The sequence below is a fragment of the Calypte anna genome, chromosome 2 (assembly GCF_003957555.1).
Source record: "Calypte anna isolate BGI_N300 chromosome 2, bCalAnn1_v1.p, whole genome shotgun sequence".
NCBI lineage: Eukaryota > Metazoa > Chordata > Aves > Apodiformes > Trochilidae > Calypte > Calypte anna.
In genome coordinates, this window is record NC_044245.1 from 131,173,197 (window position 1) to 131,239,451 (window position 66,255).

The window sequence follows — 66,255 nt, forward strand, 5'->3', positions numbered from 1 at the left end:
AACAACCCTGCCCCCCTGACATCTCTTGCCTAACTCCTAGGTAAGCTTCCTCAAACCTAAGTTTTATCTGCAAATATCTCTGTGCACCCCAGGGCATGCTCAAATCAGTCTGTGTTTAGCCTGTGCAAAAGAATTTTCCTGAACAAAAATGAGTCATTCAGATATTCAAAGCCGAAAGAAGCTGAAAGAAGGACTCTGTGGAGGCCTTTTTTGACATAAATTTTGGTTGCACAATGAGATTCACATACAACATGTTAAAGAGAGAATTATCAAAAAACCTTGACAAAACAAAATAAACTACAGGAAACAACTGAGGCTAAAAAGACAGATTACAGTCTTCCCCCACTTCCCCAAATAAAATTTCAACATTTCTCAAGCCATAAAAAAAGTGTACTATTTCTTTCAGGCTTTTGAGTCTTCATAAAAATATCCCTGTCAGGCCAGATGGGGCAATGTTACAGCCAAGTATGTTTATAAAAGTATTAGTGAACATATCTGTTTAATCTACCATATACCCACTGATATTAGAGCAGCTCTGATTTTAATGGTATTTCTGACAGTATTCTCCATGATACCATTTACAATTACTGCACACCTGGCTTGGATCTTTCACTAACATCTCACTCAAAGACCATATTGCAGCTCCCTATAACTGAGGGTGTTGATATCCTACTTATTTGTGCTAATTTTTTTTTCCCTATTTTTTCCTAATTTGTTTTCCAATGGTGCCTTATAGATTGCCTGGTGGCCTGCTTTGTACTTTGATCTTAATTAACTAAATTGTAAATATTGTAATAATATGCAGTGGACTTTAAGTGGCAGATTGTAGGTCATTGTTCTCAGAATCCTCTCCTGTGGTTTTACAAACACGTTGTCGTCAGGCAGGTTAGAAATGATTGCTGTTCATCTGTTAGGTACTTATTTCATGGTATCGTTTACTAACTCCTCTGTTTATTTATAGAGGTCAATGCCAAGTTTCCATTCGACTGCTTGAAGCTATAGATCACTCAAAAAAATCTTATCTTGTTCCAAAAATAACACAGATAATCATTTGCTAGTTAGTGCTGGCATATGGTATATATTGCCACACTTTGGGGAGACAGCTTGTAATAATAATGAGAAAATAAGAATATCCACTGAAAACAGAATCTTACTAATTCAGCCATTGATAAATGATTCTTGGAGGAATCTGTAATGTGGGTATTTAAAAATAAGCTTGCCCACTTTTCATGTGGGTAAGTTTCTTCTTTACAAAGTTATTTTAGAGAATACTTTTTTGTACTAATATGAGAAATGTCTCTTGAACTAAATTGTATCACTAAGAGCTTTAAAATTACTGTGGGAATATATTTAAAAGACTCTGGTAGTTGAAGAACAATATAAATGTCTGAAGGAAGAGTAACTTGCCACATTAAGACTTGTTTAACAACATTCACACTTGACTAAGCAGAGTTTGGAGCTACTCGATCTATAAATACTTAAAGGGGGGAGGAAACCACTGGAGCACAGGAGTTTCTGCCAGAGATGTGCAGCCCCATCATCTGCTGGGTTGGGACTATACGAAGTCACCTTTTTTGTATCTGCAATCACATTTGTGCCTCCTCTGTGTTGCAGTTGCCTGATACAGCTCCAGGTTGGTCTACACTCCTGCCTACTTGGAAGAAGAAGAAATAAGAATTAATTGTTTTGCCCACCAAAAGCAGCAAACCAAAGGAGTTTGGTTTTTGTATATGGTTCCTGCTTTCTCCAGATAATATTGCCAATTAAGATTATGATAAGCAGATTCACACAATAAAAGGAATTGGCTTCTCTAGTAACAGCAATTTTTTAATTAGCAGCTCTTCTGCCAGGTAAGAAAAATGTGTTTTGGTGCCAAAATAAAACAGCAACAGTTTCTTTCTAAGTCCACCTTTTCCCACTCTTTACCAGCATGCATATTGTCGTCTTTCCCAAGTCCTTCACAACAGATTGAGAGCATTTATGTACACGTATACTGCTGGTTTTGATCACTGAACTGACAGGGTACTTTTCCAAGGTTGGGTGTTTTCCAAGAGCCCTTCTTAGCAAAATTAGCCAATTCCAGCAAGGACCTACACACGTTTTCAGACCTCACTATCCTTCACTACCCTAAAGGCAAAATCACTTAAAGCCTTCTTAGCACCATCTGCTTCCTTGTGGTGGATGAGGTTGCACTGACCCATATGTGTTTTTTCCACAAATTCCCTAATCAAATCTAGACTTCCAATTATCAATATCCCAACTAAAGTGCATCTACACCAACGCATGCAGCAGGGAGAACAACCAGGAGGAGCTGAAAGCCACTGTGCAGCAGAACTATGACAGAGTTGCCATCACAGAAACATGGTGGAATGACTCATACAGCTGGAGCACTGCAATGGTTAACTACAAACTCTTCAGAAGATATAGACAAGGCTATAGAGACAGTGAGGTGGCCCTGTGTGTTAGCAAGTGTTTTGATTTCCTAGATCTCAATGATTGTGACAATAGGATTGAGTGTTCAGGAGGAGTGGCAGGAGGGCTCTGCAGAGGGACCTGGACAGACTGGAGAGTTGGGCTGATTCCAATGGGATGAGGTTCAACACGGCCAAGTGCCGGGTCCTGCACTTTGGCCACAACAACCCCATGGGGAGCTCCAGGCTGGGCACAGAGTGGCTGAGAGCAGCCAGGCAGAAAGGGACCTGGGAGTCTGGATTGACAGGAAGCTGAACATGAGCCTGCAGTGTGCCCAGGAGGCCAAGAAGACAATGGCATCCTGGCCTGTATCAGGAACAGCGTGGCCAGCAGGTCCAAGGAAGTGATTCTGCCCCTGTACTCAGCGCTGGTGAGGCCACACCTCGAGTCCTGTGTCCAGTTCTGGGCCCCTCAGTTCAGGAAGGATATCGAGGTCCTGGAGCAGGTCCAAAGGAGGGCAACCAGGATGGTGAAGGGACTCGAGCACAGACCCTATGAGGAGAGGCTGAGGGAGCTAGGGGTGTTCAGCCTGAAGAAGAGGCGGCTCAGGGGAGACCTCATCGCTCTCTACAACTCCCTGAAAGGAGGTCGGAGCCAGGCAGGGGTTGGGCTCTTTTCCCAGACGACTTTCAACAAGACAAGAGAGCATAGTCTCAAGTTGTGCCAGGGGAGGTTTAGGTTGGATATTAGAAAGAATTTCTTTACAGAGAGAGTGATCCAGCATTGGAATGGGCTGCCCAGGGAAGTAGTGGATTCTCCGTCCCTGGAGATATTTAAAAAGAGACTGGATGTGGCACTCCGTGCCATGGTCTAGCAACCGCAACGGTGGTTCGAGGGTTGGACTCAATGGTCTCTGAGGTCCCTTCCAACCCAGCCAATTCTATGATTCTATGATTCATGGGTAAGAACCTGGGGGAAGGCCAAGGAGGCAGATATTGTTATGGGGATCTGCTATAGACCACCCAACAAGGATGGAGAGGCAGACAAAATCGTCTGTGGGCAACTGTAAGAAGTCTCACAATCACAAGCCCTTGCCCTCATGGGGTACTACAGCCTCCCTGGTGTCTCCTGGAACCACAGTACAGCAGAGAGGAAACAGTCTGGGGGTTCCTGGGGTGTGTGGAAGAGAACATCCTGACACAGACGGTGAAGGAGCCAGGGAGGGAAGGCACCCGACTGGATCTGTTGTTGGAGAACAGAGAAAGACTTGAGGGTGATGTGGTGGCTGGAGGCTGCTTTGAGCATGGTGCTCATGCAATGAGAGAGTTCCCAGTTCTGGGAGAAGTAAGGAGGGGGCTGAGCAGAGCTGCCCCTTCGGACTCGTGGAGGGAAAACTTTGGGCTGTTTAGGAGCCTGGTTGACGGAGTCCCTTCAGAGTTAGTCCTGGAGGGCGAGGGAATGCATGAGAGGTAAAAACCTTACAAGTGCTGGAGCTGAATGTCCCTGTGTGCCGAAAGAGGAGCTGGTGGGGAAGGAAGCTGGGAAGGCTGAATGGGGAACTCAGGTTGGAACTCAGGATAAAACGGGGGGGGGGTTATGGTTTTTGGAAGAAGGAGCATGCAGCTCAGGGGGACTACGAGGATGTTGTGAGGCTATGGAGGGAGAATATTAAAAGAACCAAAGCTAGAACTTGATCTGGCTACTGGCCTAAGGGGCAATTAAAACATTTCTATAAATAGATCAGCAGCTAAAGGAGGGGTGAGGAGAATCTCCCGGGGCAGTCGTTGAGTCCCCAGCCCTGGAGGTGTTTTAAAAGACGCGCAGGTAGAGTTCCGGACCGGCACTGCTGGCGGAATGGCTGCAGACTATGACCTTAAAGGCATCTTCCCGCCGAAACGACTCTGTGACCTGTAAGTTACGTCACCGTGACGTCACGCTTCAGCCTCAGCCTCTTCTTCCTCCTCCTCCTCCCCCCCCGCCCCGTCCCGTCGCTTCGCGTCTCGTGACCGGCGCTGCGGCGGGGTCAGCTGATCACCGGCGTCACGTGACCCGCCGGCGGGTGTGCGGGCGGCGAGCGGCTGCGGCTGCCGGCGGGGGATGGAGCAGTGACGGTAACCGCCGCCGGACCGGGCCGCGGGGGGAGGAGGGTCTGGGCCGGGACGGGTCAGGACAGGCCGGGCCGGGACAGGACAGAACAGAGTGCGCCGCGTCGCGCCCCGAGCAGCCAGTGCGGGTCTCCGGGTTTCCCGGGCGGCGGCCCGCGCTGGGCCTGACGTGAAGGCAGAGGCGGACGGGCCCGGCGGTACCGCGGGGGCCTCTCTGCCGTCGCGTCTCTCCGGGGCTCTGTCACAGGCCGCGGCGCCGCGCCGGGCGTCGGGGCTGCCCAGGCACTAACCTGCCGGGCCCCCGGCCGGGAGGGAGGTAGCCACGGTGGGGATTTTTTTCTTGCGGAGGGCGAGGTAAAAGCGCTGTCCCGGGAGCCTCCGCCCGCGGCTGCCGGGGCACCTGCCGCCTGCCCGCCTTGTGGGAGCTGCCATCTAATCCCTCTGATCCGAGCAGTGGCTCTGGGGAGAGTCAGGCCGGTCCCACACACCGCTCCCCGCCATCCCCACCCCCCGTGCCAGCCCCGGAAAGCCCCCGCAGAAGGCGTGCGAGGTCCCGTTGTGAAATCTCGGGCGGAGCTCTGGCTTCCTCATCCTGCCCGCTTTTGTGTATGAAATGCGGAGGCCGTGAACGCAGAGCCTCAAAGGTGATTCCTGAGAGCCAGTTTGAGGAAATCGCATCGTGGGGGCTTACACTTTTTGTTGAAGCTGGTCAGAAAATACTTAAAATGGCATCTCAGAAGCAGTTTCACTACTTAATGTGTCATTCTGCTCATATTCAGCAAAACTAAGACCATATTTTCTACTCAGTATCTTATTGTGGTAGAGTACCAAATGGACAATATTTAGGAAAAAAACCACAACACATTGAAAACATTAGTTTAACTTTATGTGTGCTAAAGTATTGAATGTTTTTAAATTAATAGATGTATGTGTTGTGGAAAATTCCATTTGTGTATGCAGATAACCATTTATGGATGTTTCTTTTAAGGAGTGTACATCAGAAACAAATAAAATAGCTAAAAAACAGTGAACAGACATTGGGGGAAACTATCATTAGCACATTACAAAAAAATGCTGGTCATAGAGGTACATGGTGTAAACAATACTTCACTTGTCCATTCTTGTTGCTTATTCTATGTTTTATACTTTCTGTCTTTTTCTGGTTTTGCCTTTGGTTTGCCCAAAAACCTGAAAGTGGGAAAGTCTGACAAAATTTTACCAGGACAATGCAGCTAATGATCTTAGGGAGTGAGGAAGGTGAGGTGATGGGCAGCTTTTTGTTGGGGTTATCTTCCCTGCTTCTGCTTTAGTCAGTTTCTGCTTTAATCAGTTTTGATTCATGTTTTTAGTTGTAATCATGAGCAAAGTAGAGAAGGGGAAACAGTGTAATCATCAGATTGTCTGCAAAGTGCTTAAAAATTTGAAGGGTGCCTTTTGGATTTTCTTGGAATACGAGATGACTAAAAGCAAAATGAGGCTTGTTTCTGCCAGCATTCTTGCTGTAACTTAGTTGTTGCTTTGTTTTTGTTGGGTTTGGGTTTACCCCTGTAGCTGAAGTTTCTAATACAGTGCTTCATAATGCAGATGTTTAAGTTAGAGCTCTACCCTTATGCAGGCAGTGCTTAGAACAACAAAATCCCAGTCTGCAGTGAACTAAATTTTTTGTATGATCCCATACTTGCAACAGACTCACTTCAAAATACTGTAAAAAGTACAGGTAAGTCTTTTCACAGCAATGTGCAGCTTATAAATGGCAGTATCCCTGTGAATGATACTCTAATGTTAAGGCCAAAAAGAGATTGATGGTAGGTTTTGCCAAGATGCCAGGACTTGCCAGTTCCCAAATACCTGTTGGCCTAAAGAAAGAATTAATTCACCACAGTAGTGATTCTCAAAGCAGACTATATACCAGTATTTGCAGACCGAAGAAATAAAATAACTAAAAAATACCTGTCAGTGTACTTAAAAGATTGGAACATTTGGTGTTTCCTGCTTTATTCTTTGGTTCGTCTCCTGAAATCTCATGGCTTTCATTTTACAGTGAGTCAGTATGTATTTTTTGGCTAATATTTTTTTCTGTTTTCTTACCATTCCTTAGCACTTCTCCTTTTTCCTCTTATTGTTTGTTTTCCCCATAGTTCTTTTTTCAAACTCCCTCCCCCCTCACATAGAATTAACATAAAAACAAACTTCTAAAACTATTTTATCAAGCTTTTTTCCATGTATATATTTGCAAATGTCTCAGTTGAATAGGTATCCAAAATGGGGAATCATCTTCCTGTGGTGATTAGAAATAGAGTAGAGCTTCAGGAAAACCAGCCCCTGGGATAAAAATTATGAGGGAGAAGGGCAAGAAAAATTCTCTAGAGTAATGATTCCCAGGAGCTACAACTGTTCCACTTGTGCCTCTTTACTTTGAGCAGTGGAGAAAGATCTTGGTTATTCAGCTGACCAACCCATTTTTGCCTGTGATATTAAGGAATCATGAAGTGCTGTAGTTCATTGTTTTTTAAGCATGTAAAAAGATTTCCTGCAAGTCTGTCTGGTGTTTGTAACTTCAGGTTTCATTATAGTAGACTTCCATACTACTGGAAGTTCTGAACAACTGGTCTTTGGAAACTAACTTTAAAAGACTGAAAAACTTTACTTATTGAAAGCAACAATTCTTTCCAATGGGTCTAGTACTTTTTTTTTTTTTTCCCCTGGGAAAAGATGTTTGTACTTTTAATGGTGAGCTGATCTTCCCAATCCATAGTGCAGAGAATGAGACTGTGTCACTGTAAATGTGTAATTGTTTCCTTAGATGATATAAACTCTGGAAACTTTATACATATTCCTTAAGGGCTATTTACGTTTTAGTGGAAAACACGAGAATGCAACATTCCATCCATTTTAATTGTTAGGAGCCTGGATTTCTGTTTTGCCATTCTTCTGTCTTTCACTTGGGTACTTGTCCTCTACTTCTGCTTGAGGTAGTTCCTCTTATTTATCCAATGGTCATTCCAAAGCCTCTTCTAGTCCCAGTGTAGTAAAATAAAATCATAAACAAATTTAAAGCTTAAATACTTTGAATATTTGTGTCAGCTATAGCGGTGTCTCTGCATGTGTCAAGTTTACTGTAAACTTGGGCATGTCTTTAATAGGGCCAGGGTTCAGTGAAACACAGGAAAACATTGTGCAGTGGATTCATGTGAGTTCAGCATAGGGTAAGGAAGATAATCCACCAAAGTAGTCTGAATAAGAGGAAATTTTGTCTCATTCCAAATCAGGTATAATTAGCTGATCTCCTGTGGAGACCTGTTGTGTGAGATAATCCAGTTAGTCCTTCCCTAAACAAAGAAGCCCTATTGCATTCTATGTTATGTTATTGATGACTGATGTCGGTTTAATTTATCATGATGCCTCCTGATACCAAAATCAGCAGGATGGTATCACTAAGGTTTGTTATAGTGCATGCTTTTGAGCATGAGAGACAATTGCATTGGTTTCATCCCTTCTCTGGTTCTTCTCTCTGGGACCTCTCCTCAACAGTCAAGTCCACAGCATGGTAGGAAAAGCAGACCCAGTCTTTTCACCCATCCTTCTTGGAAGCAGAACCCTTTTTCACACCCATACTGTTTCCAGGACCAAAGAACTTATAACTTCTTCCAGCCTGCTTTGGCAGCTTGACAGGGGAGCAAAGAGAGCAGTGCCAGAGAGGAGAGAGAGCACAGGTGGCTCCCAGGTCCTTGAGTTCCTGCTGTGCAGGTGCATGGCCCCAGCACAGGAGGGTGCCCAGAACTGGGCTGAGTCAAGCCAGACAAGCTTGTGTGGGAATGGAACACAGGGAAGGTCTTGTGAATATTTTGATTTCTCTAATAGCTATATCAACCTCGGCATTGACTGCATTTAGGGTTATAGCACTGCTGTGCCTAGTGCCTGTTAATGGAGTGCCAGGCATGGTGGAGTGTGCCTCCTCAATGCCAGGATGTCTTCTTGTAAACAAGGCCCCTTGATTGAAGGAAGATGGCTGCTATGGCAGTGGCAAGATATGCTGCATGGTATTAATTAAATGGTTGGTAAACTTTCTTAAGGCTTAGGCTTCCTGAGTAGCTTGAAAAACAGATTCAGCTAACAGGCCTTTCTTTAGCTAATGTCTAACTTCATTACCCTTGGTAACTTGTTTTCCCTAGAGTGGTTACACAGGTGAAGGACCTAAATGTGTTGTTCCGGGCAAAGTTTGCTGTTAGTTATTAGTTCTTAAAAATACAGTATTTGATTCTGTCTCTTGGAAAAATTGAGTGCTGTAGTCTGCTCGTTATGAAATGTAGGTTGGTCTCTGCTCTTGCAAAGCTGCTAAAGAAGACATTGCAAGTATCAAAATTTGACATTTAGATTCTGTCAAAGTATGCTGTGATGTTCTTTGCTCCCTTATTAAAAAAAAATCTGGTAACTCTCAGCCAGCTTGTTCTGTTTCTTGCTGACAGAGGAATGGATGTACTCTTAGCTTCTTACAAAGTAGCTCCACGTAATTTGTACTTAGGATCAATACTCTGGCAGTATGGGTAAGGTTATTGAGGCTCTGCAGTTAAAACAGATACCAGGACTGTGAAAAATAAGGGCTTAAAATTGTAGTTTATTGTTTTGTTGAGTGTATCTTTCAATTTAATAATGTTTGTTGGTCAGTTTGTTGAGACAGCATGTTGTATCGTGTTGTTTTGGGGTGTATGTTTAAGCGTACTTAGAAGGAAGAAAAGCCAGAAACACAGGAGGAGGCGCCGACCGCAGGGGCCCGCCAAACAGGGACGTCACGTGACCATTCCCCTCAGCAGCAGAGCGAAGCCCGCGAAGCAAGAACCAATGCTGGGAAAGCCCGCAAAATGAAAACCAATGATAAACTGATAAGAGACTGAGGGGACCACAAAACGAGAACCAATGATAAACTGATAGACTGAGGGGAAGGGGTTTTATGAGAAGTATAAAAGAATCGGTCTTACTCTATCGAACTTGCAAGCCGGTCGTGGGGCTACGGCTCCCCGGCTGCCCAGCATGCTGCAGCACACTGCGTTACTTATATCTCTCTCAATAAAAAGTTTTAAATGTAGAGTCAGCGTTTTTAACAAGGACTACAAATTTTTTTTGAAAATTTTCTTTGACATTTTTAGCTGCCAGTAGAACCTTCTTTGCTTGAAAGAATGAACTGAAGTTCATCAGATTTAAACTTTTTTTTTTTTTTTTTTGGCATTTAGGCATGTCTGAACACTGTCCTACGACTCTGTCCTAAAACACTATTCTAATCCTTTGAAAAGATACAACAACAAGAGTTGCAATCTGTTTTGGTTTTTTTCTTACGTGTTCAGAAAAAGTTGGCTGTTGCTCAGATGCTGGGAAAATACGCAGCTGTGAAAAGATTATTTGGGTCCTGTTTTATTTGATTCATTTTCAGTGAGATGATTTTCTTATAATCTCTTGTGGCATTGCAGTTTAAAGATGCTAATGTAGCAAGACTCAGCCCTCTTTAACTTGCAGAGTGGGCAGTTTACAAAGACTTTTTCATAAATTGGGTCCTAAAAATTGACCAGGACACGCCAATTAAAACCAATTTGAATTTATTAGCAAGCGACAAGCAGAAATACAGCGCTGGGCGCACAGGAGCCCTTGCTCCACCAAGATGGCGCGTGGCAGCTTCAGCTCTTCTCGTTTTTATAGTCAGCCACCTGCCGGAGCCACGGATTTCAGCCATGTTGCTAGGGGTCCGGGTTCTTCTTTCTCACCCTGTAGATGGGCTTCTTGAAAAGTGGCTACACACTCCCAGTCATGTAGCACCTCATTTTTCCTGGGTACATTTCACAGCTTATTTTGTAAAGTACATAACATTTTTACTGCTTCTATCTTTAGTAAAATTACAAAGAAATATACCTTGCAAACAATATACAACTCATGACAAACATTATATACAGTTCATAACAATTCCCCTTATCAGAAATATACCTTGCTTAAGGTTTAAATGAACAAACATTCTACAATTCATAACAACTTCCCAACTGTACAAATATGAATTGGAAGATAGGAAAAAATTAATTTGGTGCCACATCTTACTGTTGGTAAAATCTCTTCCAGTGACTGGAACTGCTCTGTAGTACCATGGAAAAAGATGTTTTTCTTCAGGCAAAGCTTTGAATCCTGAGCTAATGGCAGATATTTTTTCTCCCCCCTCCCCTCCCTCCACCTTTCCTTTCTGCTAGCATCTTGCCTGTATCTTCAGAAGCACAGAAGCATTAAGATAAAGATAGAAAAATGACAGAGTTTTGGTTGATTTCTGCTCCTGGGGAAAAAACCTGTCAACAGACATGGGAAAAACTAAATGCAGCAACTACAAAACACAACAATCTTTCTACTAATTCGAAGTTCAATATTCCGGACTTGAAGGTATGTAAGCCCTGTGTCATGTCCTAAGAAGTATGTTTGGTTTGCATCATCTTTGTTTCTTGTGACTACAACTGTAGGTACTTGAAAATTTTCAAAGAGAGCAGCTGACTTCTTTTGATGATTATATATGATCTAAGAAATTGCTTCTGATAAGTGAAGAGAGACAAAATCTGAAAGAAGTTTTTCTTGGTTAAATGCAATTATCATGATATGGAAAAATTACAAGCAAGTGTATTCATCAGGACAGGGTTTATCCTGACACCCAAATGTTTCTTGAACAAGAAGAGTTTTTAGCTTAGTTTAACTGAGTGACAGCTCATCAAAGCATGTCAATATTACGTGGCAGGCATGCCATCAATCTCTGTGTACAGAATAGGTTGAATCCAGGTGGATTGGTGCCTTATTCCTGTATCTGGGAATGGACCCAGGGCACAGAGTGCTTCAGTGCTTCAGTGTGTCTTTTAAGAGGATCTTCCAACTACCATAACCTTCAGCCCTGGTGAGGCCACACCTCGAGTCCTGTGTCCAGTTCTGGGCCCCCCAGTTCAGGAAGGATATCGAGGTCCTGGAGCGGGTCCAAAGGAGGGCAACCAGGCTGGTGAAGGGACTCGAGCACAGACCCTATGAGGAGAGGCTGAGAGAGCTGGGGCTGTTTAGCCTGGAGAAGAGGAGGCTCAGGGGAGACCTCATCGCTCTCTACAACTACCTGAAAGGAGGTTGTAACTGGGTGGACGTTGGTCTCTTTTGCCAGACGACTTTCAACAAGACAAGAGGGCATGGTCTTAAGTTGTGCCAGGGGAGGTTTAGGTTAGATATTAGAAAGAATTTATTTATGGAGAGAGTGATCTGGCATTGGAATGGGCTGCCCTGTGAAGTAGTGGATTCTCCGTCCCTGGGGATATTTAAAAAGAGACTGGATGTGGCACTCAGTGCCATAGTCTAGCAACCGCAACGGTGGTTCAAGGGTTGGACTTGATGATCTCGGAGGTCCCTTCCAACCCAGCCAATTCTATGATTCTATGATTCTATTTAGTCCTGAGTCATTCCAAGAGATCTATTAGTAGAGGTAAGAACAGAGACTGCAACAAATGTCTGTCTCTTCCCAGGACATACTTGAATATGAATCAGGATACCTTTCAAGCTGTAGGGTGCCCACAGTATTTAGAAAAGTTATCACTGAAAACTGGTGTGGACCATTAGGGTTAGGAATGTTTTTATTTCCATTTTACATCCTAAAAGGGTTAGAAGCTAAATATACTTGATGTATAATTGGAAATAGCCAGGCTTTGTGGGCCTGGTAATACGGTTTAAGGAGTGAGATCCTTTAGTTAAAACAGTGGAACAGCTTTCGTCTCTATTGAACAGTAGTCTTATTGCTTAAAGACTGACTTGTCCTGTGGCTTGTGACCAGCCAAAGGGTTAGCTTCCTTATTCTGCATGTGGTTCAGAAGGAGGCAGGGAGTGGAAAGCAATTTGGTTGTGATGTTACTTAAGTAATTGTTTCTTTCTACTTCAAGGCTAAAGAGAACAGGAATCATGCACTCAAATGAGCACTCAAATATATAAAACAAAGATGCTAGACTAAAAGTAAAGAGCATCTTGACTACACAAGATTCATTTATGCCTGATATTATTTCAGCAAGAAATCATAGAATCATAGAATTGGCTGGGTTGGAAGGGACCTCACAGATCATCAAGTCCAACCCTTGAACTACCGTTGCGGTTGCTAGACCATGGCACTGAGTGCCACATCCAGTCTCTTTTTAAATATCTGCAGGGATGGAGAATCCACTACTTCCCTGGGCAGCCCATTCCAATGCCTGATCACCCTCTCCATAAAGAAATTCTTTCTAATATCTAACCTAAACTTCCCCTGGCACAACTTAAGACCATGCCCTCTTATCTTGTTGAAAGTCATCTGGGAAAAGAGACCAACCCCCACCTGGCTACACCCTCCTTTCAGGGAGTTGTAGAGAGTGATGAGGTCTCCCCTGAGCCGCCTCTTCTTTAGGCTGAACAGCCCCAGCTCCCTCAGCCTCTCCTCATAGGGTCTGTGCTCGAGTCCCTTCACCATCCTGGTTGCCCTCCTTTGGACCTGCTCCAGGACCTCGATATCCTTCCTAAACTGAGGGGCCCAGAACTGGACACAGTACTCGAGATGTGGCCTCACCAGCGCTGAGTACAGGGGCAAAATGTAAACTCATAGCTAAAATACTAGAGGTGGTATGTCATCTTTTTGGAGCTATCTCGTACTTTAGTTGAACAGAATGAAGAAATGTGTAAGTACTTGGAGAGGCTCAAAGAAACACTGATATTACATGACCTATTTAAAAATAATCACCTTTTGTCTGTATAGCATCAGCATAGCTGTACCGTTTTTCATGTCATAGACCCATTTGAGACTTGTTTATGAAAAATCTAACCAGAATATTTTACTATGCTGTAATTTTCATGTTTGAATTATATGGAGTCTAAAATGCTTAGTGTCATCCCTGGCCCCAGAAAATTATACATATTGTTTTAGATTATTACACAATATTAGGGCAAAATTAGGGTTTCTGGAGGAGAGGGAAGGAAACAAAAGCTTGTATACGAGCTAGATATTTCATTATTACAGATGCATAAAGTTCAGACTCTTGTTGATCTGACTTATATATTCAAATTTTTGTACTTTAAATTGTACTCTGATGTATTCAGAGTTTTCAGTGTTCTGAAATGCCTCAAGTACTGAGATACCTGATAACAGAAATTTCAGGTAAAGTAGTAATTTCAAAAAAAGAACAAAATCAAATACAGAATCAAGTGGCTTGTGGGAAATGCAGCCAATGCATAATGTAAAAGACTTTTTACCATGTTTTGGATGGATGGAATGTGGACTGGAAACCATGCACCTATCTAGAGTTAGATCTGATACAGTGGTGCTTTAGTGGTGTGCTGAGCATATGGAACACAGTGTGACTTTGTTAGAGCAACAAGTCTGAAATCTTAGAGTACAGTATTTAATGTAGTTATTGCTAATTGGCTTTATCTGTCTATGTTCACACACAACTGCTAATGTATTTTGATCTTTCCTTCTAGGTTGGCACACTGGATGTTTTGGTTGGTTTGTCAGATGAGCTGGCTAAACTGGATGCCTTTGTGGAGAGGTAGAGTTCATTTTCACTGGGATGAAAAATATTAGAATAATGGTTATTTGCAGAGTCCTAATAATACACAGGTTATTTCCATCTTTCTTTTGTTTCATAGTGATCCTCTTCAGGTAGCCTGCAAGCTAAGATTTCAGAAAGCTAGGCTGCTCTTTTTCTTAGTACGTACTTGAGAAAAAAAATCAAAAAATCTGCCCTTCTTGTGGAATAGTGGGACATAGTGCACTGATGAAGGACAGTTCTCTCTGCTCCCTGTAGTAGCAGTGTGTACTGTTGGAACTTGAACTGTTAAGAATTGAGCCTAACAGATGCAGAAAGTGGTGATGAAATGAAGTACAAATCATCCTTTTAGCAGATTAGATTACTGCTTACAGACTTGAGAAGGCAAACACACCTGCTAGTCCACAGAGATGATGAAACAGCATTAGCATTAAAATGCAAAAGCTGTTAATTTTGAAAAAACTAGTGGTACTTTGAAAGTGATTTTGAACAAATGTAATAAAATTTCACGTAACCAGAACTTGTGGAACTATCTTCTGTTTCAATGAGAGAATTCCTATATGGTTGTCTTAAATATAAAAGGAAACAATGTGGCATAGCACATGTGAGTAATATTAAACAGAGCTTTCCTAGTGAGGAAGTCAGGTGTTGTGTGTCAGATTTCATGAGGGCAGGGCCTAGCTTTATCCAGTTGTCTTTGGTGTTTCATTGTCATGGTTGCCTTTTATTTTGGATTATTGATAATTTCTACCTCATATCAATTTTTAGAAAAGGGTTGGAATTTTGAAAGTAGCACAGACTTCAGAAGAAGGTTGGTGTATAGTGAGATAACACCTGAGGTCAAGCCCTGTTATCTGGAATCAAGGGAAGTAGCATCACCTTGGTGAGAACTGATGAGCAGCAACACTAGACAAGGATTGGAATAATGTTCTAGTATGTATCTGACAAGTTGGTCTCCTTCAGATACTGAGCCAGTTTGTGCTTTTGGAAATCAATTCTTTCAGTCTTTAATTATTCAGATGAGTTTTATAAATGCTGTTTCTCAAAATGGCAGTTTTTTTTGGTTTTTTTGGTTTTTTTTTTCATTTTGTTTATTTTTCATTTTTCAGTGTTGTAAAGAAGGTGGCCCAGTATATGGCTGATGTTTTAGAAGACAGTAAAGATAAAGTTCAGGAGAATCTTCTGGCTAATGGAGGTAAAGTACCACAATATGATGGGAGGGAACTACAAAATTGATGGTAGGGGGAGCAATGATCCTGTAGCATATTTAATGCTGCTTCTCTGTATGACACTCTGAAGCCCAGTTTAGACATGGAAGTATGTTTTTCAGTGAGTCACTTGCTCTGAAACAAGTTATAGAATCCAGAATGGCAAGAAATTAATCTACATGTTAAATAGTCCTTTATGTAAACCACCTGATCATTTAGGGTTGTAGTTTGTCATAATTGGTCTTTGGTGGAACATAAAAATTACTGTGACTGATCACTGTGAGCATTCTTTGTATTAGTCTGTCATCTGAATAGGTGAACTTTTATGTAAGGTATGTAGTTGTTCCCAAATTGTGGTAGAACATGTTTATAAAACTAATTGTATCATGGAAATAGTTGCCCATTTTGTTACAGTGAAGAGTTAAGCTGGTCTCTAAATCAATATTGTGTTTTCAAAGCCATTTCATGAAGTTTAATACAGCTTATATTGATGCAAAAGATGCTAATGTGAATGGATTAACATGAAGACAAGTGCACTGGTCCTAATTAACACAGTTATTCTGATATGGGGGCTTGGAGTAGTCTGTCTTGTAGACAGTTTTACAAAGCTGTTGCTTCAACTGAGCTACATAATTTTTGCCTTCTTTTTTTGTATTGTAACCTCTTCTCCCACTCATTTTCCACACAAAGCAAAAAATAGTTGGTCTTGTCTGTACTTCTACAGCCATCACTGACTTACTAAATAATGTTAGGGTCTATAGATGTGGAGAAGGCAATACATGAAGGCAGAGGTCATTAATGACTTGCAACTTGATTGTTTATTTTCAAATTTCTTAAGTAATGTGATCCACCCACGTGAAGGTGCACAGACAGTCTGTTACAGTATTTTTCAGTTACAGCATACAGTACTAAAATACATCAGGATTTGTAGTGCCTATTTTAATAAAGTTCTTTCAAATTTTAGTTGACTTGGTCACCTATGTAATAAGATTCCAGTGGGATATGGCCAAATACCCAATCAAGCAGTCACTGAAGAATATTTCAGAAATTATTGCAAAGGTAAAGTAATTTGTTTTATAAAACTCCTCTACTAGAACTTGAAATATGTATGCACAAAACTTCTTTTTTAAAGCTGTTTGTCTGTTTTTGCTAGCTTCATGTAACTTTGGTAACAACAGTAGTGACTCTGATAGCAGTGTCTGTTTTAGCAACCAAAGAAATGTATTAGGATGGGGATGGGATTTGGAGGGTGCTCCCTGAAGGGCATCATGGTGTCTTTGCTGAATTTTGTTTCCTAAGATCAATGAGTTTACAAATAAATAGCTAGCAAATTGTGTCATTTAGGTTTAAATTTTGGTGTACTGGCACACCACTTACCACGTGTTCTCAAACTTTGTGGCCAGTGAATCAGGGAACTTACCTTCTGAAAGCAAAGATGCTCAGTTGTGAGGGGAAAAAGTAAGCCTTCGATGTTTAGTGTAAGGAAAGCTCATTTGAGTGTGGTCATGGGTTTTCCCTATGTCTTTACTTTGGTAAAGTTTCTTGCACTTGGTGACTTGTGTTCAAACAGTGAAAGAGTTTTCTGTAAGCTACCCTTGCTTTCGTATCTTCCCAGCTTTTTCAGATATTTTTCCTTTTCTGTGATCTGCAAACTGACTCTTGAAATTATTTTGGTCAACAAAATGCTTAACCTGGAAAAAAGCAGCTGCTCTGGGTACCTATAGTGGTAGTTTTTGGTGATGGGTATGTGGAAGCTACAGTCGGGGTGGAAAGAGAGATTAATGCTGGCAAATCCATGCTTTGCTATAACTGCAGATTCTCAAAATGTTTCTTTCCTGAAACTACGGGTTTAAAAATTTTCTGGTTACAAAAGCATAATGTATTGTTCACAGCTGATTGACAACACAAATAACACTTTAATTTTGGTGTTTTCTTTGGACCTATCTTGAATTTAGCCTACAAGTTACATTCAGTAACTATTCCTGGAAAACACCTGCAGCATGGATTATTGTTGGAGGAAGACTTAGTTATGACTAAAGATTTGCACATTAAAAATATCCCACAGATATATAGAAATAATAATCTTAATATCTGACACTACTTAGGTACATATGCTTTTACTTCTTCAGAAGGTATCAGAAAGAAGCATTCAGATGTTTACAGCAACTGCTTGACAGGTATAGGCATGAAGTTTAAGATGGGAGAAGAGGAACTTGGTAGGGAAACAGGGACAGAGAGAACATAAGACAGGGTCAAGTGACTTCTGTAAGTCTAACCAAGGAAGTGGTTATTGAAGAAGTTTGTTTCCTTCTGTTTGGCCTCAGAATAGGAGCGAAAGTTACTGAATAAAAATAAATTAAAAAGAAAAAAAGTCAGCTGTGTTTTGTTACATTTTTGGAACTTACCTGTTGCCATAGCACAGAATTTGTGTTTATGGCAATTAAGTTTGCTGAAGCAACCACATGAGGTGATATGCCCTTTAGTGAAATAGTGTCAAGGATTTAGTGCATATTTTCCTGTGTCCTGGAGTTTGCTAGATAAATCATCTGCGTGCAGTGAAATTGTACTCCAGAACCTGAACTTGAAATTAAGTACCTGCTTTATATTGTTATCTGTTTAATTGAGGGCCTCATCGAGTTACTAAGCTGGATACCAAATGCAGAGGAGCAGATTTGCTGTATTTCAGCATGTGTCATCCTGTTGAGGATTCCCATTTCTCTGCATGTTTAGCTGTACTTCTGTAAGGACAGCTTCAAGGACACCCATCTATTAAATCTAATCTCAAATAATTTAAAAAATGTTTTCACTTGTGAGCCACAGATATGTCTCCATGAAGTGAAGAGAGAAGGAAGATGACTGCAAGTTCCTCAAAATGTTGTAGAAGAGGCACCTAGGAGATAATGTCACAAGACTTGCAGCAGTCTTTTCCCTAATATAGTTAAAATCTTCACTTTGTCATGTGGCTAACATTAATTAGGGAATGATGAATGAAACTGCTTTAGAAAGGCACTGCTTGTTATCAGTGCTTTTTGCTTTTTTCACTAGTCAGTGCAAAGTTAGGGTGTTGAGGGTTTTGATCCTTGGAAAAAGTCAAGGGGAAAGTTGTTGGTCTGGGAAAAAGTCCAGATACACAACAGTACTGGTTTAATAACTTCTGATGAATTTTCTCCTGATGCTGTCTTCTATCTATACAGTATAAAAAGTTTTCATGAAGATGTGTGCTTTGTATTATCTGCTGAAATATTCCACAGTCTTTGCTGAAGGTTACATCAGTCAAAGAATTTGAATAACCTTAAGCATTTATCTGTTTAAAAAGCAAATTCTTTTTTTCAGATTATTTCTCCTAAAGCATTGCTACCTCTGTCAAGGTGCAAGCCTTTAACATGTTGCCAAATGAAACTGTCAGAATGTTGACTTTTAGTCAATTTCTGCTACAGACAAGTGAACTTAGGTGTTAATGTAAACAAGGTCACTATATAAATCATTGAATTTGCTTTTAAGGAGATTTATTTTGTGGAAATACAATTATATGTGGATCCCCAAACTGAAGTGTTGTAATCAAACAAAATGTTTTGTCAGTGATCTAAGTCCAAATAAAGTGAGAGCCCATTGGCTGGGTACAGACACTTGTCCTTAGGAATTTTCATATCCTTGTGCCTACATATCACAGTGAGGAAGCAGTAAAGGAGAGAGCAGGCAGCATTATGATGCTAGACCAATGCTGTACTGTGTTCTTTCAGTTCTCTGTTACTAAGTAAATTGATTTTAAAATATTTCCTTGTATAGGGTACATGCTGATAGGAGTATGATCAGATGTTTAAGACCTACTAATTGCTTGATTTGTTTTGTTTCCCACTTGCTGCCAAGTTACTTTGTCTGGGAATGAATAATTTTTTATTATCATTCCAATTAATCCTGGATGATGGATTTGAGAAAGACAGCTTATTTGAGCAGCAATGGCAAGGCAGACATCAGAGGCTGAGTCTAAACAGTAAAATAGTTGGAACACTGGTATGACAGTTTGAAAGATGAAGGCTGCCAGTGACCTTAAATGTAAAATGCTGCCTCTGCTTGATTAGACAGAAGTATTTATTGTCTGAAATAAATTGCATCCAAATGGAGATACTGTTAATCTGTCTACTCTGGAACCAGCCCTTTGTAAGTTCAGGCATTTCAAATTACCTAAGTTTTTATTACAGGAAGAAAGTCTCTATAAAACATATTTTTCTTTATAGTTGTAAGCCACTGCCAATGAAAACCAGTGGTGTAAAAGATGGCTTTGTGAAGGGAGATGTTGGTATAATTTATTGTATTTTCCTTTGCAAATATACAAAATGGGAAATAGCTGTTTGAGGAGAAAAAAAGACATAAAAGAATTGTGATAGTACTTAGAACTGCAAGTAGCAACAGCAATTTGGAATCAGGCAGATGCTATGCTTAATTGATATTCTATCTTTCAGGCACCACGGCTGTTCATCTATTTGCAATAGGCAAATACAAGGCAACAGTCTCCTCCTATGTTGCAATTGATGCAAATCAATAGTGCTTTGAGTTACATAATTCTTCATTTGCTACTCATAAAACTGTAACATGATTCTTGTAATTGAAAGTTTAATGAGGGGTAAGTATAATAAGAAGTGAGGTAACAGCTCAAGGAAATGATACCCATTGTTCACAAGTGAACTTTTATCAAAGTAGGAAGGTAAACTTCAAATGATCTCTTCTGTCAGCTGAGATGGAGTGTGGTAACCTCGAAGTCATGAAGTAATAATCAGCTGGGTGCAGGAGCATGTACAGTTGGTATTAGAAGAGGATGTGTAACTTCTGGTTTTGGCTGATTTTTCTTTAAAGGGATTCTAACTTTTCTGAATTTTGAGTGAAATTTATCAAGCATTAAGGAAATAAACATTTTAATTGTTGTGTGTTTTATTTAATTGGTTATTTATTTATTTATTGTGTTATTTATTTAATTGGTGTGTTTTATTAAGTTCCTGTTTGTAGATCTAAACTTTGAAATTAAGAAATAATTTAAAGCCATTTCTAGTTGTTTAGGCACTGTTTCTTTTCTTTTTATCTTTAAGGGAGTAAACCAGATTGACAATGATCTGAAAGCAAGAGCCTCAGCATACAATAATCTGAAAGGGAACCTTCAGAATTTGGAAAGAAAGAATGCGTAAGTTACATTGGTTTTTGCTAATGTAGCAGAGAAAAGTTACCTAACCATAAAAACTTAGTAATGTGTGAAGAGGTACAGAGGTGTTTATTAATCTTGAATAGCAGCTGTCATGAATAAACATTTATTACCAGCTGACTTGCTGGTCATAGCTTATTTATGGTTGTAAAGCATAATTTGGAAATACACAAAAGCACATACAGATAGCATAAACTGTTAGAACTTTTCAGAGATGGTTGCTTTTAAAGTGGTGTGTGACACTGCTTCTTTGGTGTCTTGTCAAAACAAGCAACTCTTTCCCTGCACTCCAATTTATGCTAAAAGCATATGAATATTACTGGCTTTCTTCCCTCAGAAATAACCAGCAGAGAGGCTGTTGTTACCTACATGCAGATGGTAAACAATCACTGTGTGCTGTCTTGTCATGTACGTGTGATAATGGTCTGAAATGCAGCTGAGGTACAGTAGTTCTGGGAAAATATGGTTAATTAACTTGGCCCAACCCTGCCATTAGAGCTAATGGCACAAGCCTGCTGGCTGACTCAGGACCCTGGGTCATACTAAGTATAGCATATTGTTAGTAAGCCTTAAGTTCCATCGTAAGGTAATTTGCCAGCTAAGCCCCATTAAATCTGTGTATGTACTTAGGCTTTTGTCAATATGAGGCAATACTATTGCTTTTTTATTGAGGTTCCATGCTAGGTTGTAAATCTAATGCTCCATATACTAGATTTCAGGATTAATGATTTGAATGGTTCTTGTGTTTTTAATCACTTTATAAAAGAGAACTTGGCTTTTTAAGTGTATGAGGTATTTGGAGTACAGAAATGACACACAGCAGTGAAGATACTGGTAAAAACTTTCAGTGGCTTTAGCCAGCAAGATACAAAATGCATGTAAGGACATTTTGTTTGGTCTGCTAACAGTGAATGCTTAAGAAAAACACATTTTTGAAAAATACATTTTTAAAAAATACTATCAAACACTGGAAACTGTTGTCCAGATGAATCTAATTCTTAAACATGTACTTATGCTTCCTTGTTTCTCTGCAGGGGAAGCTTGCTAACCAGAAGTCTTGCGGATGTTGTAAAGAAAGAGGACTTTGTGGTTGATTCGGAGTATTTGGTCACTTTATTAGTGATTGTACCGAAGTAAGTTTATTGTTTGTCTTAAGAACAGAATAAAATCATAAATTTAAATCAAATAATAGATCCCATAGCCCTGTAATACTGTAAGAACAGACATCTGGATTTGTCTGGGATTTTCCTGAATGAACTAACAGAAACTTTTGGATGCTTAGTAGAGTCAAGCCTGTATACCTGTGTTCTATTGTTCACAAAAACTTGTAATAAGGAATGCTGAGTGCTCATGAATTTGAGAAACTGGAGATTAGACTTACGTCTCTTATGTAATATTAGTCATGGCTAGACATGCTGCAGAAAGTATCCTTTTGAAAATATAAGTACTGAGTAAAAACATCACTGGTTTTATATTAGAAGGCTTAATGATTGAATGGACTGTGCTGGTTTTTACTATTTAGTGTTTACTACATTGCTCTGCATTTTTTTAGATACACAGAATGATGCTCTTTTTACTTAGCTAAGTTGCTAGTAATGGAACAGTGCATATGTCATGTCAAAGGTTTGCTGGGAGCAGGTTGTTCCTCTCTGAAATGTTTAAACAACAAAAACTGCACCTTTTACCTTAGCCAAGGAAGGTGGTGATACACATGTCTCTAAGACTCTTGGAAAATGAGAAAATGGCACTAGACTGTCTTTCTGGTGCTGAGAGCAAAGGAGAGCTACTGACTTGTAAAGATAGCCAGTAGGCTGATGATCACATGAAGTGGTAATCTCAGTTTGGTGAAGGCAAAACAGCTTTGCAATGGCTTCAGCAGAAAATGGGAAGTTAGTAGATATCAAGTGTTATTTTTATCTTGTATTTGGTGTTGAAAAGGTGTAACCCCTTCCCCATTAAGTACAGAAAAGCAGGGCTTCCAATGTTCTCAGTGGTCCTTCAGGCAAATACAGAGCTCTGGGGAGCCCATTTGTAGTTGTGGAAAAAGTATTCCTATTAGTGACTCAAAAGAGCAGATTTACATAAGGAGTTTCTGATGAGCAATGACAGTTAAGTCTATTTGGTCCCCTGACATCTGTACTTAATGATGACTAATTTAATTTCATAGTTCTTTGCAAGTGGAAGATGTTTGAAATGGAACTTACATGAAGACAAAATATGTTAACATTGCTATCATTGTAGTTTATTTAGCAATATTCTTAAAAATTAAACCAAACCAAACCAGCATGAGGAAGACTGTCCCTGATGTCTTGTGTATTTCTGACAACCTATATCTTACTCAGAAGATGTGATAATTAAATGTCTAATGTTTTGGTTTGGTTTGTTTTTAGAAAAGAACTTGATCCATTTATCTAAGATTTCTTACTACAGTACTAAAAGTTTAGCCATAACCTCTACATTTTCTAGGTCAAATTATAATGACTGGGTTAAGCAGTATGAAACACTAGCAGAGATGGTTGTACCACGTTCCAGCAAGTAAGTTGTTAAATACTAAATCTCATATTTCCATGGGCTATATTTTTAAGGGTTCTTTATCTGTAGTGACTCTGAATTTAAAAGGTTGGCCAAAAACTTGTCAAAATACGTAGCTTTATCTGACCAAGCTTGATTATGTTGCAGTTGAGGAAAAGTTCAAGTGATCTCTGACTCTAGAGTTAACAAAGTTATCAGGCTAACTTATGTGGGAAGAGTAAAAAAATTGAAAGTCAAACTAGTTCAGATCAGACACATTCAGCTTGAAGCTAGTGCATGTTGGGATTTAGCCAACATTTAGTTGGGATTTATGCCTTCAGAGGACTCAAAAGATGTTACACACACAGAAGCAAAGAAAAATAACTTGTCTCTTTCAGGCTAACAACAGGCCTTGGTATCAAGCTGGTGCTTGGTGTCTGTGATGGCCAAGCCTGAGGCCAGGATTTGATAATATTGTTAAACAACTTCAGCAGTCTTGTAACCACACTGAGGAAAATCAACATGTAGCACAAAGCATTGCTTTGTGGTTAGTTTTAATTGACAGAGTGAGGTTTTGATCGGGGAGATCTGATAACACCAGCTCTATGCAAGTTATAAAATCTGAGCTTGCTCTAGACAACTTCACATTTGAGTTGGAAAAGCTTAAGACTACTTGGAGATCTACTAATGATTGTTATTTAATTACTGGGAAACCATGATCTAGGGATGGCTTAAGAGAAGGTGGCTTGTTAAACTGTTGGATAATGTTTGCATTGAAGACTGACACTGAGGAACAGTCTAAATCTCTTCAAGCTTTTTTCCTGAGGTCAGGTCTCAAAATAGGCATTTTTGTCTTGAACTGTAAAACAGTAAATCTGAGGGTCATCTTTACAGCCTAAGAAACACTTTTTCTTACTGACCTATGTCTTTTTAATTTGTTTCTTTTCTATTTTAAACCTTTTTCCTTCTTTAAAACATGCATTTCTAAGAATTCTGTGGTCTGATTCTCTTCAGTATTAAATCAGCTTTAGTTTCTTTTTCTATAAAATAATTTTAACTTGAACAAATATCCAGACACATATGAAGTGTTTGAGTGGTGAAATCTCTGAATGTGAAATAGAAACTTCCATCCTTTAGCAACTGCTCTTATTACTCCCTTTATCAAGTTTGTTACTTTCTGTATAAGGTGTTTCATTTGGGAACTAATCCTGTGTGATTATCTGCATTTATTTATATTTATTTATTTATTTATATTTATTATTGCCCAGCAGCAAAGTACAGTTTAAACCACTGCATATAATATCAGATCTGTGGTGACCTGAACATTATTAATGCTGATTTTATTTTTTTTTTGTAGTGTACTCTTTGAGGATCAAGATAGTTACCTTTGTAACGTCACCTTGTTCAGGAAGGCAGTGGATGACTTCAAGCATAAAGCCAGAGAATTTAAGTAAGGCTTATTTTACGTGTGTTCTGTTACTCATGCTTTGAAGGATCTCTAGATAGTCACTTTTTATCTGATTTTTTTTTTCACTTCCAAATGCAGATTTATGGTCCGTGACTTCCAGTATAATGAAGAAGAGATGAAAGCAGATAAAGAAGAAATGACTAGACTGTCAACTGACAAGAAGAAACAGTTTGTAAGTCTGTATAAATTAATTATTATAGAAATGTGAGACATCTCAGGCTTGTGGTTGCTGCATAACAATTTCATGGACATGTGATTCTGATAAATCATTGCAAGGATGACATGACATGGTCAGCCTGCAACCAAGCCAATGTGCTCAGGGATAACTGACTTTCCTGTTGCACAAATGCTCCTCGCTGCATGGAACCAAGTGCTGATACTGCAGCTGGTGAGATGTGATGTTTAAAAATGAACAAGTATTTGAATGAACTAGTCAGATGTTACTGAAATGATCCTTAATATATTTAGCCCAGGACAGCTGACACAGTGTACTGAATAGACAGTGGAAATCTCAATAAATTTATCTTTACTTAGAATCAAAACACCCTTGAGCTGTTATGTCCATAATGAACTCTGCCTTTCATTTGTCTTTATTATCATAGTACAGATACTGAGTATCTGCTCAGACATGCCTAATCATCTAATCTTTTTCTGAGGTTTGAACAACATAATTTTTTTTTCTCTCTTTCCTTTCTTTCACAGGGGCCTCTGGTTCGGTGGCTGAAAGTTAATTTCAGTGAAGCTTTCATTGCCTGGATTCATGTGAAAGCACTACGAGTTTTTGTTGAATCTGTTTTAAGGTAACGTGACAGATGTGAATAGTCCTTTTTTTTTTTTCCCTGGACTTTGTAAGGATTTACATGTAGCTTAAGTTTACCAAACTGAGGTGTGTGAATGCCACTCTTCTGGGAAGAAGGAAAGAAGAAGTCAGGCAGTAAGAATAGCTGATGGCAATAGCTTTTGTTGCCAGTTGTGCAGTATTTGAGATAGATAATTGTGTATCTTGTCCCTCAGCCTTTCCACCAGTGCTTTAGGAATTACAGGTACCCTCTAAGTTGCAGCAAGGCATTTCTGGTGATTCTTTGCTTTATGAGCTGCTTTTACAAAGAGCTTACTGCATCTTCTGTTTAAGTGGGAAATGTGAATACTTCAGAACAAAAAATATTCAGTAATATAGCCTCAAATCTTGAAATCTGTGTTTTTTCTTTAAAACATGCCTTTCTAATAATGTCATAGGATAAACCCTTCAATATTCAACTGTTCAGTATTCTAACGATAAAACTTCTCTGCTTTTTTCTTCATACCTATCCAGAATTGTACTTACTAAGTTGACATAAGAACAGCTGTAGTTCTGCAGAAGCAAGGACCTGGATGTTTTTAGTGTTGAAAGGACTTCTGCCTCTTGTCAGTCAGAAAATTGGAAGGTTTTAGCCTTTTTGATAAGTTGTCATAAAGTTAACAGCCAGAGGAGAAAAAAAAAAGTTACACTAACTTGCATTCTAGTCTGCTACCTATGGGCTTGTTTTGCAGATAAAACTGAGTAAGCAAGAAAGCTGAACTTGATTTGCATATTGATAAATGTTCCTGCATATCTAGAAAGGAGGATTGAGTATAGACTAGGTTCTCCACCTAGTGGCATAAGCAAACTCTTGTAAGTAAACGAATTAGAATGTTAAAAGATTGGTCTGTGATTTCAGTTGAGAATTGTGCTGAGTACACAAGGATTTAAAATTATTTTAAAAGCATTAAGATTTCTGTTTTGTTACTTGGAGAAAAATGTTCTACTTTATTGACACCTTATGAATTGTAGAAAGAGTGGTCTTGCAAAAATGAAAATGAGCAGAATTTCATCTTCAGCAATAGGATCCTTTCTCAAAATAAAGTTCTGCTTTAAAAGAGAAAAAAGGCTTATTTCATAATTTTCATATTTTTCTGCTTGACTTCCTCAGATATGGTTTGCCAGTTAACTTCCAGGCAATGCTGCTTCAGCCTAATCAGAAAACAATGAAGAAACTGAGGGAAGTTCTGTATGAGCTATACAAACACCTTGACAGCAGTGCAGCAGCTATCATTGATGTAAGTATTCTTGTTACTGCTACTCCAATATTAGCTTTAGACTGTTTAAACAACAAAAAAAGTCTCTTTGCTTTATTAAAAAGCTACACCTCTTCATATTAATCAACATTTCTCTCACAGTACAGAAAATTGTGTCTCCTTATAAAAAAGATACTTTGTCTTTGCAAAGCACATAGTATTTAAAGTTGACACCAAGGCATTTGGTGAGCTCTGATACAAAAGTCTCATGTAATTTCTTTATACTGCATTCTTTTCTGCTACTGGTGGAAAGATATCTTAAAGACTATATACCCATGCATATCCTCAAAAATTAAAATAAAGTCAACTTTGATCTGAAACTAGAACAATTCATATCTTTTTTGAACCCAGAAGGAATTCACAAATTCTCCACAGTTAACAGTAACAGTAGCCTTGATACTGAAAGAACTTTTTTTGTTGTTGCTGTCTTTGGTAAGTTAACATAATTGTCCTTCTTTGCTGAAGGAGGCTGAATTGATGTCAAGATGACTTCATCCTTTCCATCCATAGAGATCTCAATTTCATGTTTAAAACTGGTTTGCTGGGAGGCTTACCTTACTAATTAGTTTTGCATTGAAAAGCAGAGCTTTTCATAATTAAAAATTAACTAAAGGTAGACCACACAGAGTTTAGCTGAATTTTAAAAGTTTAAAAATAACCTTTCATTATTATATTATATTCTATCTATTGTACTGTTTTTCCAAAGTGTTTCTAGTCCTTTTTGGTGAAGTAGTATGTGAGGCAATTGAGGTGAAAATTAAAGATGCTGAACTTCATGTAACTTTCCACAATATTCAGCACTCAATAATATTAATTTTCTTAAACTGTCTGTGTTTAAAAGTAGTAAAACATAATTGCAGTACTTCTTTAATTTAGTGGTGGTGTGTTTACAATAGCAACAATTGTGTTTTATTGACACAAAACTACTTTGATTTTGAAAAAGCATTTGTACTTCATTTAGAAAACCACTTACTTAGTTGTCAAATTTCTAGCTTTATTTGTTGCTTGAACAGTCTGCAAATGTAAGCTTGAAGTCTTGCCTGGCCTATTTGTTCTAGAACATAGAATGTTTTGCCTACTTCTGAATGGGAGTCTGAATTGTAAGAGTATAACTTTTTTCAAAACTTTATTTGCAGGCAACTATGGATATTCCAGGCTTAAACCTCAGTCAGCAGGAGTACTACCCATATGTGTACTACAAGATCGATTGTAATTTGCTGGAATTCAAGTAAAAGTTCCCTAACATGGCAATCTTCTCAGTGTTGGTGTAAACAAACAGAAGTGAGATTGAAGTACAGTAATACTTTTAACACTCTATTAATCATATGCTTGCTTCCTGTGTTAGGTGAATTTAACACACAGTGGTCCATCTCTAGACATTTTCTTTTCGAAGAACAGTGTAGGTAATCTGCTTTTAATTGATCATGTCTGTAAATATATATTGAGAGAACTGAAGTATTTATAAAGAGTGATTTATTTAAGGGAAAAGCTCATTCCTCTTTCATAAGGTGTTCTGTGTTAATTTCATTTACCATTGTTTATAAAAAACTTGTTTACAGAAGCGTAGTGTTAAATGTTCATGGCCATTTTGGTTGTTTGATTAGTAGATACAACTGTGTTAATGTTGTTGAGCTGTGATGTAAAGTATGTAAAATTGGTATGAAATTGTGCTTTCTGAATGGTGTAAAATTACAATCAAAGCACTGTAAACACAGGAAAAAATAAACATACCTGTGCAAAGGTGTCACTCGTGTACCACAGATAACTGCAGATACCCATGTCTAAGTTGAAGCAATGTGTTAAAACTAATGCTGCTTCCTGCATGCCATGCATGATACAGAAATGCAAATTATATCAGCACAAATTCTTTTTAAGAGATAGCGATTTTTTTTTTGCTTTGTGCAGAAACACTCAAGTATATTTGGCCACTAGACTGGTGTGTGAATGTTTTTCATGTTTATATCTTTGTGACTCTGAAGAAAAAGTATGAGATGGTTATTGGAAACATGGGAGTCACCTGGTGTGTGAAGTAGTGAGTCTGATCTGTGATTTTTCTATAGTTCTTTCTTCTTTTCAACCGTTTGAAGCTTGGAACTATTTTATGGCTTTGGATACAGTTGTGTTAGGTGCTTGTTGGGTTGGTTTTTTGGTTTTGGTTGGGTTTTTTTTGGAGGTCCTCCATACCATTTCTACCATACAGGAATATGACAGCTCCCTTTTAATGTGTATAGAGAGGGGTTGTTTATTTAAGTAGCAGGTATTATGGCTATCACAAATGTTCTACATATTCCAATTGCTAAATAAGAAAAAAACCCAAATCCCACAGTACCTTTTTAGAACTGATTTGGACTAAGACTGGGACAGGAGGAGCACTGATTTGCCAAAATTAGTACTTGAAGTACTGTAACTACTGGACTTTTTAAACTTGGTTCCTAACTGAGAGTGCCAGTACTGCTAATCTAGGTTTCCAGCTATAGACTCTCTAATTGTGTACCAGAAGCACTTCTGAGGAACACACTTTGGAGTGCATGAGTTGCATCTGGCTGCTGGTAATGAAATGGGGTTTGAAGTCTATTAAGAAAGTGCTTAATGTGTAAAAGTGAAAGGGGAAAGACGGAGATCACATTTTCAGTTGTGCTCATGTGCCCATGTTTGCTCTTACTTCCAAACTGAAGATAAAAACAGCTGCTTACTGTGTTAACCAGGTTCTTAAAATGTGTCAGCACTGCCACTTCCACAGGCTTTTGTTATTACTGTGTACAAAAACAGTTGGTTCTGAGCCCACTGTAACTGAGAGAAACTGCCTAGGGATAAAGAGGGGTTTTTTTGTCCACTGAAAGTATTTAATTTTGCTTCACTTATCACAGAATCAAGCTGACAAAATGTCTGTCTCTGTTCTTCATCTTAGTTCTCCTTTGATTTTGTTATCAAAGCCTTCCTACAAACAAATGCAGTATAAAGGCTTGGGATTGCAGTGAGTACTGGATGAACTGCTTTGCTGCATACTTTGCCTTGTTCAAGGTACCTACTGCCTGCTAAATCAGCACTGGATTCTTCTTAAATGAGTAGGAGCAGCTGGACAGCAGAATGAATGATAACACCACAGAGGGTGAAGGAAGCCATTGGTATGCTGAAAGACAGGTTTGGTGCTCAGAGCATTGTGGATATGCTTGAGAAATGGGCTGAGAGGCACTGCATGAACTTAAACAAAGAGAATTGTGAAGTCCAGCAGTTGAGCAGGAGTGACCCTTGTGCACCAGAACAGGCTTGGAGGGGCCAGGAAGCAGCTCTGAAGTAAAGGATCTGGGACTGCTGGTGGAGAACAAGTTGCACTTGTGGCAAAGGCCAACCGTCTGCTGTGGTTGTGTTAGTAAGAGGGCAGCCTTACTTTTCCCAATATTTGGCACTTGTCTGGGGCTCAGTAGTACAAGAAATGGAGTACAACCATGGCAGATCCAGTGGAGGTTACCCAAGCTTGTCAGGGAGATGGAGCCTATGACACCATGACATACTGCAGGGATGTCTCAGTACTGAGGAAGACAAGGAGTCAAAGCAAAGGACAGATGTTACTGATATTTACAACTACCTGAGCAGAGGATGCAGAGAAGATGGTGCCTTCTGATATTCTGAGCACTTCTCAGAGATACATAGTGATGAGAGGACACAAGCTTGAGCAACAGGGAAGTTCTCATTAAAGGCTGTTGTAGGCTAAATGTGGCTGACTGCCAGCTGCTCCCTCACTTTCCCTGTTCAATGGAATGGGGAAGAAAACCATGTGAAAAAAACGTGTGGAGAAAAAGACAGGAAGATTGCTTACCAATTACTGTCAAACACAAAGCAGCTGAGTTGGGGAAGGTTTAGTTTATTGCCCATTAAAATAGATTTGCATGGTGAGAGTCAAAAAAAATGGCTTTCCCCACTTCTTTTTTCTGAGTCTCAACTTCACTCCCTTGTTCCCAATCTCCTTTCTTCTGACCAGCAGCACAGAGGGATGGGGAATGGGAGGTTACAGTCAGTTGATACCATTTCCTCTCTGCTTCAGCTTCCTTATGACACTTCTCCCCTTCTCCAGCGTGGCTCTTTCCACACACTGCAATGCTTCAGGATAAACCTAGTTTAGCATGGGTCATCTATGAGCCATGTTTCTTTCAAGAAGTGTCCACCTGGCCTCAATTGGGTCCTCTAGAAGCTGCAGTCTGGATATCTGTTCTGGCACGGACCTCTCCATGGGCTGCAGGACAATTCCTGCTCCACTGTGGTCCCCTCTCTGTGCTACAGGAACATACCTGCAATGTGTTGCCTTTTGGTGCTGCATCTAGACCAGCTTTATCTGTGGCTGCACAGCCTCAGAATTGCTGTTTACAAGGAGGGGAAGGTTACAGAGTATTAAACATTAGTGACCAGCCATGGAACTGCTCATGTCTGATAGTACTTGGCTTTCCTAGTGGTGCAGAGAGATACTTCAGATAAAAGGGTGGGAGTTAGTCTGGGTTACGTTTGATATATATGAAAAGGCAAGAAGCAAAACCTATTTACACAGTTTAATATATTGTTGTGGTTCGAAAAAGATTTTTGGGAAATGGAAGAGGGTTTGAAGCATGTAGAAATGGAAAATTTTTCATTCTGTTTTTGAGAATCATGCCAGCTCATTAAGATAGTAATTTGTGGAAGAAATGAAGAATGTAGTCTGCTCTGGAATGTGAGGAGTATGGGAATTTTATTTTTATTATAAGTAACAACAGATGATTTATGTCCTAATGAGAAAAGCAGGTGTAACTGAATTGTCACAATTTACATGCCACTAGACAAAGCTGAGAAGTGGAGATACCTGCTGCACAGCAGAAATATCTAAAATAGCAATGTACTAATATTTTAGTAAATTTAACATAGATCTTTAAATGCTGATGGATCCCATTTGAAAACTGACAAATAAAACTTGGTCTTGGAATTGTGTGAGAAAGCAAGACCTGCAGTGGGTTCTGGGATCCCCGAGACTGGGGAGAAGAAGGACCAGAGAACTGGGCAGAAGAAGAGAAAATGTGGTTGCCAGGAGCTTGTAGAAGAAGCAGTTAAGTAGATGGAGAAAAGAGCTAGTAACTCATTAATGAGCTGGAAGGGAGAAATGGGGGGGCTTGTCACCATAGCTGAGGACAGATCAGGAGAGAATTTCAGTCAACTTAAGGAAAAACAACCACAAATCAACTTGTTGGAAGGAAAGAGACAGTACTCTGTCTTGAAGAGGATCTGGGGAACTACTGTCTCATCAGCCTCACCTTGATCCCCTGGAAGATAGGAGCAAACTGTGTTAAGGAGGGGAAGGTAATTAAGGTTTTTCAGTAAAAGGGCCTTGTGCTCCTTTTGGAAAAGAAGTTGAGCAGGAGGCAGCAGTGTGCCCTTGCAGCAGGGAAAGCCAACAGCATTCCTTAGGAAGGCCATTGCCAGTCAGTCCCCTCAGCTCAGCACTGGTGAGACCACACCATAGAATGACAGTAGTTGAGGCTGGCAGGTTCTGCTGAAGATCACCCTGTCCCCTTCACCTGGCTCAAGCAAAGTGAGAAAGAGGAGGCTGCTCAGGACTGTATCCAGTAAGGTGCTGAAAATCTCCAAGGCTGGAGACTCCACAATGTCTCTCAGCAACCTTCCCCAGTACTCAAACACCTATGCAGTAAAATTGCTTGCTTAGGTTTAGCTCTGCCATGTCTCAGTTTGTGCCCATTTACCTCCACTGAGCAGAGTCAGGCTCCCTCTTCTTCACACCCAAAGGGGATGTTTAAATTCTGCTCCATTGCTTATGTCAGCAGCTGCAGTGCTTGTCTTCCATCCAACTGGGGCTGGATTTGTAGAGCGAAAGATTAACTTTTGCCAGCAGCTCAAGTGTATAGTGTATAGATTATCTTAATACTGACATAAATATCTTTAAAAGCACAATAAATGAGATGAGTCATAAGAAAATGGCATCAACCCCACGTACTCTGTGGGTATAGCATCCTGTCTGGGATCTTTTAATGATGCTACTGTATAAAAAAAAGAACTCCATCCCTTTCTGTACTATGGCATTAACTGCAAGAATCATGGTTAAAGTAAACCAGGAGTACTTTATCTGACAAAGGTCTTGGTTTTGTGTATCACCAAGAAACCCTTTTTTTTTTTTGTAGGGTCTGGGGACATATAAATGTAATACTTGAATTCCTGCAGCTTCATGGAATTGAATGTGATTTTCTTGAGGTTCATTTGAGTCCATAAGCAGCTTATTGAAACACCCTGTTTCCCAGAGACTTTGGGGCTAGAGAGTGATGCTGGTGGGACATGAGAAGCTGCAGCTGTGTGAGCACTTTCGGAGAGCCCTTCACTGCACAGAGCCAAGGGGAAAACTACAGAAAATGCCAAACTGAGCAAACAGGTTGCTGGGGAACAGCTTTGAACAGACAACAGCACTTTCACGTTGAAGAGTTACAGAAAGAACTGTGAGTGTGCACAGTGTATTAGGGCTGGTCACTGCTTATTGGCCCCGGTAATGCTCTTCTAAGATGTGGTGGTGGTTTTAGCTTTTGTCATTAAGAACCTTTCCTGTCTTAAGATATCTCTGTGTGTGCACGCTGAAGTCTTCAGAAATTACATTTTCTCCTTTTACCTCTAGAGAGCGATCTCGAGCTACTTTCAAAAAGCTGCCGGGTAAAACTCACACTAAGCCTTTGCTGAACGATTGGGTTCCAAGTGAAGTGTCTGTTCTTTTAATTATTTCAAATCCTGGCCTTATAATATCAAAAAAATTTTTACTGTTGTCGATAATTATTGTACTTCGCTTCCCCATACTCCTTAGAGATTCATACGGCCTCACACGTGTTCAGCCTCTCACAGAAGAGATGTGCACATCCTGACAACTCCAACAGAATTCTGGTGGACTCAGAATTTCTGCCTAAATATTTATGCAACTAATTTTAGATACACTATGGATTTTAATATTTTGATGGATTCTTTGACTAATATGTTTGCTATTTCCATTTGTTTTACCAAATATTAAATTAAGAGATTGTTGGGAAAAATGTTTTTTCCACCAAAGCAAAGGTCTTCAACTTTCAACCTTCTTTACCATCTCCTTCTGCAATATACAGCCCTCTCTCACATTCATGGCAATACAGGGGAAAGATAGAGGTATCCTGCTGCTTAATGAGTTCATTGTCACAAGCCTTTTATCTTTTTTCTCTTTTTTAAATAGACTTTTTTTTTTTTTTTTAATGCGTGAAAATATCTTTGCGCTATCAGGTTTTCCTTCTGTGACAAACTGATAATCTAATATTCTAAATATTATGGTAACTTCTAATGGAGCCTGGCTGAGGATTGCCTTTTACTTCTAGACTCTTCAGGAGAAAGTGCTGGTTTCTGGGGACAGAGGGGAGGTGGACATCAGCACATGATTACTTTATTCCTGCATACATCTGGTTCATCATTCTCTGCCTTGTGTCAGTAGCAGCACTATCCAAGGCAGATCTGCCCACTGATCCAGATGAAACCCACCTGGTTTCTGCTTCAGCTAACAGAAAATAAAAGAACTGTTCACAGCTTAACTTCACCTATAAACATGATAGAGAAAGCACCTCTAAGAACAAATGTTCATACATGGAAAAATCTCACTCAGTAAGGACCTGCTCTGTGCACCAGAGAAGCTGAGAGCAATGACTTAGCCCTGTTTGTTCCCCAGTCTTTTTCTACAAAGTCGTATTTATCACCTTGGTTGCATCACTCTGTCATAGGTCATTGCATGTTCCTTACTGAATCTCTTGGTTCTTTGTCCTTCTGCTACTCTGACTTTCCTGTCTTTGCCTTGCTCTGTCTTCCACCCTTCCACTGCTCCCTTCCTGTTTTCCTCATGGATTTATAAGCTGCCACCCTACCAAGACTGCAGTTTTGAATAGCTTCATGTTGCTAAGTGATAGTCTTCATTTTTCTCAGCAGCCTGGGTTTTTTTAGAAGTAATTCAGTATTTGCAGTCCCTGCTTGGCTACCCTAAATTCAGATGCACTGTTGTGTTCATTTCTCATAGCTAAACTATAACTAAACTGTTCCTTGGATCTCCACAGACTATAGCTGTGTATACATAACCTGTGCACTGGAATGATGTCTGGGATAGTGAGGCAGTGCCCTCCAGCAGTGATTTGGTCTGTAGCACAGCTCCTTCTGAAAACAGGGAAAATTCAGGGAATGTTCTTGGTGTGAATAAGCAGACTTTGCCTGCGTTAGGTGACATCTGAAGAAGGCTGTTTTTTCACTAATATAACTAATCTCTGTTTCCTTGCTGACTCAGGGTAACCTTATGACTACAGCTGAGATAGATTTTCTGTAACTAATGTGGGATGATAACTCTTGTTCTCTGACCTCTCCTCTTTACTCTTCTCATTCTCTTTCCTCAAGGCAGATAATGAAACACTGATTTTACCTGAAATTAGGCTTCTCCCATTCTCTGATTTGCAATGACATTAGCAATAACAGTTTTAGCCAGGCTGCAGTTACAGAAGGCTGTATGGCTGGCCAACATGCAGTACTTGTAACATCCTGTATAAAAATAGTCCTCAAAGCCTATACAGCTGTAACTAACAGTTTGCTCGTGCATTAATTCCTCTTCCCTTTCCTGGATCATTTCTCACAGGCAAAAGCCAATTGCACACACTGATACCAGTATGCAACCTTGCACAAACCTCTGGCTCTTCTTTTCCTGAAGGATGGGAAAGGAAAAATGTTTCTTTATCAGGGACAGAATTGACTTTACCCACCTCTTCTCACAGCCCTATTGATTTATTTTGAGCAGGCCTCCTCATGTTTTTACATGAGGGTCTTCACTGCCAGAGTTCAACAGTTTCATTTCCCCTCTCCCTCACCTTGACATCTGGGTCAGATCAGACAAATCTCTTACATTCCTCTTCACACACCAGGCTTGCATCAAAGATGATCAGAAGGGAGACCATAACAATATCTTAAGCTCTTGATGCCCTCTTGAGGGAAGAGATCTAATGTGGTGAGTTAATCTCATGAACCAAGAGAGATGACCCAAAGTGGAAGGCAGCCAACCAAACGCTTGAGTTATGGCAGGAATATAGCTGTGAATACAGCTCCCCAGGCAGCTCTCTGATGGTTTTCTACTTAGGTAATACAATGCTTCCCTTTTAAAACCAAGTAGCAGCAGACAATAGGGACAGTTCTTAGGAGAAAGAGATTTTCAAAGTTGTCACACGTTTAAATAACATTTATGGTGTATTCAATCATGACTATAAATTTATTTGGGAAGACTGGAGAGTGCATGTGCTTAAGTCCAACAGGAGTTATGTGTGGCAAACCTCCCAGAACTGCAGCAAGTAACTTCTGCAGCTGGCTCAAAACTGGTTGCTGAGCTAGTGCTTGTTTGCTGGTAAAACCTAGTCTTAAAACAGATACATAGACCAACACTTCAGTAAGCCATAGTTACACTTATATTGTAGCAGTCCCATCCTCTTTGTTTAAAAATTAATATAAAATTTGTCACTTTTTTGTTCCCCTGTGTTAGCATGTGTTTTCAGCCATACAAGCTTAGCTATACCCTTCTGAAATAACTTCTATTCATGTTGGTATCAGGTGGGATTTGCCAGGCTAAAATACTGAAAAGTAGATAGGAAAAAAAAACCTAAAAGGAAAACTGTAGAGTTTTAAAATAACAGATTTTTATTCAGTGTATTGCTTCTCTGCCTTGTGCTTTAGAAGAATAACATTATCACAGTAATCTGTACTTATTAAAATATGCAGCACTTTTAAAAATGTCTTGCATGGAAATCTGGTAACTAAGTGGAAATTTTGGTGCCATGTTTAAAAAACAGCAGAAATTTCAGCTATTCATTCAACCACACCACAGCAATAAAGCTGTAAATCGTGGTTTTCAAACTCAGGACAATTCAACACTCCATTAAAGTTAGTTATATTGAAATGGCTTTTCACAACCTAACAAATATCTAATGATGAAGTGCTTAAAATAAGGACAATAATATTGAATTATTATTATCACTTGCATCCAGATAATTCAAAGTGCCTGTGATAACTAGTCAAGAAGAAATCAGCTTGTTGAAAGGAATTCAGCTGGGACTGGGACAAAACCTTCTGGATGATGAAAAGCTCCTGTACAGTCTTTGTTGTTGTTGTTAGTTGTAATTACAAGCAGTTGTTTAAAGAGGAAATAAAGTAAGGTATGGAGTCAGAATAGGAACACCTATTTTTCACCTGCAAACATTTTCCAGGGAAAGGTAAATCCACAAAATTTTAAAGAATAAGTACTGTTATGTGGAACTGAAGGCCTGAAAAGTTACTGAAGAAGACAGAGAAAAACTTTCTGACTGTTAAAAACTGGTGTGAACTAAAGTAGGTGCAAAGGAAAGTGATACACAGAGATTGTCTAGTCAAGAATTTCAGAAAATGTTGGAAGAGCTACATATTCATCAACTGTTACATTTAAGTACACATGGCCTGGATTATAGGGCAGCTGAGTGGAGCTTCTTCCAGAGGGTTTTTCTTTAGGTTTGGGCCTTCAAAGTGAGCCAGAGCCTGGGGTCCGTGCAGTAAGAGAGGCAGCCCCAGCTCTGCAGTGGCTGTGGAGGGTGATGCTCCCTCAGCTCCATGTGCCAGCATCTCCTTGAGAGCACTGGGGCTCCTTCATTCTGTCTTCCTCTTGACAGACCTTTTTGCTTTTATACAGCATGTCCAGTTTGTATACCAGCACAGCACCCTGTACAATATCTGTGCATTTACTTTGGCAGCAACCCAAGGGCTGGAATATTCCCTTTTCACAGGTCTGAGAAATGAGGCACAGAGCTAAGCCTCCAAATTTCCAGACACGTTCAGCTTTGTAAATCCATCCAATCTCAGTCTAATTTGAGACCACTTATTCAAATGTTATCTACTCACACTTAGACACAATGTATGGCAGAGCAGAGAATCACCTGATTCATAATTTAATAGACTTCTTCAAATGAGTAAGAGTATGAGTAAGAGTAGAATTAATTATTTAATATCATTAATGGGTAAAAAGCAGTTATAGTGCTTCTACAAGAGTGAGATAGAGTATTACCACTGGAGAAAATCTCGCTATTATAAAAGAGATTATCTTCATTTTCCTCTCCTGAATTGGCTGACTTCCCACTGCAGTTTGTTTGACTAAGGTGTTAAAAGCAGTAGCAAATTTAAACAGGGGCAAATGCATCTGTTTTAAGTTAAGCAGCCCTTGAGCTGTCATCGTGTACAGACTGGTACATCACCACGAGTGGACATCAGTGCTACCTCACATTAATTCACAGATGAGTCAACTCTTTGAGGTACCAATGGATGGACCTGCTCTTTAGTAGAGGCAAAAAACCCTGGTTGAAGAAGAAAATCTCCACCACAGAAAAAGGGCTCAGTCATTCAGTGGAGAGGGAAGATGCAGCCCTTGCAAGGTGGCATTTCTGCTCCATCCCTAAGCAGGAGACTCTTGCTCCTGGCAAACTGAGCTGCCCCAGCCAGGCACAGCCACCAGCCCTGCTCTGCTTCCGAGAGGAAAACGTGGAGCTGTGCTGTCATCATGCAGAGGAGTGAAGGAAGAAATAAGTAATCTGCTGAGATGGGAAATAATGGAGATATACTTTGGAGCTGATGTAAATCCTGTTCAGTGATGTGCTGGTGAGTCACTAGGGTGGGTGGAAGTGCTTTTGCATAATAGCAGTATCAGCTGCTTGCTCCCCTTGCACTGACACACAACAGCAAACACAGGCACTGTGCAGCAGCCAGTGAGTCAGATGCTGTGTACCAGCCTGAAAGGGATGAAACCTCAAAATATTTATAGCTGCATTTCACGTCTCACTGTAAAATGCATTGGGTGTGGGCACTGGTGTTGTACTGATATTTGTTTCCACCGGGACTGACCACCTCGTCTGAGGAGTCAAAATTTTGGTGGAGTGTTAGGAAGAACCTGCACTGGACTCCATAGTGTTTAGACAGAATAAAAGAGGACACGAACAGGAGGAGAGGTTCTTGCAGAATTAATTGTGCCAAGGTAAGTTTTAAGTTAACTAAAAAAAAATCAGCAGAAGCACTAGAGCTCAAAGGAAGACTCAGACATGAAGAAATGGTTGTGTTGAAACTTAGAAATATTCAAAAGTGCTTATTGAATGGTGAAAGGATCATGTTTGTAATTTTAAAACATTTTAATTATTAAATGACAAAACTTGATTTAAAAATATAAAGTGATTACTCCTAATTGAAGTCTTACCTAAACACTGATAACACAAACTTAATCAGACCTTTCCACTTCCCCTCTCCCTATTTTTCATCCTGTTGGCACTGTAGGAATGGAAACAAAGCCTGAGAAGAGAGAAAACATTGAATTTTGTCACTTTTATAGCTGACTGAGTGGACCCTATATGAATAGAATTAGCAATTCCTCATTTTACAGATCCTTCCTAATGCATTACACAGCTAACAGAGTGTCTGCCTGCTTTCTTTTTAATTGCATTTAGATTTCCCTGCACTGTTGCTTTAGGCTGTTATAGCATCTAATATACAACAAAACAGATGAATTACCTATGAACAGTTAAATGTAGCAGTACCTGCTCAATCTTGTAATTCCCACAGAGAGGAGAATGCATCTGAAGGAAGAAGTCAAAGCTATTTTAATTAAGATTTAGGTATTAGGGCCATAAAATTTCAGACTCACTCTGCCAGGAGCATCTTCAGTGATAAAAGTTTACCCAGTATGATACTTAGTTACAAGAAATACTGATTTCATAACTACATTTTATGATTTACCTTCTTAATTAGGGACAAAGTGTAGTTTTGGAACAGAGTACAAGGTAAACAGGTTTTGATGTGGAGGAGCTCTGCAGAGAGCTGGGTAAATGAGGATAAATCCATCACCACATGGTGCTACTACTCCGTTTGTGGTCTGAGGTTTCCAGCAACGCGGTGGTTGGTGCCAATGTCAGCTTCTACAAGACAATTTGCACTCTTTTAGTTGATTTGTACCCTTCCAGTGATAAACTCAATAGCTCTTTCCTCTGGGGAGTGCCACCCGCAGCTTTCCTGTGTGAACAATTTTGAGCCTCTCTCTGTATTATCCTTGCTGCACTTACACTTAATATCCTTGCTGGATATTACACTTGATTTGTTCTACTCAGGGTCCTTACCCAATTTAAACACTCTCAAAGCCTGGTGCACAGCTGAGATTTTTTTAATGTAAAATAATTTTATTTCTCTATCTGCCAGTTTATTTGGCCAGGTCTGTGACACCAAAAGGAACTGGAGGAAGACTTTCTACCTTCTTTAAGAAGGAAGAGATCTCAGTTTGGTTGTCACAGCCCAGCAGGACTTTGTAGGAAGTGTTTCTAGGTGTGGTTATTATGCCCTTTCAACACCCCAGTGAAGTGAATGGCTATTTACAACAACCAGCAGCTCTCGATGATACAAGACAGACAAATCTTCTTTTCATACCTCCTCCATTTTCTGATCCCTTCACAGGCAAGTATTTGAGAAGATATTTTCCCTGAGGATTCATATGCCTAGCCATTAGCAAGCAAACTATCCCTGTAGCATACCACTTTCCTGCAAACCCAGTATCCACCATCACCCCACACCACATCTGGAAGTATTCAAGGCCAGGTTGGATGGGATGTGGAGCAACTTGGTGTAGTGGGAGCTGTCCCTGCCCATGGCAGGGGGGTTAGAATGAATTTGGATTTAATGTCCTTTTCAACCCAAGCCATCCTATGATTCTATGATCTTCCTATACCTCTGCTGAGTGGTTGCAATCCACTTTCCATCCTTGACATCAAACAGGGTGACACTGTTTCCTGGGTGCAGCAAAAGGTATTGACTCTTCCTTCCCAAGTTAAGCAAATATTCTGGTGGAACTCCAAAATATTTGAACTCCCAATGCTTTAGTAATTAAGTGGAGGCAAACCTAAGATTTGCCTTTCCACATACTGATACTGAAGAGTTCTTTGCACAGAAAAAGCACAATGGGCACTGACCAAACATCTGAGCACATCTGGCCCAATTTTCAGCCACAAAATACCAGTAAGATACCACACAGTAAGGACATTTTGATGCCTGCCAGGTAATAGTTTTCCAGTACTTGCTGGGAAAGTGGATATGCTTGTTCTGATCCTAAACTTCCTGCTCATGCAAAATCTGCAGTGGGTTCACTAGGAAAGTTTGCCTGAAGTTCTGGGAAGGAGTCTGCCCTGTTGAGAAGGGTGGGTCAGCATTAAAGTCCAGCTGTGGTTCAAAGGCAAAGCTGAGAAACCTGGAAAGTTTAAAAAACCATGATATTTTTGTGATAGGACACCACTAGGGGAAAACTCCATGTTGCTGGAGCACAATTATTTGCACTTAGGAATATGGAAAATTATTCTTTTTGGGGGGGTTAATCAAATTTAATATATATTGGCAGGCTCAGCTGGGGTAGTAAGGCATTGCTCTCTGATGCTCTGAATGCTGGGACCTGAGGTTCTGTTTCAAAATCATCTTCAAACATGAAAAAGATGCAGTGGAAGAGTGAATTGATTGACTCCTTCCTGTTTATGACCTGTTTGGAGACATCTTACCAAACCTTCAGCTATAGCTAATACTGAACACCGCTTATGCATGTTTAGAAAGCTGTGAATACTAAACTGAAAACTTTCTTGGTTTGAATGGTGGTATGGGATAAATTAATTTTAATGTTTCCTTGTTGAAGAAAATTAATAATTAAAGAAGAGCAATGTGGATATTATATGATATACACTTGAATTTTTTTTAAGATAAATATTTGAGCAATCCAGGCAAGAAAATGATATTTTCAAGTACTCACAACATGAATGCTTTACCATATACTTGGAACAAATGTCAGGAGGAAAGCTGACTCAAATATACTGTGTGAAAGCTCTGCAGGCAACCTTGCTTCCAGGCATATGGCAAGCTTGGACTGATGATGTTAAGTGGACATAGCACAGCTCATTAATTGTATTTATCCTCAGGTACACAAAATTTCTGACCAGAAAAAATAAGTACAATAATAAATACAAACTTCTCTCTCACCCCCTATGATACTGCTGAACACATCAGTTCAGAGGTAAGTGAATAAACCAGCTTCCTCTTTGCTTTCTGGTGTGAAGAGAAAATGTTTATGAGAAAGTTGGGGGCTTAAAACCAGATTTCAGTGGTGTACTTGCTAAACACCATCTAACAGAACAAGAGGAGATACCATCCAAAAAGCTTCTGCACTTAACACTGATAACAAACACAAAAGCTAACATACAGCTAGTAATGGTCATGGGGGTGCAAAAGTATCCATGTGACCCATTAATTTGGAGGGCATAATCAATGATTGGTCCGACCAAAATTCCATATAGATTTTATGAGGACGAGTGTATTTTAATTATTTTAAACCCATTTTAGAAAAACTATAAATGTGAAATCCCCCAGAGTCCCTTCCCTTGCTCATCCTCTGCCTATCCTATCTCCTTACTTCCTTGTCCCATTTTTGAAGTTGGATATTTTGAAACCAGCATACACAGAGCAAAGGTTACTGACAGTGTGAGGAGGAAGAGCATGGATGCATAGGGTGCCTTGGGCAGCACAAAACCAGAACAGTTGAAATACAGTCCAGGCTCTGCTAACAGGGTCTCTGGGAGACCATCTTTTTGCTAATGATTGATGGAGAGTTTACATTTTACTGCCTGATTCTTCTCCTGGCATGAGGGTGACTGTGGGAAAACAGTCTGTGGAGGCTTAAGGATTCCATGTGCACATCAATATGATTGTATGAAATCGTTTATTAACAACTTGCACTCACTTATCATATCATGCAGGTGGCTTTGTATTCCAATTACACATTCCATTCTCACGGAACCACTCTTCTCACATAATTATTTTCCTCTTCTGTTGCCAATTAAGTTATCTCTTTCCCATTAGCTCATTTTTAGAAACCTCTAACTAGGCCTCAATAACCATTAACCCAGTGCGGCCTAAGCTGAAGTAAGTCGGGATTGCTCACAACCTGTATATTTCTGAACTGTTTCCCCAACAGGTGACATGCCAAATGTTATCCAGCATGACAAATAAAATGATACCTCCAAAAATCGCATTCTTAATGTCATTCCTGCTAGGCCACCTCAGATGCTGAAGTAAAGGAAGAAAAAGAAATTGCAAGATTTCAATTCTTCCCTCACACATTGCCATCAACCTCATCCTGCTCTACACCAGTACCTTGCCACCTGACTTCATCAGGCAGATTGGTTCCCATCTGATTACACCATCAGAGGAGATGGACTCAGGCCAAGGATTTATCTGTTTCTGGGTCTTTTATGTGTTTTTGAGGATGGATTTCCTTTTCTATCCACTTTCTTCCCTGGTATGATTCTCAGTTCAAAATAAAGATTATTGAGTTAATATTCCTGTATAGTTATCTTGCTGTATTAAATCTGCCACCATCAAGTTTCTCATCATCCAGCCTGCATTTCATTGCCATGGGCTGTGGTAATTTGTAGCCACAGCACAGGCCCAGTCACACAACTGCTGCCTACCTTGAAATTTGTTTATTAGCTCAGGATGGAATCAGAGGGGTCAGACACTTGGACACATGGACACGGTGCCCCACACACTTGCCAGTGAGAAGTAATTTTCTCAGTAAGAATGGATTTTGATAAAAGAGTACCTGTGATTGATTTCATTTGACTCTTTTAACAAAAAAAAAAAGAAACCGTGTATCTCTTAGTCTCTTAGATTAATTCAAAAGACATTTAAGAATAACAATTCTTTTATATGGGGAAAGAAAATGCAGTTTTGAAACTTCTACTAGGAATCAGTGAAAATAAAACTAAACCATTCAATTACTAGAGCTAACAAATATATTTTGTTTGTGTTAGTCTTGCAAAAGTTTTTACTTTCAGGTATTTTTAAATTTCTCTTGAACCTTGTCAAACCTTAATATTTGAGACTGAAAATTATCGGGTCTTACTATTGTCCAACTGATTTAACAAACTGATCAAAAATGACACCAGCTGCTTAAATATGAAAGCAGTCATTGTTATATTATTGCTTTTCTGCAGTAATTTTCTCTGTGTTCCACCAAAAGTGGAAATTTGAAATGTGACACCAGCCCCTCTGGAGGGCTTAAGGAAAATGAAGGTGGTTTGATGTTTGATATAATCCTTAAGGATCTACTTTACAGTTGCTGCCTTGTTCCTCTTTAGTGGTGCTAGTAATAAGAGAAAAGAAAGTGAAGGTTTTTTTGTTGTTCTCTGGACAGTGGCTTTTCAAGGGTTTGCAAACTGTGCTAGAAGAAAAAATATATTGGAAGATGAAGTTCCTGCAAGTACAGCTAGAACTGAAATCAAAGTGATGTGAAAGTACATGTACAAGGAGACAGCATTCTGCCAGAGCCCTTCCAACTTGTTAAGTTCAAATGAAAGAGAATAAAAAGACTCCCCTGAGGTTCTGTTCCAGTGTGTATGATCTTTAGTGCTCTCAGTCTAGAAAGTTGCTTCACACAATTACAGTTTGAGACATTGGCTGTTGAGTCATTGACTGGTTTTCATTTGAAGACTCAAGCATGCCTGGCAGTTTTTCCCTGGGCTGTGCCGACCTGAGGCACACACGGTTTCTGGGAAGTGGGATGCGTGCTAGACCTCTTTGTTGGCTTCAGACACCACTGTATTCCACAGCCTTGAGAACTATCTGCTAGTGGGGTAGTCTGATTGAAATAAAATCTTAACTGGAACACCCTTTTTATAAAATAACCCTACCTTATTAACCCCCAAAAAAAAAAACCCAAAACAAACCAAAAAACAACCCAACCCCCCCCCCAAAAACAAACCAACCCAAACAAACCAACCAAACAAAAATAAACAAACAAACAAAAACACAAAAAACCCCACAGTGATGAAAAAGTAGCTGCTGCCTTTCAGATTTCTGCCACGCTGATCCCTGGGACCTTAGTAGCACAAGTACATGGGCTATAAATGCCAGCAGTAATTCCATGTTTTCAAGGATCTCAGCAGATCTCAGAAGGAAAGTAAGGACCTTGTCAATCAGTATTTGGCTGAGAATCTGCTTAGAAATATCTCAATACTGATCTGCTTTGGGGAGAATAATGCAATAATTCAGCAACCCTGGCAGTATGATCCAACCTGAATTAATTTGGAACCAGAAGGTGGTTGGGTTGCAAAGCTAAGGCCTATTGGATTTTCCTAATGATCTTCTACCAGCCTTTAGAAACATAAGCCTTTAGCTCCAGAGAGTTTGTTCTCCTACTCGTAACTCTAAAAACATAGGGAAGTGGAGTTTCTCCAGGATTCCCTGGATGTACCCCTTTAAACCAGCAGCTGGGTTGTGTAATGGCATGCAGTGCAGTACACATTTTCTGGATCACTCTGTAATTTCTCAGGGGAAGAGCTCTATCTGCTGTTCTACTACCAAGTGATTACAGAAGAGAAACATTTTATTTAGGATGAAGTCTCCCTGGTGAGACACAATGATCCCACAGTGCCTAATGGTCAAGGGGTGTGCTGCATCCTTGACAGGGGCATGGAGAAGCAGTTACTGTGATACGAACTGTAACCATCTATCAGTATGACTCAAACCAGTGTCAATCTGTGTCTGTCATTTACATTTCCAGCTACAGCATAAATCATAATCTGATTCACAGGAATTTCAAGTTCTTGGTTGCTTCCTTAAGTGTGTATGCAAGAGGAAAGCGTAGAAGTTTCTCTGGAGCTGAGCACTCAGTATTGCATCTTCAGTTCCCAGTAATACAGCAACAAAATAAGCTACACCAAGAGTGGAAGAAAGGCTCTGGGGTGAATGCTTCATGTAGCAGGATGCAATACCCAACAGGGGTACCTAAATGGAGTGGCAAACCAGGCCAGAAGGAGTGCTGTGTATTGTTAGCTATGGCATAGCCTGTATGTATAAATCCTAGGTGGATACATCCCTGACCTAGGGAAGAAGGGAATCTCGCCAGCCCGAGGCGTGTGCCCACTGCGGCCACCCCCGCCCTCCCGCCCAGCCGGGCACGGGGGAGAGGTCGGGGACGGGCTGGGGGGCGGTGGGATGAGAGAGAGGAGAGAGGGAGGGAAGGGGGTAACGGGAGGAGAAGGGGAGGGGACAGCCAGGAGGGGGTGGAGAGGGAGCGGAGCCGGGGGAGGAGGGATGGGGAAGGGGGACTAGTGGAGGTTATAAAGCCGGGGAGGCGGGGGAGACGGGCGAGCCAAGTCGGGGAAGCCGGGAGAGCGGGGCGGGGGCAGAGGTGCAGGGGTGCAGGCAACCGTGCCGGGGGGGCCGTGTCTGGCGGGGAACGATGCTGCTCGGGCGGCGGCAGTGAGCGGGGAGCGGCCATGGGCTGCGGGGGCAGCCGGGCCGACGCCATCGAGCCCCGCTACTACGAGAGCTGGACGCGGGAGACCGAGTCCACCTGGCTGACCAACACCGACTCCGAGAGCCCCCCCCCAGGAGGGCGAGGCCGGTGGCCGGGAGCAGGGCGGCCCGCGGCCCGGTGAGTGTGTGCGTGGGGCGGGGGGAAGCTGGGACAGACAGACATACATATGTAGATACATGCACACCTGTGTACACCCACCTGTCTATCGGCTTTACCTGCTTTTCGGAGTCCGCCTTTTTCTGTCCCCACCGAAGGATGTAGGTGCCCAAATCTGGGCATGTAAATTCCGCGGGACCGCCGCGGCAGCCCCCGCCTTGCTCTCCCCCTCCGCCCTCCACCGCGGTCCCCGCCAGCGCTCCCGCAGCAGCCCTTGCACCCTGCGCTTCTCCCTGAGAGCTGGTCCAGTAGCGAGAGACCTTCCCGGTGGTGCTTGTTTATAAGAGAGCACAGAAATGCCACCAACTATGTAACAGCGTCACCAGAAGGGAAGAGAACTTGGTCTTTCTTGCTCTTTCTGTGAGAGCAAGAAAAAATAAGCTTTTTTTTTTTTTCGCTTTTTCTTTTTTTCGCTTTTTTTTTCCTTTTTTTATTGCTTTTTTTTCCAAAACAAGTCATTTAGGGAACAGGTTCAACCCTTCTTCCACACTGTGTCCAACTGGGATGAAATATAGAATATAGGTCAAATGGTGGGCTGCACAGGAGCTGACCTAGAAGTCTGAATTTCTCACTTCTTGTCAGCATGAGGCACATTCTTAGTTGTGGACCTCAGCTGTTGCAGCAGGGACAGAGGTGGGAAAGGGAATGAGGAGCTCTCGTCTGTTGGGGCCTTTAAAATATTCTCACAATTGTTATATATTGCAGTGGTATGTAGAAATCTCATGCTTGGTACAGAAATTCACCATGCTAGATGCTGCATGAAACATAGCATGAAAATGGTGGTTGCCCCAGATAGATTATATATATATATACACACACACACACATATCGCTGCATACAAATCAGTAAATGCCTGTGGGCAGTTTTAGAGGAAAAGAAGTAGTTTTGCAGACTTTTATAATGAGCGACAAAGCACCAGAAGAAATTATGAAAGTGCAGTAGTGAAAATTCACAGACCAACTGGAAGAGGGAGATGCTGATATGCTGACCAGGATATGACAGAGAGGGACAGAAAGGGTTTATGTTGTACATCTGAAGGCTAAAGGAAGACTTTGTGTCACATGTGTAATTATGACCATTTGAAGGTGAGTTAGAATATGAAATGCTGTGCTAGACAAGGTTATATAAGGAATGTTAAGATGTTTAAGATGACCTACTTGAATAGCAGGTTGCAGTCTTGTCTCTAGCAATGAAGGCTGAAAACAGCAAATGTTACCTCTGGATCCAGTTTAGCATTATCTTAGTCATGTTTACTTTGAATTCGTGCCTAGACATAAGCAGAAGCCAGATAATCCAAAATTTGATATTGAATAAGAGGCAGTAAAGATGTAGATCTTCTTCCTAGTAACGGGGTAATTGAGTTTGTGTTTACAAGTGAGAATAGCAGAGTTAGGGAGAACAGGAAAATTCTCAAGTCTAATAGGGATTGATTAGGGTAAGAAAAACTCTTTGCAAGAAAACCCTGCAGAAGGGATTAGAGAGGAGGGGAATAAGGAGAGGACAGACTAGGAGAAACAAAGCAAAGACTGGCAGGACTTTAGGAAAGACAAAATTAACCTTTCAACAGCGATGGTGGCAGCAGCTCAAGGAACCTGAGGAACAGATATTGGCCCTGATTAGTGCCTTGAAAGCCATAAATTACTTCACTCTGAGCTGTGGTAGGGTGAGGCTTGAGGTAGGAAAGGAAAAGGAAAAAGGAGAAATACTCCAGGGAAACAGCAGGTTCAGTAGGTTTACAGATGAAAGGGAGGGGAAGCAGCAATTGGAGGGGCAAATGAGGACAAGTATGGGTTTAAAATGTGAAGAGGAAAACATTCCTTTATTGTGAGAATAGAAAACTACCTAAGAGTGAGGGACAAAAGGAAAGAATAAGGGATGGAATAAGAGCAGGATGGGGAAGTGGAGGAGACAGGACATGACCATGCAGTCCCGGCCCATGTCAGGGAGATTGGAGCAGATGATCTCTAAGCTCCCTTCCAACCCAAGCTGTTCTATGATTCTGTCACTGGCATAATTGCAGGTAGGAAACTTCTGTAACTGGGACAAGGAAAAGGAGGAGGCAGCTTGGAAAGGGGGCACCAGCCAAAGGCAGCTGTGGAGAAGAGGCTGAAGTTGTTCTTTGTAATTTTTTTGTTTGGAATAAAGTGGTGAAATTATTTGAAGAGAAAGAATTGGAAGTGGGATGAAGGAAAGATATCAGGAACAATCCAAAAGCAGTAAATGATGGCTGTGATTGTCAGCATGGTTCAGTTAAGTGCAAAACCCAAAACTAAATGATGGACATCAAAATGGAAAGAGAGGTAAATAACTTGGGGATGAAAGAATATAAGGTATACAAGATCAGCAAGTATATCAATGAGCAAACAGTAACTACCTTACATTAATCTTAGGAATCTCATCTCACCCCAAATGTCATTGTATGCTCTTTTTGCCAGACAATGTTTTTGGCTTTCTGTTGTTATTGGAACTGTATATATTTGTGTAGCTAAATGTTTGTATCTTTACTGAAGCATTTTGAAAGCTAAAATGCTAAATTTAGAAGGAAGTTATGAGGTTTTGAAATTTTTCCTTCCTATTTCAACTGATCCTTTTTTAGAATCTTTCTTCATTTTCCCCCTCATTTGCACTTATTGTTAATATTTGCATCCATTTTGATGAAGCGTATTGCAACCTTCCTATTTTTTACAGGAAGACACACAGGACAATGTCAGTTGTTGTAACATATCTAGAGTAAGATAGGCAACTTTTCCTTGGCTCATGGCAAATCACTAACAGCCAGGAATATGGTGGCAGCAAGCTGTTGTACTGCACTTCTGAGGCTTTGATAATGAGCAGGTAAATTGATAAGGCTGAAGAGGGGTAGAAAAGTAATCAAGAGCTTCAGGAAGCACTGCAGGTGTTGAAATTGAAAGACACCTTCTGGAAGGTAAGTGTATGTACTGTTCACAGGGTGAGTGGCTTCTAGGAGGGAGGAAGAAAGGAAAGACCCTCAGTGAACTCGTACAATAGCCCAGTTTCTCTCAAGAACATCCACTGCTATGTAAGCAAAGAACATTTCACAGGGAACAGCTCCTGCGTAGGCTGCAGCTGGGGGAAACAATAGATTACATTTCTGCTTAGTAACCCTTCCTTGCTCTTTGCAACCCTCTGCACAAATTGCCCCCTCTTTTCGAGGGCCTGATTCAGCTAAGTGGAAGTGTGAGCACAAGTAATGACTTTCTGGGGAAGTGAGAATCTGCAGGAGCAGGTGAGTCTCCAGGGCAGTCAACATGCAAAACATGTACTAGCAAACCACAGGGGAAAGGGTGAGTTAATAAAAACCTGCACAAAGATGGTCAAGTATTTTGGAGGGCTTTTGCATATTTTGATAAGTTACGTAGGGTTAACTTGGTGATACATGGTGTAAGCTACTAGCTTAATATGCATGATTTCCTCCAGTACTGTAAAAAAAGTTCTTTATAATCTTTATAATTTTTATAATCCCAATCAGTAGCAACTATAACAAAATTAATGATTTGTCTAAAGTAGGCTTAAAGTAATCCTATTTAATTTTTTTACAATTTTCAGTGACTAAAGTTATCTGCTGTATTCAATTTTTTTAAAAAAAAAAAATATTTTTTTTAGTTTACTGTACTTGAAAGACCCTCGAAATGAATAAAGCAGCATGTTGTCTTCTGGTCAGAGAGACCTTACAATCATGATTTACCTCACTGTCTGCAAACTCTGTAGGACTGGATCTATCCCTACTATTTTCCAACGGTAACCTGCACAGTAAGACCCCAGTCTTGGCTACAGATTGTTACTGAAATGCAAATAAAAATAATTTTTAAATGATGTACCAACAAAGTTAAAAAAGTATTCTGTTGCATCAGAACTGAGAAGCTGAATATTGATTGCCTAAGGAGTAATTTGTTTGGTGCCTCAACTAATAAAACATTTAATTTTTTTATCATTACTTGACTCACAATACTGGCTGAGGCTTTAAAGCCAAAGATAATTGGTTTTCATTTTGCACTATTTCTATAGCAAAATCTTTTCTCCTGAAGCGTATTAAACAAAAACATTACCCAGATCTCACAGAGATTAACTGGATGCACTTGGAAGAACAGCTTACTCATGACTCAGCAAATGTGTGTTCAGTCAGGGGTCTGCCAGGAATGAAATATGCAATTTAGGATCAGTTCATTCCCTAGTGAAGACATTTGCAACAGAGCTATTAAATAGGAGCAGAATCAAGTCCTTTGTAAAATAAATAAAGAAGATCAGAGGAATGCAGGAGAACTTTTATCAGTATGTCATCATCTGGTGAGGTAACAGTATACTTTATGTAGTTGCCTTTAATACAGTTGCATCTTTATGAATAATTCTTGTCTTAAATGACTGGCTGCTGCTGCTCTACTATTTTGTGATGTCTGACAGCTGTGGGAGGTTTTAGAAACCAGGTTCAACTTTGCAGTTAGTCTCTGGTCAAGACTCAGGATGCGGAGTCTGGGGCTTCAGAGCTTTCAGAGAGAAGTTTTTGAAAATTGCATTCCCATCCTCTACACTGGGAGAGGCTGGGAGCAGGGCTGAGCAAACAGTGGTTGCCATAACAACGGGGACTGGTGCTGGCTTGGACCACAGCTGCAGCCTTTGGCTCTTACATTTACCAGGTATACATCAAGTTATGAGCTCAACAGAAGTGCGTAAGTTGGTTGTGAATGAAGAACTTGTTTTGTGCAGCAGATGGTTTCTTGTAAATTGGACTGCAGAGAAGTATTCAATAAAAAAATCTATTTTAGGTTGAGAGCCAAAGAGGGATCACTTTTGCTAGTGCATGGTATGTGTATATCTCTACCTCTTGTGCTCTTATGCCCATCTACTACTGTTCTTTTATTCACAGGTGGGTTCAAAATCCGGTATGTTTAAGAAACAGTCATATCAGTGATTGTGACATGATCTCCTCAGGAGATCACCTTATAACAGTTTTGCAGTAAAAGTGAATAAATGCAGCATTTTCCTGGACTGTAGACATAGTACAGTAATTCCCTATTCCATCTTAGTCCAGACCTTAGATCTAATGGTATAGTATTTGCTAAAGGATCGCATTTTAATATTGTTTCTGGATTTTAATTGTATGATCTCTGCCATTTCAGTTGTCACTAGCCTCTCCGGGTAGTGTGGTACTGAGGAAACCTTTTGAAATTACACAAAAGGGGGAATAAAATTTAAAATAGCATGTGGGATGTTTCGTAGAGTAGGGAGAGAATGTTTTTTAATCTCATTTTTACCACCTAGCTTTCAGAGAGCAGTGTTCTATGTGCCTGCTCAACTTTGTACACCAACTTTTTGTGTGCTGGCATTTATATGGATGGGTAACAGACCTCTCATTTATGTAAAGTCCCTCTGTAGGGTTTGTGTAGGTGCTTCCACTGCACAGGAAAAAGATTGAGTTCATAGCCTCTGAAAATTACTTTTTTAAAAGCATGCTTTGGTAGGGCTGTTCTTCAAAGGCTGTTCCTCTACTAAATGTGGAGGTAAGGAAAGGAATGGAAAAGCCCAGAGACTCTGTAGCTTCAGAAGAGTCAACCATTCCCATGTGCTTTAGGGACTTCTAGTTAGATTTTCACAGCAAGTGTACAGGTGAGGGGTGGGAAGGGTTGCAGGACAGAAGGGAAATAGCACACAGATTCACTGCCCATCTTTGTGCCTCCTGCAGAAATGGAAAAAAAATATAACAGGTTTTGCCTGTCAAAAAGAAGACATTTCTGCATCAGTCTTTGGGACTGATAAAGAACCTTAGGCAGCAATAGAGGAAAATAATACAATTAAATGCCATTTTGCACTAACACCATTCTGTGTAATTATACGCTTTTTGAGTGGTTTATGTATTTTTTTTCTGTTGATGCAGTAACAAAGTTACTGATAATTGTTTGGCCCATAAGAACATACTAAGCAACCTCTCTCCACCGCCTCTAAAGTTATCTTCAAATGAGTATTTTATTGATAAATAACAACTTATATAAAATAGGAAGAATCTAAGCAAGTAAAATTTTATTAACATTATCAGACATAAGTGATGGATGAGAAAATTGCTTATAATATGAGCCTTCAGCTTGCTGTTTTGTGAGATGTGTTAGACTCAATTGCTGGAAAAATTTTGATCTTGCTTAATGGTAGGTGGTTAGTGTCATTAGTCAGCAGTGTTCCCACTGTGGGAAGCCTCTTAAAAGGTCCTGGTGTCTCAGGGGGGTGCAGCCTCCCTCTGCCCCTGCAGCAGGAGGGGAGGGCAGGGACTGGGCAGGGATCTCCAGTTCTCTGCTTCTTCCTTGGCAGCCTCTTCCTTGCAGTTTCTGCCTCTAGGATTCTCTTAAAGCACAGCAAAAACTGTGAAAAACATAAAAAAAAAAAAATTAAAATATACCATGATCATTTTTCCATGAGGTCTCTTAGTGTCTAATTCCTATTTGGCTAATGCCCAGCAGACTTGCCAGATCTCTCCTGCAGTCTATAGCAGATCTGCTGGGTTTGATCACCCACAGCTTACCCCAGAATAGTCATTTACCCACAGACAAAATAAGTGCATTGGAAAATGTGCCTGGGCACTTGAATTACATGAAAGACTTTCCTACCTGACACAGCACCAGAAAGGTTGTTGAGGATCAATAGAGATGATTTGCAGGAGAGACAATGTGGTACCTTCTGAGTAATTTTCCAGCTGAAAAAACCCAACACCCTTCTTGCAACTCTGAAATCTTTCACAGGAAAATTTTCGTAGCTCCTGAGAGCCAAAGAGCTGTCAGTAACTACAGGAGAGCTGTGTCCCTCTGCTTCTGCAGCAGCAGTGGGGAGGGCAGATGGGGAAAGAGGGAGAGTGTCTGAAAGGGTCTGAGCAGTGAAACTCAGCAGCAGGGCTTGCCAGGGACAGGTCCTGCCCACAGAGTGCTCAGATGGAAATTGCTCTGCAAAATCCTTCTTGTTGAAGGAACTCTCTGATTTCTCTGATTCTACTGAATCTACTGAAACTCTCTGTTCCCCTCTGTCCGTTCAGGACATTTTAAAATTCTTTTTTTCTCAGGGATGAATTTACCTTTTTCAGCCAGTTTTAATCCTGTGTTTGCCAGTTTAGCAATGTATAGTTCAAAATAAATACTTAAAAATGAAATTAGCTTTAAGTGAAGACTCCTGCCAGTCTTACAGTAGAGGTGTAATATATTTCATACAGCACAGTTCAGAGTGCTGTGTTTTCAGTTTCCCCATTGAGTGCATGTTGCAGTAAACCAGCATTTAAGAGACAAAAATTGTTTTCTCTGTACCTTTAGTCAGGTACAGAAATATGTTTCTTAATAGAAACAGAACTGATATTGCTAGTTACACTTTTTTCTTAGGTATTCCTGCAGTTTAAAAACAAACTAAATTGATGACAGTTTAAAGAAACTAAGATGCAAAGTAGGGTTTTCTCTTAAATCAAAACACAGCCACGGTTAAGACTCAGAAATGGAATGACTGAAGCCATAGATTTATTGTAATGCTTGGGTGCTGGCTACTGAAGAGGAAAATAATCACCCAAGCCTTCTCGTTATTGACTGATTTTTAATTTCCCCAGTTTCCTAGCACTGTATGCAGTCGTGTTTCTGTTTCTGCATGTTTCATCTGGATATTGTCCTCCCCGTGTTTCCTCTCACAATTGTCACTCTTGTGAACTCCTGGGATATCCCAGGTGAGCCATCAAAACTGTACAAATTTCTGCTGCAGAAGTCTGGTGCCAAGGTTCTTTCTGGGTGTTTACACTGTCTGTGGAAAAGATGAAAAAAATTACTAGACTTAGTAGATTATTAATGGCTGATGAATTAGGCACAGCTACTGCCCCCTTTTTAGGATGAACACTAAATGTGGACAATAGCTTTTTTACATGATAGATATGTTAAGCCAAAGTATTTTATGATTGCATTCATACCTGCCATGTCTAAGCCAATTAGGCCATCAGTATCCTTTCATCTATTCATAGGCTGTAAGACTGGAAATTGCAGCTGGCCATACAGCCCACTAGGTTTTCCTGAATTAATTCCCATATGGAGCATACCCATATGGACATACAGACTTGTTTAGAGCTTTCCAGGGACTGACATTTTTCCTGAGCCTTTGTAAATAAGGCCAAGAGCTACTCACTCGCTGTTAAACTACATTTCTAGCATCTTACCTGAAACCTTTAGCTTGAATTTCCAGGTGCTGAACTTTGGCAAGTAAAACTGAAGAGTCATTTTAGCTCAAGTTCCATGTACATATAGATAGTTTTCATAAGGATTTCTGTTTAACCTGCCTAAATATTTTTGTTGCTCCTCAGTATGATTAATTGAAATTATTTTATCTCCTCATCTTAAAATTCCATGCCTGATTAGCTAGGTAATTAGTATGATAATAATACTTGCTATTTCTGTGTAAGAAATTAGTCTAAAACATGACGAGTGATGTTTTATTACCACATTCTGAAGGAAACTAAGTGAAGACGGAAAGACCATATGAACATCTACAAATTTAAGTCACTGTTCAGAACCTGTCTCCAAGCAGGACAGGTACAGCTGTGCCAAGGATGGTTCAAAGAGGGCTAACAGTCTGCTGCTTGTTTTCCACCCCACACAGTACTTCCCTGTAATGGGAACTTCATCCTTTTTGTTTTAATGAAAGGAATTGAGCCAAAGCCAAGCACCTTTGGAAGACTGGCTCACTTGACTTAGTTTGGATGTGAGGTATTGTGTATGGATGGTATTTGTTTTAAGGTGTTTTTTCATGGGCAGTACTTTTACATGTGGAGAAGCAGGTCCCTGCACTGCTTGTTCTTCTAAAATGCAGTATTATGTAAAACACTTCAGATGTTTGCAATTTATGTGTTAGTTTTTCACTGAGGAATGAGTGATGTTTGTGGCACACTATGTGGCACTGGTAATTTACTTAATCCATTCCATCTTTTGATTTTGCTGGGCATAAGATGTATTCAGCCTTCAGTCTCTTCCAAAATGTTGCCAATTCTTATTTAAGAATATAGTGATAATTCAGTTCTTTCCTGTTCCAGTTATTAAATTTGTATCTTCATCCATCAGGCTCTGCTCTCTCTTTGCCATTAAGTCCTTCCCTAGCACCCTAATTACAATTCTTTCAAGTTCTTTCCTGTGTTCCCTTCATGGTCAGGTTGATTCACCTGTATTCTGCTTCTGGAGTTGATTTTCCAAGTACTAACCTTTGCCTTGAGCTTTGACATGATCACACATCATTATAGGGTTGGTGTTTTGCTTTTTCTGTTAGTTGTAAACATAAATTTTGTATTCACCTTTCATTTCATAGGTATGGTTGCAACACTGCAACGTTTTTGAACCAGTTGGGTGTACCATGACTCCATATCATAATTTGAAATAAATATGCATATGCCTGTGTCTGGGAAATGAGGCCATGTAAGGAATTTTAAGCTTTGTAGATTTAAGGCTGCCCTTTTCATAAAATTCTGCTTGTCTGCTGGAATCCTTGAATACCCTCTAGCAGAGATCTTGATATTGTAGTAATAAATCTGATCAGACTTTCAGAACTCCTTATCCTATGCTCATTTATGCGTGTGCATGTTAAATTCCAGTTTTATAATATTTTTTACATTCCTTCTGTCTAACAAAGAGGAGCCTCTTGCCTCATTTCAAAACAGCAATAGTAGAAGGAGTTTTGAAATACACAAATCTGTAAGATTCTTGCTTGTTTGATACTCAGAAACAAAGCAGCAGGAGACAGGAAAATAAGCAAACCATCCCTCCAAAGCTGTCGCAAAATGTAGTACTTGGCTTTGAATAGAGAATTTCCTCTTATTTATCCCCTACTTCCCTTAGAGCTGAAAGTAAACCAGATGCCTGCTAAACATAATGAGGAGGCTGTTCATGCTCTAGGTCAAGCTGAGTTCAAATAAGCATCTGTGCTGTGGAAGCAGAGAGGAAGCCTCACGGCCCCCCTTGGATGTGAGCTGCATGCCAGGGCACAGCTTAGCCTTGACTGGGTCGGGTCACCTTTGGAGGGATCTGCTGTGTGTAGAGGGATTCACATCAGGAGAAGACATCTCCAGCCTTGTCCCCAGCCATGAGGGAGGAACTTCTGTGGCAGCTCTGGAAAGAGACTCCACAGAATTCCCATGGCTGATGCAGAATGTGTAGAAGATGCAGATACAGTTATTTTGCTTTGCTTTGCTTCATCATCTAAATTTAGTATTAAATTAGAGTTCTGAGAAATAATTCTGGATTCTCTGATATCTGGGCAATAAATTTATTACATTTTTGTATTTTTGATTGACTATATACAAACATTGTTTCTGATGGCATTTTCCTGCTGCAGCAGGTCCTCCCTCTGCAGATCTTTTGAACCCTTCACCCTGCCTTACAAATCCCCTCTCTGATATGCCTGAAAGTTTCTGAATTCTTTCCTGTTAGGGAAAAACACTATTGAAATTTTCCTGAGCACCTGGCCTCATCCCTGAGGCTTCTGCTTTGGAAGAAATTACTCAATCTTGACTTTTGTCATGACCTCCACTCTGCTGATTTTTGATAGTACACTGTCTTTCATTTCTGCAACAAAAAGTGCCTACCAGCACTCAGGCCTGCAGATATATCCTTTTCCCAAACACAAATAGCTACGATTCAGAAAAACAGGTATAGAAAACATGTATTTCAGTGTTCTCTATCCTTACTATCACTCTGTAGCATTAAAAGCATGAAAATGATGGTTAAAAAATATCCAATATATACATTCTTCCATAGTTGCTATGGAAGCAAATACATGTTGTGATGATGTTCATTTGTCTTTACCACGAGTCTTCTTACAGTATATTTTTGCATGATATCTCATTATCCTTGCAGTTTCTAAAACAGAATCTTATGCATTATTCATGAGAGAACAGCCATGATAAATAAAGCAGGGTGTTGCTGAACCAGAAAATTGAACCTTACTGGTTTGTTCGTAGTCGGTTCCAACGATGTAAATTTAACATCCTTATCAACAGCTACCCACTTCAAACAAATGTGGGCTTGTTATTCGGTAGCAGAGCATGTGACAGAACAGGGTTCACAGCACTGGGTCAGATCTAGAGCCTGTTTGGGTCAGGATTCCTGTCCTGTTTTGGCCACTACCTGCTGCTTTAAGATCAGGCAGGAGAAGATTCTGGCAAACACACATGGAATAATTTTCTCCAGAAAGGTCTGATCCTTTTGGCTAAGATTAACTTTGCTTCTGTACTAAAAGGCTTTGTAATCCTTCTGAATTTCCTGTCAGCATTAGCTATGACAGCATTGTTTATATTTGTTAGTCATAGACATTTTCTGTTCAGTTTTGGTTCTCACTAAAATATTGCTCATTTGAGAAGGTCTTTGCAAAGAGATGCAGGCAGATCTTCCTTCTTCCCAGCTGTGGTTTGAGAAGTTTCCTGTAGTCCTGATGACTACCCCTAAATGTCATTATTTGCTTCCTTCTCCCATTCTTGATCATTTGCAAATGCATATTAGCTTTCTAATACATAGAGAAAACCTAGCAAAACTCTGTGGGAATGTCTCACCTTTATCTTTTGCCATGTGCAAACCTGACCCCCAGCTCTTTTTTACCCTCTCTGCCAGCTGTCAAGCCACAACACTATTTTGCTTTTTACTCCAGTTTCAATTTCACAATCTGAATTATTTATATCATTTTCCCCCTCTTCACATAATCTGTATTTTCATATTAAAATCTTATTAGAAAGAGTTAAATCTTAAGAGGGAAAATTTCCTGTCATCTTTATGAGGTACCCCCATAAAGAATCATTTGAATTCTCAAGTGTGACTAGGCTGTATGAAGAACTATGGCAGCATCTACATATTGCTTGTCCTTGATTTTGTTGTCACTAGTGCTGTGATTATATAATAGAAGAAATTGGAAATATATGTCTAAAATTTACTTTCCATGTTTTACATTTTTGAATTTTAAAATACACAAACTGAGAGGTTATTTTCACTGTCACCATTTGGTCTAAATAATGATTTCTTAGTGAAAGAGATTTTAGAAATAAAGTTTCTTTATGTAGGTTATTAGAAATCAGACAGTTACATACCATCTTACTCTGGGCCAGCAACTTCTTTAGAAGTCTCTGGGACACTGTTTTTCCTGTAATGCAACAGGAATCAATCCTTAGTGAATCCAAACTAAAGGGGTAATCACCAACAAAACACATCCCCCGACTCAGGGGTGTGTGGGACTCTGAATATTCCTGCAGAGGATGCAGATGGCTCAGCAAGGCAGCTCAATGAGAAGAACAAGTGTAGCTGGATGAGGGGGGCTTGGTTGGGTTTTGTTAGACAGTGAACCAACCTAAGCTGCTTTGTGCTGCTTGGTTTTGATTCCTGTGCTGCCTCCAAGGCTTTGCCTGTCCCATTGCTTGCGTCAGTGGGTGATGAATAAAGTCTGGGCACTGATCTCAGTTGAAAATAGTCCTTTTTTTCTCCCTGGTGCTGGTGAAAAAAAGCATTTGTTGAACTGCAGCCGAAAGGACTGGTTGGACTGGTAAGTAGAGGAGTCAGCTGGCCTGTGCAAACTCACAAGACAGTGAAAAGGAAAAAGCAATGTGTGGGAAAGCAGATTGTTCTAAGCATCTTTCTTGCTGGATCTATAGACTTGAATTTATGAGCAACAGGGCTGCTGCTTTGGTATTCCTGCATCTATTGAGAACTCGTGTATGTTCTTTTTAAAAAAACCTGTTTACATGAAATCAAATACCTGTCTCTTGTCATCCATTCCTCCCCAAAATGGGAACAGCCTGGCAGTCCCCCAAGCCCTGACTGCCATTCCCAAGGGAAAATCACCATCACATTTGTGAGAGTTTTGTGATCCCCCAGAAACTCAGGTTTTGGGAATGGAGCTGTAAGAATATTCCAGGCTTGCCAGTTCATTTAAAAATAAAATCCATGGATTTGACAAAGCATTGTGACTAGAATCTGCTCCTTTTCCTTGGCCTCAGGAGTCCCACAGACTTTTGGCAGGGTTTGTCCTGGTAGAAAACATAAGAATGAAAAAAACATTACTGGATCCATTTGTGTAAATTGCTACTGAAGCTTTACAGTGAAAGACTGAGGTGGTTACTTACCAAACCCATGCTGTTAGAATTACATGAATGTCTCAAATTTAGCTTGGTTTAAAACCTTGCTAGCTTGGTTAAACTTTGCTAGCTTGCAATTCTAGATTGTACAGAGAGTTAACTTCTTCATTTTTGTGCAGTGTGGCAACCCCCAAATAGCAATGCAAAAATACTTGCTATTTAAAAAGTAAACATGTTCCTAATCTTTTATTTAGCATACTTTCCATTTTGAAATCAGAATTGTGTTATATATCTAGGCTATAAAACAGATGGCACTTTATGAATTGCCAACAAATCTGTGCTTTTACTTCCACTAAGACCATCTCACTGTAGTTTCTGCTCAGTGCTCATACATAAAGAGCAAGTCACTGAAGCCTTTAAACTGTTGCCCACTCTCAAAGTCACCTGTTTGCCAATTAAAAATGAATCTAAAAGTTTCTTAACTTCAGAACAGCAAACATATTTTGGAAAAAAATGTAGCAGCTTTTTGCACTACTAGGATACCTTGGTATTGGTGACCCCTTGGTCACCCATATAAAAATGTAGTGGGAATGACTGGAAGGCTCTGATGCTGATACCTGGCTCATTTCTGAAAAGTACTGCAGTGCGAAGTACGAGGACTCTCTGACTGCAAACTGACAGAAGGCAAAAATGAACAATGGATGCCATTTTCAGGACTGGAGTTTTTTTCCATCATCCTCCAGAATACATTGATGTAAGAAAAATATTTTCTGTGAGGCACCAAAAGGTGTAACACAATCTGCTACAATTGGGCTTGAATAAAGTGCCTTTGCAGCTGAGAGAGACTTCTTCAGACAACTTTGAGGCCAGAAGGCCAAAAGGACACGGAGTGGAAAGTAATTTAGTAGGATTACTCCACAGAAGGAAAAACTCATAATTCGTATGTGTTTGAAAGATCCAAGATTCAGTTAATGGAATTAGTATGTAATGCCTTGAGTGGTTTGCCTGTTCAAGGCTGTGCTCAAGCTTGTTCTCACAGTCCCACTTCCAGGTGAAGCAGCAGACTGTGGCAATGCTCTTGACTCACACATGGATAAGTGCCTCTCCAGCTCCCTTCCTGCCAAGCAGTTTTGTCTACGATACCAGTCTGGGCCACTTACTGTTCTGCACCAAGTCATTTTTCTGCCTCTCATCTTGCACTGTGGAGTGATAGGAAGACCAAAACCACAAGGAGGTGTGGGCTTTCAGGAGATGCAGGAGGCTTGCCTTGTGGGAAGTTGCCTGTAGATGTATGAGGGAGAATATTAGGTTTTCTATCTGGCAGAAAAAGACTGATTTTTTAGTACTTTTAAAAATTAACTACAGTGTAACATTTTCAAATTACAACTCAGGGTTTTTTTTATATCAAAAAGCATTGTTCTTAGTGACCACCACTATCAGTTAAACTGTGTTAGGAAAACTCTTAACACCATCTTCTGACTGCTGTGGGAAATGCAGTGACTGGTTTGTTCCTCAACTTCATAAGTCTTACTCAGCTTTTGATGTTTTAAATATCAAGACTTTGAATCTTTGGTTGAATCCTTATAGACTTTAGTTACTGCTTTTGCAGGCTGCTACTGATATTGCTTTGTACTGATAAAGCAGCTTTTCTTACAGATTTCTGGGGAAGAATTCAGGACTTACCTTCCTTTTTAAAACCCTTAGTACTGTGCTTGAATTCCCACCTGATTCATGGCAGAAGGTTTTGATGACACAAGGCACACTTTGAGTAGCAAAGAAATATAATTTTTTTTTCTTCATAATTTAATTTTCCCTCAGTGTCTGTGACTCCTTGCTTCTAACTCCAGTTTTGACACCAGCATTGTCAGTAATTTTTTTCCCCATTTGAACATAAAGCTGGTTGTAAATGAACTTCAATAAAATTGAAAGCTTCAGCCATGCACCCCACTTGCTCTTTGTATTTGATGTTGCAACCATTTGCTAATCCTCTGCAATCACCATAAATGACAACTGATTTTTTAATGCAGTAAGATGAGAAAATTCTTTTAGGCTAGCCAATATAATATTGAACACAGCATGCCTTATCTACACAGCTAGAGCAGAAAGCAAATTAATCATTTATTTGATTGTGGTAGTTGAAACAGTATGAAATATATTTGTCCTTATTTTCTTTCTTCAACTTCTGATTTTAAAAATGTTCAAGGCAATAAAGGGAGCAATCTCTTAATCTTTATCTGCCTCATTTTTATCAGGCTCATCTGCCATGATCACCCCTTCATTTACTGGAACTGAGACAGATTTAAGGTGAGCCCCTCTGGGTCCTTAGTTAAATCCTTGGTCATGCTAGCAGCTGTGTGTGTGGATAAGTCAATGGAGACCTGCAGGTGGCCAAAATGCTACTGATACACTGCACTCATTAACCAATTTTCCATGTTTTCTGTGTTTCAAAGAGCAGTGGACTGTAGGAAGAAGGCCAAATAATGGCAAGTATGAGGATAAAGTTGACAAAGGAGATAGACTGCTCTTACTGTAGTACCATACAGCACCTTCCATGACCTGCACTGTCACAAAAGAAGTGGAGAAATAGAGGAAAACCAGAGCTGCAGTTACAAACTGCTCCTCAGTATTGATCATCCATTTCCATGTGTCCCTATTAGGTGTTCTGGAGGATGGAAAATCAGCTCAGACAGGTGTAACTACAGCATCGGCCACAGCTGGATCACTGAACACCGAGAAGAGGAATAATGGTGGTCCCCAGTGTGCATACCCCATGGTCCATGGCACAGGTCCTATGGCACAGAGACAGAATGGCTTTAAAGCAGCAGAGGTAAGAGTATAATTATATTCCCTGATGCTCAGCACTAGCTGCAACCGGGTCAAACTTATTTTTGTGGCAATCTTCCTCACTTCAGTCAAGCTGTATTTAATGCCTTGGGATAAGAGAAAATGGCTGTACCACAGCTGCAGCATGATTGAGCCCAGCACCTCTGTGAGGGGTCATGGCTGACTGGCCACAAAACTGAGGGTATAGTTGGTAACTGGAGCGACACACACACACTTTTTTCCAGAAAAAACACATTTATTTTTTCCAGCTCAGTCCAGCTGTGGCTGGTATTATGCAAATGATTTAATTATCTGAAAGGGAACGTGTTTGTTCTAAATTGCTGCTTTGCTTAAATTATGTGCACTGCTTGAACCCAAGTTCATTCAAGTCTGGATGCAAAGCCTGAAAAAGTCAATGGGAGTCTTCAATAACTTTGCAGGTCTTTGGATCAGATCCTAGCCCCTCTATGTTGTAACAATAACAGAAGAAAACCTAAGGCAGACTGGCTAGATCAAAGCCCAGACTTCTCCTGCCCTAGCTGCCTACCTGCCTGTGTCTCACAGGTTTCCACTTGCTTCCCTGTTTCAGTAGCAGCTGCTGCAGATTCATATAACCCAAATCCTACTGTTTGGTTTTGGTTTACTGCTTGCTTGGTTTCTTGGATGGGAAGAATTCTCAGCATGGTCTGTGGTGGAAGTGCTACGCTCACCCTATAATGTGCTGTCCCCTTTTGGCAATCACATCCTTAAAAGACAAATTTAAAGCTGGGGTGGGGGGTTATAAAACCCTGTAGCAAATGAAAAGGGTAATTTGGATTGAACTTCATCTTGCATTTGCTAACAAACAAACATTGGTATATGTGTGTTTGTTTCATACTTTCTGCACTTTTGTGGCACTGAAATATTCCCCAGTGCATGGATCCTGATGTATTTTCCCACAAGATACTGCAGATTCAGACATTCTACATCAGCATGACTTCTAGAACCACAGATTTGCTGTAAATGAAAAACAGCATAAATGTGCATTCAATAATTGCCTGTCATAACATTAGCCTGCAGAGAAAAAAGGATTTGTCGGGTTGGAGATGACTGAATAGAACTAACATAATTATTAATCCACTTTGAAAGAGACTTGGCCACACATGAGAATTATAGTGTATACCTGATATGGCTGAAGAAAATTGTTTGTTCAATTTTGTAAATGACAAAAAAATTACTTCTGTGTTTAGACTTACTAGGAAGTATGTGCAGATCCCCACAGTGTAATAATAATGGTGATAATAATGTGAATGTTGACTGTAATGGGATTTCTCAGTGATGTGTGTGGTTTTCTGACCTGGGGCCCTATGGCTTTGAATATATCCTCCTCCTTTTTCCAGCTGAGACACATTCAACATATGTATCTGTACTGTTGCAACCCAGTGCAAAGAAAATTTCTGATGAGAAGTAGGGTATTTACATTATTCTGTGAATTTACTGCAGGTGTCTAAGAAAGGATGGTAATTTGTCTAAACTTCTTATAGTCAAAAGGAAATGTGTTTTCCTACAGTGGAAGTGTAGGATCTAAGTTAGGCTCCAGCTCTGGTTTGCCATTCTGAATCTCTGCTTCTCCATTGATTGCTGAGGGAAGCAGAAGATGAATGGGTTTCCAATTTGGACACCTAAAGTTTAGATGCCTACCATGGAGAATGTGACTATCCCTCCGATTCAGAATGTGCCAAATGTATTCATCTGATTATTCACACAGATTATAGTTTTTCTTTTACCTCTACATGCTGTGGAATGCTACAAGACACAGCACCTGCTGCTCTCAGGAAACTTCTGTTCTACCACCAGACCAGGGGGTAAATTGCTTTGCCTGTTTCTCATTTTCACAGGCAAACAAGCTCTAGAGCATCCTCCTGCCTTACCCCACCCTCAGTTACATGACAGGGTACAATTTGTAGTGTTGAAAGGGAAGGGTTTGGCACAGGTTACCTTTGGGACATTTTAGTATCCTCTGATGAAGGTCATGTCAAAACAACTTGTAGGTTATAAGTGATGCTGCTGAAAGGATCTATAATTACAGTGAAGGAGATATAATGGTCAAACACCTCAAAAGCAGTATCCAGATTATGTCACTGACTGACAATAACCTGGCTTGAATTCCATCATACGTGTAGTCTTAGGGAAGTCCTTATGTGAACAGGAGCATTGAGGGAGTAGATAGCAAAGCAGCAGGTGTATTTAGGCTGCAGAAATGCGAAGTGACATTCCCTGGCAAACATGATTCCCCATTTCTGCCCTCATACCATCCTCTCCTGTCAGTGGAAGCTCACCAGACATTATTCCACTTGGCATTACTACCATGTCATAGATGTCTAATTTACCTGACATTCTTTTCACTTAAAACTGTCTCGTGAAACACTGAAAATACAATAATCAAACACAATTACTCTGTGTTTTTATCAGCCCAGTTCTGAGTGTCCTTTGCTGGAGCAGTTTACTGTTAATAAACAATACAGTGCATTGCTTATGGCAAGAAGCACACAGTCTGGGAGATAGAGAAGGATCAGCTTAAATGAGGGGTGTATTTACATGCCTCAGATTGACTTTTTTTAATACTTGGCAATACTGATGAAGCTCTGACAGGTAGATGTTTTAATCAGGTCTTATATGCAGGAAGAACTAGGTGTTATTTTGGAACTATTTTCGTTTAAGAAACATAAAGTAGAGAAAATTCTGTCTTCAACTAGTCACACTCAGCTCCTAGAGGCATCAAAAACAACATCTGATTTCCACTTCTGGGCTCAAACCAGATTTATTTGCTCTGCTTTTGGAATACATGCATGCAGAGATCACCATAGCCAGGAGGGTTGATGCAAAGTCTACTGATGTCCACAGCCTTTAAAACATTATAAAAGGTTGCAGAATGAGAGTTGTTCCACATCACAGTACTGTGTGAAAAATGCTGGAGGCATTCTTATTACTAAGTAGAACTGTGTTTATAAATCAGGAGGTAGAGAACATTTCCTCTTGTCCTGTTGCTACAAAAAATAATTTTTTGGTTTTAAGGGTCTCAAGTTTCACCTTGGAAGGTTTTGGTTATATATTAGAAGAAAATTCTTCACAGAAAGGCTAATTAAACACTGGAACAGGCAACCCAGGAAGGTGGTTGAATCATCATCCCTGGAAGTGTTTCAAGATGTGTAGATGTGGTGCTTAGGGACATGGTTTAAGCACTGGACTTGGTAGAGTTTGGTTATGGTGGGACTCAATGTTTTTAAAGGTCTTTTCCAATAAGCATGATTCTGTGGGATTCTGCAGTCATCAGTGACTCTTTGTGCTGTCAATGTGAACTCACTGTACTGTTTAAAACTTTTACAGAGTAAATGGGACGCACAGAAAATGGCCACAAAAGAAGTCAATATTCATGTTACAAAAAGTATCAGACAAAGCGACAGAAGGAAAACAAAGAATTGTGTCAATTAATGGAGCAAAGCCTAAGTGAGGATGGACCTAGCAATGCTTCACTGCACTTTAAATGCCATCACTTGCTAAAGATATGAAGATCTCCAGAAGTTCCATGTTGAATACAGCAGGAAGCTGCTGCTGAGTGCCTTGAGAAACATGTCTTGTAGAAACCAGCTGTAGACTCTGTACAATGTTCACATCTCAGTTGTCATACTCCAAAATTCAAGCCATTTGGTTTCTCTTATGTTATCTTTTATGTATGTCCTGCTCTGCACTGCTATTAGGGTGAGGCTAAATGATGAGAGGTATGGTTCATTTTAAAACAGGAAATGAAAGAATGAATCTGCATTTTTTAGTTGGAAGGGGTTTCAGGTGTGTGAATTCAAGCCTATGGAGTTCCTATAAAGCCCTCACTTTCATAAAACTCATACCTGGAGGTCTCAGAAAAAGGTAAGGTTCTGACTAATTGGTTATTTTATACATGACCCTTTAATTATGCTGAGGCTCAGACTGATTTGGAAAAAATTATCATAAACATTACATGGAAATATCTATAATTCTTAAAACCATATTCTAATGGCAGTCCCAAAAATTAACTTTATTTGATCAGATACAGTTGATTTGTCATGCAGAACTTACTTAATTGCATTGTAAGCATCCTGTATGATCAATACACATAATAAATCATAAATAAACATCCAGAAATAATAGAAATGTTCATTGTGGTAAAAGCCAGGAATTAACTCAACATGGTACTTCTTAATACAGAAGTAATAGTAATAGGTTCTCTGTTAGTTTGTATGTTTATGAAGATA

General features: G+C 40.1%; 2 protein-coding genes across 3 annotated transcripts; both read left to right on the top strand.

Annotated features, from left to right (window-relative positions):
* Positions 1-4,329: 4,329 nt before the first annotated feature.
* ATP6V1C1 (ATPase H+ transporting V1 subunit C1) lies at positions 4,330-28,290 on the top strand. 2 transcript variants are annotated; one of them, XM_030445269.1, is made up of 13 exons: positions 4,330-4,523; positions 10,742-10,925; positions 14,004-14,071; positions 15,181-15,266; positions 16,244-16,338; positions 20,361-20,452; positions 21,505-21,603; positions 22,937-23,005; positions 24,339-24,431; positions 24,528-24,621; positions 25,152-25,249; positions 26,399-26,525; positions 27,680-28,290. In XM_030445269.1, the coding sequence occupies exons 2-13, from the start codon at positions 10,794-10,796 to the stop codon at positions 27,773-27,775; spliced, it is 1,149 nt and encodes a 382-aa protein (XP_030301129.1). In that variant the 5' UTR covers positions 4,330-4,523; positions 10,742-10,793; the 3' UTR covers positions 27,776-28,290. The 2 variants fall into 2 exon arrangements, with proteins under 2 accessions (XP_030301129.1, XP_030301130.1); XM_030445270.1 differs by lacking the exon at positions 4,330-4,523 and adding an exon at positions 4,875-5,161.
* Positions 28,291-45,904: 17,614 nt separating this feature from the next.
* BAALC (BAALC binder of MAP3K1 and KLF4) lies at positions 45,905-65,458 on the top strand. The gene is given in 4 exon segments (XM_030445966.1): positions 45,905-46,023; positions 46,025-46,062; positions 61,822-61,991; positions 65,354-65,458. Coding segments are annotated over 4 exon segments (432 nt in total).
* The last annotated feature ends 797 nt before the right edge of the window (positions 65,459-66,255 follow it).

Bases quoted from the DNA above. Each gene is read 5' to 3' on its own strand.
- ATP6V1C1 (XM_030445269.1), top strand. From the start codon at position 10,794: ATGACAGAGTTTTGGTTGATTTCTGCTCCTGGGGAAAAAACCTGTCAA. The intron at 14,072-15,180 runs GTAGAGTTCATT...TTCATTTTTCAG, and splicing joins CTGGATGCCTTTGTGGAGAG to TGTTGTAAAGAAGGTGGCCC. The intron at 21,604-22,936 runs GTAAGTTTATTG...TACATTTTCTAG, and splicing joins TTATTAGTGATTGTACCGAA to GTCAAATTATAATGACTGGG.